General features: G+C 41.5%; 2 protein-coding genes across 7 annotated transcripts; one reads left to right on the top strand and one right to left on the bottom strand.

Moving 5' to 3' along the window:
- Positions 1 to 1,291: 1,291 nt before the first annotated feature.
- On the bottom strand, positions 1,292 to 19,797 carry LOC119746525. 3 transcript variants are annotated; one of them, XM_038223501.1, is made up of 13 exons: positions 19,712 to 19,797; positions 19,373 to 19,616; positions 17,650 to 17,832; positions 16,471 to 16,638; positions 14,453 to 14,587; positions 13,029 to 13,232; positions 10,993 to 12,034; positions 10,282 to 10,390; positions 9,602 to 9,752; positions 8,241 to 8,409; positions 6,287 to 6,503; positions 5,651 to 5,750; positions 1,292 to 4,970 (listed from the first exon to the last, which is right to left on the bottom strand). In XM_038223501.1, the coding sequence occupies exons 2-13, from the start codon at positions 19,400 to 19,402 to the stop codon at positions 3,663 to 3,665; spliced, it is 3,816 nt and encodes a 1,271-aa protein (XP_038079429.1). In that variant the 5' UTR covers positions 19,403 to 19,616; positions 19,712 to 19,797; the 3' UTR covers positions 1,292 to 3,662. The 3 variants fall into 3 exon arrangements, with proteins under 3 accessions (XP_038079429.1, XP_038079431.1, XP_038079430.1); XM_038223503.1 differs by having other exon boundaries at positions 17,650 to 17,826; XM_038223502.1 differs by having other exon boundaries at positions 19,373 to 19,613; positions 19,712 to 19,793.
- Positions 19,798 to 19,879: 82 nt separating this feature from the next.
- On the top strand, positions 19,880 to 48,587 carry LOC119746526 (ultraviolet-B receptor UVR8-like). Of its 4 annotated transcripts, none has more exons than XM_038223506.1 (8): positions 19,880 to 20,014; positions 22,704 to 23,562; positions 38,276 to 38,318; positions 39,517 to 39,724; positions 40,627 to 40,680; positions 44,741 to 44,850; positions 46,198 to 46,322; positions 48,025 to 48,587. In XM_038223506.1, exons 2-8 carry the CDS (start codon positions 23,202 to 23,204, stop codon positions 48,216 to 48,218), a joined length of 1,095 nt encoding a protein of 364 aa, XP_038079434.1. In that variant the 5' UTR covers positions 19,880 to 20,014; positions 22,704 to 23,201; the 3' UTR covers positions 48,219 to 48,587. The 4 variants fall into 4 exon arrangements, with proteins under 4 accessions (XP_038079434.1, XP_038079432.1, XP_038079436.1 ...); XM_038223504.1 differs by lacking the exon at positions 19,880 to 20,014 and adding an exon at positions 20,031 to 20,174; XM_038223507.1 differs by lacking the exon at positions 19,880 to 20,014 and adding an exon at positions 20,175 to 20,252.
- Positions 48,588 to 60,948: the final 12,361 nt, after the last annotated feature.

Genomic DNA, 60,948 nt, shown 5'->3' with positions numbered 1-60,948 from the left:
TGTTGTGTAAATTTCTTTCCAGCAATACATGTTTAGACATACGTACAGTCATGTCATTGTATGATTAGATGTAATAAATAATCTAAACTGTACTTTTTAATCTGTTGTACAAAATATAAAATCTTTTTTTTTTTTTTTTAATAAGTTTTCCTGACGGGGTTAGTTTTAAGAAGTGGGGACTTGAGATATGGTTTGTTTGTACTTCACACAAATGCGAATTGAATTGGGCGTCACGAAATATTCCGTTTACATAACACAGCACTGAAATTGACTAAGGCAAGGAACTTGGTCACAGTGTCCAGAAATGTTGTTGTGATCAATTGACAATTGTGCTGTGATGCGTGACTGACATTAATTTTAATAAATGAAACTCATATTGGTTTAGGCCAAGGATAAGGAGTATCTGCTCAATCAAAATTGTCAAAATTGACTTCATGGTTTTGTAGTTATTTGAAAAATAGTCTGACGGACACTTTTTGGGGGGACATACTGTATACCATAGACCCTACGTTACTCAAGGGCCCCTCGGTGACCCTCCAACGCTCTGCCGATTATTTCATGGACTTTCAACTCCCCCCCCCCCCTCAATCTCACCCCTGTCGAAGAAACAAACAAAAAAGAACTGCGAAAAAGGTCCCACGACAAAAAACACGGGCCTCTCGGTTACGCAATTTCACCAATTTGTTTTCAGTTAAATTCTCATCATCTATGGTTTCTTTCTGCATTATACACAAAAACTATTTCAGTAAATTTTGACCATGTTCACAAAGGCTTAACTTCTGGGTTTTTTTTAAAGCATTTTAGTATACTGTTACTTATCTGTTATTTGACTTTCATTTTTACAGCGTATCAGGATTGAAGTTTCAATCATTCAAGTTCCTGGTTCAAGCGCAATCTTTGTTTTCTTTGGAAATTTCGAGGGACTTTTATGAATCTAATATTTTTTGTGAGACACGTTCGTGGGAAATAAAGGTGGATTTTTACTCCTTTAAAAAAAAAAAAGAGAAAAAATCAGAAAACAAAATAAAAGAAAAGGACAAAAAAACAAAGTAAAAAAAACCAAGGATGAAACTAATACAAAATCAACAGCCATCATTGAATTTTCTTCGAAATTAAAATTTGTTTGCGCTTTTTATTTCATCTTTTCGGTGAGAGGAACCTTTCAACTTGCAAATGAGTACCATTTAAGAACAACAATATTATGTAATATGTATAATCTAATAATGCCTGAAAAAGTTTTGGCGCTGGGATAGCATTTTTCCCATGAGCCTGTTTTTCCTTCTTTTTTTTCCCCGAATGGTTGGTCAGATTGGTAGGACAGATCTAATCTCTGTAATTTCAGGAAAAGAAGTTGCAACAAAAATGTAATTTAATCGGCTAGTGTTAAAAGTAAAAGTACATGTATTTTTGTTTGGGTAATTGTCGGGACTCCTATTAACATGTGTACCACTTTAAAATAAGAGGAAAACATGCAAATTTTACTTCCAAAGCAATATGACTGTCCAACACAGTGAGTAGAATTGCTGCTGATGTAATTTATTTATTAGAATTAGAAATTTTGTGGATGTGTACCTTGCTAAATTTAACCAGGTCTAAATGCGTTGGCTGTGTAAAATGGTGTCGTGACGTAAGCCGTTAGCTTGTAACCTTACACTTTTTTAGTTGACTTTTTTAGCGTTGAATTCTCTAAACTGAAGGCATAGTTGCTATATGTACATGAATATGGCAAGCTCTTGCTAAGTAACTTAAAGAGATACAAAAACACTGATGCATTGTTCACCTGTCTGTAACCTGTCAATAGAGGGCGTACTCACATTTTAATGGTGTCTTTGGGAAAGGGTTTGGTTTACAAAGTATTGTGTTGACCATAACTATGCATTTGTAGACATTTCCTCAGCCCACAGATGTAAGTTACACATTTCATGTTTCTTGAACTACATGTAGTAATTAGTAGGGAAAGTTGGGCGTAGATTTCATGTATTTAAAGAACCTGGGGTTTTTTTTGGGGGGGGGGGGCGGCCGTCGGCGAGAGATGAATAAGTCTATGGTAAATATGAAAATGACAAATTTGATGTACATGTATCTGTTGTTGGTTGCTTTATAGGGGAAAAAGATGCAGTATTGTTTCAATTTAAAGAAATTCTTTCATGTGTATTATCATAATTATTATTATTATCATCGTCATTAATTTGTGTACATACGGTGTGTAAATAAAGTTCGTACAAATACGAACCATGCTTGCCCTTGTGTTACTCTTTACTTTAAAAAAACAAAATTCTTCTTAAAAAATCTCAAGATGTGTTCCAAATAGTCCATAATCAACGCGTGCAACACTTATGCACTGGCATTTTGTAGGTTTGCGTAGGTCAAGTGCAATAGTGTGGAACTAGAAGCGTAGTTTTCACAAAGATATGAATTTCCAATGATTCCAAACAACAAATCTTTGTATCTTACAGTGCAATGCCAAACTTCACAAAACTTTTAAAGTTAGCTGGTCTTTAATTTTAAACAGGAGCAAGGAATATTGCAGTCGCTCTTCACAGCAAAGTTGCCAGCATTCTGGGTAGTCGGGCTAGGTCTTTGTACAAAACATACCAGCTGTCACTTAAAGGTAATGTACATTGGCAAACATTCCACAATTAAACTGACAAATTATTATGAAATACCTTACTTGACTGTAAGTGAATAATAGTCTCAAGCATCTTAAGAAATCACTGCACCTGGTGTGCTGTCATTTTCGAGAAAAGTGGGAATATTTGTATCAATTTGGTTGGCATCGTTGGGGGGAAAAAAATGGCTTTTCAAATACTGGCCCTAATTGACCAATCCAGTTAATCCACATTTTGTTTACAATCGGTTACATACATGTATCTGTGAACGGGTGCAAGCCAGCTAGTCTGGTTCCCTGGCCCGACAATACCCCGAGTGTATAGATTGTTCCATTTTGTCTGGAGCACCGGGTCAGGGAACAAGACAAGAACAGTGGTGTTTTTTTCTGCAGAACACAAATTTTAAACAGCTCAGTGGAAAGATACTTTCTATACAAATGCTAACCCCTAAATCCATCCATATCTGAAAATAACACCAAAAGCAAATGTACCTTGTAGCTTTCATAAATGTATGTTCAATGAGACATGGTAACATTTTATATTTTTGTATTAAAATCACATGCACCCTGACAAAACCCTGTAAAAACTACTATGCCCTTGTGCAAAACAAATGGGTCATTCTATAAAGTTAGGGTCCATAGTGTGACATTTTTCCTGTCCTTGCTACCTTGATACATGTACTTTTATAGTTGCTTAACAATTTATTTGTTGGGATTAGGTACATGTGTATGTACTTTGCTTTTCATATCCACTCTTGGATGATGACTACATTCAGAATTACACAAATCGTAGATGTTACATGTAACAGGGACAGGAAAAAAAATGGACATCAAACTAATTGAATGACCCAAATACACTTTGTGTTTTGTTACTTTATATAATTCAATTCAAATATGGCGTCTCTCTGGCAACCTCTCTGTGCTGCACTATACAGTGGCACTCATATTGTATTCCTTTCAGGTGTTTAACACCAACTGTTGTGATTACTCTACTCTGAAAGCTTTAAAATCAATCAAAGTTTTTAACTTTTAGCAGTTTGTTATTTCAAAGGCATCATTTGCCTGAAGAGTTCCTGGAGCCAGACCACCTACTGGGCCTGCCAGATCCTCGCCGCCTCCTCGTCCCTCTATCCCCCTTCCGTTGTGGTGGTCTGGCTTGTTCCTGCTGGATGCTCTTGCTGTCATTTGCAGCACTTTCCCCACCTTCCCCTTCCGATTCGCTCTCCTCAAACGCCACTAAATTTGTCGCCAGTTTCTCCTTTCCGCCTTTGTTCCATTTCAGCTGGATCGTCTTTCCTTTATCAGACGAACTTCCAGCAGCCTCTGCAGGCTTGCCAGGGTCAGCTCCTTCCAAGTTCAGCTGGTCTGCAAGTTTTGGCGATCCTCCTTTTTCTTTTTCCATCTTGTTTGCAGCTGCTTCTTGATTTCTGTCGGGTGTTTGTGAGGGCGGTGGGGATGTGCTTCCATCAGGTCTGTTCAGGTTTTCAGGCCTCTTTGCACTTTGCTCCTCGTCAGCGTTGGTTTCAGGAAGGGCTGGGTGCTCAGAAGCTACTGCGGACGTCTGCTCAGTACTGTCCACGGTGGTCGTTAATGGGGAGTTAGCATCTGAAAATGGTTTCGCTGTGGATTCCATGTCATCGACACTGCTGGAATCTGCTTTTGCAGTTTGTCCGGTATTGTTCCCTCCATCCACATTCGATGCCGGTGTGGAGCTGTGTCTTGTTCTTCCTCTTCCCGATTTACTTCCACTGCCTGAATGGACGTCGTTTGAACCGCCCTCCGCTCTTGGGAGTGCATCCGAAGGTTCAGTTGTTCCTTCAGAGGTCTTGTCGTCAGCTTTCTCGCCAAGAAGTAGCCTTTCAAACTCCTCGGGAGTGTCATGCTGCTTTTTCCTCGCATCTTTTGCAGCTGTGCGGCCCCTACTTTCCACAGTCTCCCCCGTATCCTTTGATGAACCCTGGGAGGATGTCTGTCCCGATTTTCCAAGATGCTTTGAGTTTGAAGCATCCATCGATTCGTCCCATATGTCTGTGATCCCCTGCGACGTCCCAGCTCTCCCGTTCCCCTTCCCTCTACCAGCCAATGGAAGTTGAACCACGCCAAAAACACCCGCACCGCTCTGATCCTCCGACTTCCCACACTGCCGTCCATTAGCGTCCAGTTTTTCTGTGTCTCCCTGTACCCACCTCGGACCCTTCTTGCCCAGATTTGCGGCCCCTGGATGCTGGGGGTCAATGAGGTTAAAGCGCCCTCTAGCTTTGTCCCACTTGTCCTTCCTTCGTCTTGCGTACTGTACTTGGTCCATAGTCTGAACCGTTCCAGCTCCAAGCCCTGCACTCCTGCTGTGGACAACTGCTTGAATCTAATTTCAAAAAAGGGAACAAAAGTGGTATAATATTGAAGTATCCACTAAAAGTGATGAGTATCCACCCTAACCCTGCTGAATCCAACAGGATCCAACTATATCATAAACCCGTTGGAGCCTGTTGGATTCAGCAGTAAACCCCTTGTACAAATGTACATGTACATATTCAGAGTTGGATTCTGTTGGGTACTGATAAATAACGCCAAGTTGGACTCTGTTGGATCCAGCAGACAACTAAAAACTAGGCACAGTTGGATTCTGTTGGATTGAGCAGGAAGTAACCATTGGACTCTGTTGGATTTAGCAGGGTAGTCCTGAGGAACCCTTAGGGGGTTAGGGTCCACCAAAAGTGGTATAGCATTTAACTGAACCCTACAGATCAAAATTTCTCTCGACCAATCTAGGGTTTGTTTGTTTTTCTAAATAAATGGAGGGCTACAACGTTTAGTTATTCCGCCCAAATTTTCAAAAAGTTTTTAGGATTTTAAATGGGCGTTCTTTTATTCTTGCGCTGTCTAGACTGCACACCCTGTGTTAAGCTGACGACTTTTTTTTTTTTTTTGAAAATACTTTAGTTCGTTTTCATAAACAAACAAAAACAACTGTAACAAACAAAAAATCAAGACCCCTTGCCAGCCCCCACTTTTAGAATTTTTAGATCCCCTTTGAAGACTTACAGGTTCCTTTATCCCCCGGTCACCCTTGCCTAGTGACTGGCCCTCCGCCCAGCCCATCTTGGACAGCAACTTGTGGCCCAAGTTTGTCGATCCAATCGCCCTGTGGAGAACAAAAATGTCAAACGTTAGTATCCCTGGCGACTCTTTGTTGACGACTCTTTACTGAATATCCAATGGATATTTATTGTTCAGCGAGTAAATACATGAAACAGTCATAAACAAATATGGTAAACTGGGTGTTCACGCTTTGTGTGCTTTTTGAATTTACCCTTTGTGACCTTCTGGTAATCCTGGAAGTAAAGCACCTTTGCTCTCATAAAAAAAAAAGCTTTCTCAAGGTTTGGTCTTAATCTGATTTGGTTCATTTGTTATAAAGTAATGAATTTGGTTCCAATTCCTTACAATGCATGTTATTCAATACCTGATGTCTTCATGAGAGCACAGTAATATGCATAACTCGGGAGTAGAGTCGATGTTTGTTAAAAGTTTCAAGTCGACCCAGTGTATCATTTAGAACAAACTGAGCACTCGATGAACATGCACACACATTTACATAAAGAAAATAAACTTCTTTATAGTACAGCAATGATGGTCGAAAATGCCCGCAGTCCCAACCTAACTCGACCCTCTGCTTACTTATCTACAGATGCCGGCTGGTCGTCAGGCTGGTAAGGGTTGTCGCTACCCATGGTTCGTCTCCGTTCCCCCGCCCTGTCTGCATAGCCAGGATTCGTGAGTGAAGGATCTTGCTGGTTGGTGTAGTCCTCCTTCGCAAGGTTGAATTTCTTCTTGAGGTGGCGTAGTTCCTTGCGACGCTGCTGTTCCTTGTCGTGCTTGCTGCCAGAGGTCGCTCCTTCAGATAAGAAAAAACAGGTTAAAATAACTTCTTCGTTTCAGCAACAAGGGTCTTGTTTGTCTACAAATCTTGATGAACATCCTTATGTTAATTTCCAGATGAATTTAGGGCAACTCGGGTCCACCCAAATAGAACTTGTATTCGGACAGGAAAACCTAATGTACTAATATTCTTATTGACTTTGCTCTTGATTGGTTTCGAATGGCATCATCAATTTTTAGGATGTAGTCGCTCTCAATTCGGGCGATTCACAATGCAGGGCGCCACCAAGAGTTTGCCAATTTTGCAATTTTTCAACTTTACGGGCGACAAAACATGGCCCATTTGAATGAGAGTCAGTAGACAACTTGAGCTAATTTGTTATAGATTGGGGCATAGCATTCTGTCGCGTTACAAAAAAATACCATAATGATCGAAAGAAATGGGCAAACAGATCCTCGCATCATACGTTTACGAAACTACTAACCGGAAAAACTAACAATTTCAAATGTCCCGCGCTGTGAATGTGTCGACCATTACCCACAATGCACTGGGACAAATGAACTCTCTGTGGCAAAATCTTGGTGGCGCACTGCATTGTGAATCACCCGAATTATTTCAAATATCAATATATTTCTTCATAATGTTAAACTTGGGGTTGCTACGCCCCATTTCGTAAAATCGATCTAAGGCGAGCCCTCAAATTAGAATCCCTCCCCAGACCGTTCGGGGTTGAGCCCGCCCAGTATGTTGAAGGGATTGGGACCTTGCATGGAACCGATCGGCCTGGATTAACTCCACCAGGCTTCTGCACCATGGCTCTGGCTCATCACAAAGGAACCAATTTGTGACGCGCTAATCCTCCAGTAGGCAACAATGACTGTGATGAGCTTAAAAGAAGTTACCGCTGGTAATCCCAGCTGGCCGAATAATCCTCCAACAATGGCTAGACTTGCCTATTGTGAAACACTGAATCACCAGTTTGGACCGATTGGGGCGTCACGCTTCAGTGACCGGGTGGCTTCTGGCTTCATACCGATTGGGGTGGAAGAAATTAGCATACCGGACCCGGTACCCGAACGGTCTGTTATCTGATGGCTCGCCTAAGTTCATTGCAAAGCGATACAACAAGTTTACTGCTGCTGCAGTGTTTAATGGTATAGTCCATCATTTGTAATTTGTGCGTTTTGTTCGTTTGAAGCAACAGAAGTGCTCAAAATCTAAAGAAGGGTGCTGAACAACTAACCTGATGAAGTTTCAGCTCAGCTTCAGCTGTATGTTTTGAGAAAAACAACATTGTAGGATCTCGATTTCAAATCAAAAGTTGCTGAATCATGTTTTGATTTGGGCCTGAATTCAGCGTCTGAGACACGTTCTCACTGAGCCGATTGCAGCTATGCGATGTCGCGCACCGATCCGACGAATTATAGCAACTGCGCGCGCGTGTGCGTCGTGTCAACACTTGTGCGCACTTCACTGAATAAAAAAACGAACTACAAACGGAAATTTCCAATGGTGCTTCTTAAGACGCACTGTTGGAAAGGCCTTGTTTCTTTGATTTCTTCAAAATGACAGCTTGCCAGAAAGAATAATTTCACAGGGAGTTTAGTCCCCTTACTATCTTTCAACCAAGTATGTTTTTGAACAATAATTGCGCCAGTCACTTTTGGGATAGCTGCAAATGATGGACTGTGGCTTTAAAGGGTTTAACATATTTCTCTGAATATAGGAGGGTTAATCGTGAGCTTCCGGTACCTGCCGAGAGCTGGTTGAGCTGCTGCATCGCTATCAGGGCCTGCACCTGGCCCGGTTCACATTCCTCGCAGGTCTCATCCCCAGGGTGGATGTGCAGACGCAGTGTAGTGCCGCCAATGGTGATGTAGTCGCGGTGGGATAGAGGGTGGGGCTCACTTACAACGCGTTGCTGACAGGGTTTGGAGGTAAGCAGATGAACCAATAGTAATATTTTTATGTCCTTTGATTTATAAGCAACCTAAAGACTAATTCGGCGACAGCCATTTTCTGCGGTGGCACCAGGCTTGCGCGAGTCGTGCTCATGTAGCACGCATGAACTCCGGGCTCCTTCGACCCATAGGGCTACCAAAATACTCACACGCCTTTGTCTTTAAGAAAGCGTGCGACATACGCACAGGTGTTGTGCCACCTCAAAAATAGTTTCTAATTTTGTTCGGCGAATTCTGGTATAGACCACGCACAGCATTCGATCAATGTACATTCAAGAGTGAACTACTGATGGCTGAAGCTTTGCACAAGTAAGGCCTGTTCTAAACGCCGTGCGAAAAGCTGTGCCACTGCCGTGCCAAACTCAACTGAATTGAGCTCGGCAATAGCTCATTTATAGCACGGCAGTTGCTCTAAACGCCAAGCTTGATCTTCAAACTAAATACCTGGTTTAAGAATAACATTCAAGCAGTTCAACGCACTTTTAGCCCAATCAAATATCTGCGGCAATTTCACTCCCCATGGTTGCAAGAATGTGCATTCAATAGGGTATAAAATGCCACTACGAACTCAGTTTTTTACAACGTACAGCACCAAGAATGTCAAGTGATGCCCCCTCAACTTTTCAAATTTAGCAAAGGTCAGACAATCTCACGATTTTCTTTTTCCAGTACCCCCTCCCCCAATGAATATAGGGAGAGTGTGGCCTAGTGGTTAGGGTGACTTGTGATCCGAGGGTCAGGGGTTCGAATCCAGCTGCAGGCCATATGTGTGTCCTTGGGCAAGCCACTTAACCCCCACTTGACTCTCTCCACCCAGGAGTATAAATGGGTACCGGCATTAGCTGGGAAGTAACCTGCGATGGACTGGCATCCCATGCAAGGGGACAGAAATATCCTTGGTCGTTTCATGCCAAGGAAACTGGAGATAGACGCCGGCCTTATTGTCTTGTGACAGACTTTACTATTACATGTACTACTTACACCCTCCCCCAATGAATTCTCTCCTGTTAGACACGCTACTGCACTAGACATGCTAGACAATTGTGCTTAACACACTGAAATTGTTGTGAGCCGTTTGCAGTCTGTTAGCCAGTTCATTTTTGCGGGTGCAAGGTACTTAATTACTATTGTCATCCTTTCTTAAGCGCTCACCTCTGATATTGCCTTCCCGTTAAGCAACGTCCCGTTCTGACTGCCAAGGTCGACGATCGTGTACCGTCTTTCCTCTGCGTTGTAGACGATGTGCGCATGGCGCTTGCTGACCTTCACGCTCTGGATCAAAATGACGTGACTGCTGCCCTCTCTAGACCAGAAAGAGAACGGAGTAACAACGTAAACACAGACTTTTACCAGTGATTTTCTTTTTACATTTCCAATGGGGAATTATCAACAAACATGAGCAAATTTTTGCAGAATTTGCATAAAAAAGTGGAACAGGCCCATGGTGTACATCTCCCACAATTACTACAACTCATAAATATTCATCAGCTTTCAGTTGTATTAGGCTGTTTCGGCAATTAAAGGTGCATTCTTGAAGCCCTATATCTGCATAACTACGGGTCAGATCTGGTTGAAACTTGGTACATGTATGTACATGGACGAGGATGTGTTATAGATGAAAATTGAGATGACACCGCGATCAGATGATGTCAAGGCAATATCATTTGATTTTTTTTCTCCGATTTATCAACTTTTATTCTGTGTTGATTTGCACAGGAATTTCCACATGACAACATTACTACATGTAAATACATATACTCATGACTAGCGAAACAGCCAAAGGCTCTGACACTCTTCTCCAGTTTCTGGGTTTTTTCTTTTAGGATACCTACCTGCCAATGGTACCACCCTCGCATGTGATAATGAATAGTGATCCTGGCTTGAGAGTGTCTGATTTGGTCACAATCATTCTGATGCACGGGGGGTAATCAACCTTCAGCACTGCGAGGGGGAAACAGAACAAAAATTCAATCTCAACATACTGGGGACAAAAAAAAATTGACTGGCACTGTAAATGTTTGATTAAAATTATCATTTCAAGAGCGAGAATGGGGGCAAACGAAAAATCCACGAAATAACTGGCAGAGGATTTTAGGTTCACCGAAGTACACATGTAGGGTCTATGGTGTATGTTTGTATTTACCTAAAGGCAGCCCTTAAAATACCAATCTCTTTTGTTCTATACAAACTTTTATTGGTAACAACACTTCGAGGGTAAAACCTCAGGAATTCCAAATTTCAAAAGATATTCTTTAAAAATCGTAACAAAAAACCCTGACAAATACCACCACTGATATTTAGAGCACACATTGCTTAAATGGTAGATGTGCTTTTCACTTTCTGTTGTTTGGTTGAGAACCTCTTTCATTTCCACAAAAAAAAAAACCTTTGCAAAAATTTGAGTAAAGCATTCAACATGCTCCATAAAACATCATTAAAATGCAGTGGCGAATACTGCAAATCTTATAGCATCTCGCTATCAAAACAATTTGATCAATTTCGGCAGCCACCAATTTTTCTTTCTTCTGTGAATGCCATTTTACCTTCCAATCCACCGGAGCTATCTGAATCCACTGATATCTCTTCCAAATAATCCTCAGACGAGGCACTTGGAGACTCGAGGGAACTGCCCTCACTGGAGGAAATATCCGACAAGCTATCAGACAGCTCCCCTTCCTCCATCTCGTCCGAGCTCAGGACGATCAGTTCCTGTCCGTCTTCCACGATCATGACGTCTTCCACAATTTCCCCGTCAGAGTAACCCTCTTGCAAATCCCCTGGATTCGGTTGCTCGTCCGTTTGACCTTGCCGCGCCTCAGCATCCGGGTTAGGAACAATAACCCGACGGTGTCTTCCAACCTCATCTGGCGACCTTTGACCGTCGCCTTTGCTCTCGTCGTTCTTCCCTTCCTCTCCGCTCGGCGAATCGTCTTTTGCCGTGGAGCTCTCAGAGCTGCCCCTGATGGTTTCTGGACTAGTTTTATCTTTCGGTTTCTCGGACGTCCCTGCAGCATTTCTTCCTTCATTTCCTTCATCTTGATTGTTCTCATCTGCCTCATTCTCTGCCGACTGATTCCTGTTATCATTCCCCGTCTTGTGATTCTTTTGGCTTTGACTGCCACCCCCTTCAAGACCATCTAACTGCGTCCCTTCGTCAGCTCTAATCTCTCCATCTGACATCCCATCCATCGGTTCGCCATCTTCTTGTCCCTGGACATTCCTGCGGTCGTAGTTCTCGTCTTTTCTATTTCCATCAAGGGACTTCTCTTTCCTCCTCTTAGATCCACTCTCTTGACGTCGTTTTCGTCTCCGTTCACGTGACCGCATCCTCTCCTCAAGTTGCTGGGCGTGTTCATTGGTAACCACCTCAACCTGAGCACCGATGCCCTCGTAACTGTGGATGCGGCGTTCTCTTCTGCGTCGCCTCTCGCGATGAGCTCTCCCTGGAACGACATCGCCATCTCTCTCGGAAGAGCTGCGAAGTCTGTCCCTGCTGATGTCTCGCCTGCGCCGTTTGTGCTCGTGTCTAGTATCCTGCCCTATCTCAATGATCTGACAATCCATGTCTTCAAGGGTGTCCCTCCTCTAACAAGCCGTTTCCCAGTAACCAAATGAGCAAATTATGAACAAGGAAAAGAAGGGGAAAAAAACAACAGAAAAGTATTAGTGAATTCACATACCTGCGGACATTGAGCGTGTTGGGAGGTCTATACGGATTCTGGGCGTAGTGCGAACGTTGGGTTTATCGGGGGCGTAATATGAAGTTGTGGATTCCAAATTGTAATCGCTTCTATAAGGTTCTTGCTTTGGGTCTAGTGTAAGTTGCGATAGGGCTGAAGTCAAGGAACTCTCCTGTAATGCAATGCATACACAGAAACGAGAGAGATTTCAGCCAAGATTTTGATATTCCAAAACAATTTTACCGCACTACAGGAGTCCCAAACCTTCTGTTTCAAGGACACTTAATAGCCCTATGCAACTTTAATAAGGCAAAAAAAAAACTTCTGCTTCCGGTTTCCCTACCCACCCTATTCTGACAGCCCCTACCCTAATTTTTTTATGGGGAAAATGAGAAAACAAACACCCAAAACCATCAAATTCTACCTTTTACCCTTGACTACATGCAGACCCCTCCATATGATCGAACACACACAAAAATTGGGCAAAAAAAAAAATTCCCTACCTACCTACCCTATTTTCAATTGCCATGTAATCGGAAGCAGAACTATTTTTATTTTGGCCTAAAGATACCTTTCTTACCTATTTAGTTCAAAATATCATTTTTCCTTAACCAATTTTTCAGAAGAGAAAGGCACATAACAAGAACCATGTCCTAAACTTGAACATGTATTACTGCCATGGAAAGTCTTCTTTTTTTTCACTGTGAATCATTATTCACAGAAACAAAATTCTTATTTACAGCCTAGTGATTCCAAAAGAAAACGTAACAACTGCAAAGTTTGACTTTTTCCAACGCCGCAATGCAGTATACAGCAGGATTTTCTGTATTATGACATCCAACATTTTGGTCCAGTCATTTCTGGGGGATGAGATAAGACTTGCCAAAAAAAAGCCTTACCCTTTCATCGACATTTTCAGGTGCCTCTCCGTGCCTCCTGTCTTTCCGTTTACCCCAGGCTCTGCCTCTCCCCCTCCCATGATGCACCTGGCCAGGCCGGGCGGAGGGCGGGAGATCCACCTGTGAGTGGAACTGGTAGGAACCGGTTACCTCATCAAAGTAGTAGTACATGCCGTTGTTGGGATCATAATACAGCTTATTCACCTTTGGAAAAATTTGACGGGGAAAAAATTGAAAGATATGCAGTCATGCATGTATTGAATCCAATTCAATGAAGCAGGGAATAGAAAATTTAAATTCCCTGTGAATTATTCCTTCTGGCATGTTGTCATTTTGAAGAAATAATAAAAGAAGGTCATTTCCAAAGATGTGTCAAATGACACACTTTTGGAAATTTCCATTTGTAGCTGGTTTGTAATTGGGCATATCCGTGAATGGGTGCAAGCGTTGACACGACGCGTGCGCGCGGTTGCTATTATGAGCGAGAATCGTCGGTTTAGGGTGTGACACCACATAGCAACAATCGGCTGAATGCGAATCATGTCCCGAATGCTGATTCAGCAACTTTTGAATTGAAATTGAGATCCAGAATATTGTGTTTTCTTGAAATATACAGCATTCGCAGAGCTAACGCTTCATCAGGTTAGTTGTTAAACACCCGTCTTTAGATTTTGGAGCACTTTTGTTGCTTCAAAGGAAAAAAATGCACCAATGACAAATGGGCTCCTCTGTCTTCGAACAATATTATCAGGAGTTGGAGCCAACGTCAGGCACAAATAAAACACAAGTTAGGGAAAGGAATGTCTTGTTATATGTCATTGGCACGGAATAATAATGCAAAGCATTTGTAAGGCGCACAGTATCTGAAAATAATAGTCATTCAAAGGCGCCAGTCAGTGGAAAGTCAATGTGTGTGAAAGTAATGGTCATTTTGTGTGAGAGAAAGCCGGTTGAAGAGGTAGGTTTTGAGGTGATGTGTGAAGAGAGATAAGTCCTGCATTGTCCTTAACTCATGTGGTAGAGTTTAAGAGACGTGGTGCAAAGCTGAAAATGCACGGTCTCCATAGGTCAAATGTAGGTTGCCAAACGAGTCTTTGGGACAAACAGTATGTTGGATGATGACCTCAGACCTGGTCTTTGTTGACGATGTTGTAAGTGGGGCTAAGTCTTGAAGAGCTTTGAATGTAAGTAGGAGAACTATGTAATGTATGTGGTACTGGATTGGTAACCAATGAAGTTTGCGCAAGATGGGTGTTATGTGCAAGTTCTGGTGAGTGTGCGAGCGGCAGCGTTCTGGACAAGCTGGAGGTGTTGGAATAGCTCGTCTCTGGACTTGAGACTGGAGGACTTTGTGATAAACCCGTGACTAAACCTGTGAAGACCGTTCAGGACTCGACTTAAACTGTGGTATTACCCCAACTGACCTGGTCATAGTAGTAGCCGGAGTTGCAGTCGTAGTACATGCCACTGGTCTGGTCTAGGACAAAGCCTGTCCTGGTGGCAGTGGCTTCAGCTACGGCTCGCACACTGTCCGCGATAGACTGTGAGGTGCTCGGATTCTGAGGCAACACAGGAAGACAGATGACAGGTAAAAAAACAAAAACAATGAATGAAATCTTCACGAAAAAAGGTCGCAGCTAACAAAAACGTAGATGGTTTGATTTTTCCGCTAGCTGGGTGGAGTCATATACTAATGAATTACTTTGACCTCAATTTGCATGTTGACCCCATGTGGGCGTGGTAAACCTTGGTGAAACAATTTTGCCACATATTTGATCATCAACGTTGTTTTGCGTAATAGTGATACGTTTTGGAGTGTTTTCATAGAGATAATGTAATATTTAACTACATGTATTCAAAGTCTCAAAGAAACAAATTTGCCAACAAAGCAAAACAAAACTAATAAATATTTTTTTTTCCACGTGCCAACCATTGCTTCAGAGGACAGTGAAATCATAGGATCTGCATACACTCAGAGATGAAACTGGCATATGGCAAAAAAATCGGAAAATATGCCGAAGAAAAATACGTGTCCGAAATCTGGGCCGCGCTGCATTACACACATGTACATGCATGTACAATACACTTCTTGCCCAATTTCCGGACACCTACTCCTGCTTTATTTTCGATTCAAACAAAATTTTATGATGAAAAAAATGGTCAGTGTTTTCATTGCATAAAATGCCCGAATTACGGTTAGAGTAACGGAGTCATCAATAAAGAAGTTCACTTCTTACTTGAGAAAGTCTAGGGAAAAGTCCGAAAGACAAGGCACCGTTCATGGTGCTTCAACCATGCTTCAATCATGTCCATTCAACCACACAACTCCACTACTCCACTTGCATTCGTACGTGGGAAAAAATCAGGTATTTATCGTCTTTCTCTTCTAACAAATGCCAGTGAAATGTTTCGCTAATGCTCTCTTCGCTATCCTCGAGATAATCATCACGATTTTTAAGGCATTGTATTTTGTATAACTAAATTTGAAACCTCCGAAAATCGCACAACATAATGATTTTATCCACTGGATCGTTCACAAGGCTACCCGTTCGGGGCCGTTCTCGACCGGCCATGTGCTAGCAGACGGTACGGTGCAGTACGTACGCTGGTACTCATTGCGTGCAGTACATGCACGCACGTGCGACACAGTGATTTGTCCATGTCGCCTGTCAATGTTTAACCTTTTGTCCAGCCGGAGAAGGCTCCGATCAGTGTTATGCTCTGTGTTTCTACCGTTGAAACACTCCAATAACGACTGGTGAAAGAGATTAAAACTGCGTTCGCGATGATTTTAACGTGCCATTTCCATCGACTTTTCATCGACTTTTCTTCGAAATTATGATTGAAATAAAATGACATTTTGTGAGAAAAATCCTTACTAAATCAAATTTTGTGGGACACACTGTAAAAAAATCGGAAATTTCGTTGGAAAATTCAAAAAGTCGGTTTTCCGATTAAAATCGGAAAAGTTTCATCTCTGATACACTGGATACCTCTCAATTCACCCTTGCATTTGTGCTTCCGCACTCTCCTTAGGCCTTCTACAAAAATTAGACACACAAACATCAGACAGACAGACAGATATCAGACAGACAGACAGATATCAGACAGACAGATCAGGACCTTTTTATATAGGATAGTCAGTGACGTTAGGTTTCCATAAATTTGAAGAATTAGTGCTTTTAAGTTTTACTTTGGTGCGTTTTAAAACTTTCTGATACATCTATTTGTTTATAAAAACATTTCAAGTGCTTTTCTGGGGTTTTTTTAATAGTATTTTTAGACAACTTTTGTAAGATGGCAGTTATTCATCCCTTTCTGGCTGCCATATGTCATTTCAATTGAATCAAACCGTGAATAGTAATAAGTATATAATATATTATAATGCTTGAGTGCTCCAACTAATGACTTGTGCCTTATATTTCGACATAATTAAACTCACTGATGTCCCGACTTCCGTGACCCAATCAGATGGGCCAGCGCTTCCTGCTGTAGCGCCCCCTTTTGATGACGCAACTTTAGCCACCATGTCTACCTGGCAGGCAACTTCGGCGACAGATTTATTCCTGGTTTTGCGCAAGTCGTCCAGTTCTCCGCTTAACGTTTCAACCTACAAATATGCACACGAAATTGGATTGAAAAATCCATGAAAATAGAGCATGTCAGTGCCAAAATATCCAACACTTTTTTCAGATTATATTTTAATGGGGATCAAACTTTTTGATTCTCTGGACTTGCCATTCAAATACTAAATGGCCCATCTTGTGAAAAACTTGGGACTTGTAGGCCAACCAGTCTACAAAATGTAGTCTTAAGCCCCTATCACACAGTGCTGTTGTCTATCAAGTTTTTACGAAATACCTTACTTGGATGTTGGTAAATGACAGTCAAAAGCATCCTGTAAAATTATGGCTCCTGGTGTGAAGTCATTTTCAAGAAATTGGCATTTTTGTATACATTTCCAACAGTGGTTGGCCGATCACCGTTGGAAAAACCGAACTATTTTTCAACTTCTGCTTCAAATTTACCATTTTTTCAGTCCAAATTTTGTTTGCTATTGGTAACATGTTCATGAACGGGTGCAGGCCAGCTACACTGATTCCCTTACCTTACAATTTTCCGGCATCTATAAATTGATCCATTTTATCCTTAGTGGAGTCGGGGAACCAGACTACTTGAACATTTTCGTTTTTCTTGGTTTTTCCAGCATTTTCGAACACAAAACTTCAAACATGTCAGTGTAACAATATTTGACCTATTAAACTAACCCCTCAAGTAGTTCATTTCTTAAAATTACAGCAAAAGCCAATGATGTACATTCCCTTTAACAGTTTTCTGTATAATTCAAAGGTTTCATTGTTTAATTAACCAACAACACCCACAAAACTTGCAGGAAGACTTTTTAATTATCAAAATATACATCATTGTACATATTTGGCCAAAATGTGGCGATAAAAAGTTTGAGGATGGCACTTTGTCCTAAAACAATCTTTGTTGGCTGGGTTACCGTAAGCTCAATGGTTTTTTTACGCCTTTCGGATATTTTGGAGATTTTTGTTGTCTAAACTTAAGAGTGAGGGAATTTGCCCTGATTTTGTTTAGCATGTTTCCTCGGCCCGACCTTCTTGCGTAGCTCCACGGTGCATCTTTCAGCTTCTGTTCGCAACGTCTCGCTCTTCTCCAATTCCGTCTGGGCAGCAGTAAGTTTGTCATTCGTCGCTGCCAGCTCCTGGTTCAGACCTTTGACTTTTGACCTCAATGCATCCAAATCGTTGGTTGTCGACGGCACCTCCTCTGTCTGATCCTTTGACAAGAAAAAAAAACATTGTCTTCTTTTTGTAACAACATGACAGTCACTGAAACCAACAATCGAAGCTAACGAAAGTTTCCACCGTCTTCGATTGTTCAAACAATTGCACAAAATGCAGATTCGGTAACCAAGTCCCCCATAGCCTTGTGTGCATTTATCTGCCACGTATATCCCGAAAGAAAAATTGTCCAATACTGTTGTGTACATGCGCAGTTGGAATACGGAACTGGCTTATATAATCGAAACTAAAGACATGAAAGAGGGGCCCGTATAATCGGTAATCCTTACTTTTAGGACACCTCTATTTTTTACGAGTTCTGTTCAAAACTGACTTTTGCAGATGTCTGTCCAGTACCAAAGTGACTTTTGCAGGCTAAAGCAGTCTTTTTTCTTCATATAAACTCATGTTAGTTGTAATTTTGAAAGCACTTTCAAAGAAAATGTGACTTTCCTACCTTTTTTCACAGTCAGACGTGCATGTTGTAGTTCTCACAACAGAGTGAAAGCCCTACATAATGAAAGCCTGATGCTGATTGGCTGCTAAAAAAAATAAATAAGACGTTTATTTTTTATCAGCCAATCAGCATCGAGCTTTCATCGCATCGAGCTTTCACGTTTGCCATCTTGGTTTTTGAGTCTGTTTTCTGGTTGTCATCGTCGTCTTTTACCCCTGAATTTTCCTCATAAATCAAATTCAAAGCCCTGCCCTCTCCCCACAAAATTAAACCTGCTGATATTCAAGATGGTGTCATTGCCAATTGTTCAGATGTGCCAAGAAATATCAGAATGTCAATTTTGAATGTCATTTAGTCAACTGTTTTGGTGAGTCTTTCCCTTCCTAATACTAAAGTAAGGGTTAGGCCTACCTACCGTATAAACTACATCATGATCGCCATTTAATTTTTGGAAAAAATTCCGTACTCGGACGTCACTTTTTTCAATTAATTTTCTAGCGCCAAAAGTTACATCTTTTATGGTTATTCCTCCACTTTCCCTCCTCTACTCTCACCCTCTCCTTTCCTCAATTTCTATATCAGTCAGTTACTTCATCGGGATTCGAACCTCTGACGCTTGCTTGATACACGAGACTCTTAACCGCTAGGCCGCGCACGATCGCTGTTGCAATAATCAATCTTTGGACGTATTTGAAGTACCCATTGAAATAAACTAAATATTCATGAGAAAATAAATATTCATAATGACGTATTGCACTATCATTGGCAGGCTCATGCGACGTCATGGTTGTTGATGTCACGTGTATAACGTACCGCTGTCTTTCAGCCACTGACTACAATCAGTTTTGACCGGCTGCTTCAAGTTAGTTCTCCACGACGTATGCATCCAAAATGTGCTCTAAAAACACATTTTGAGTAATTTTTTTTCACTTTTACACAGCTTCCTGGATTTCTCTTGGTTCAAATGACAAGGTGAGGTGACAATTAATATGTTTGGCAGCAGATAAATTGGCATCCGAGTATGGAACTTTTCCCTAATTTTTTATGATAATTTTGATTTTGCATACATGTTAGCCTACCTCAACGTCTTCTGTGGTCTTGGTATCCATCCTTTACTATAATGTTCAGGGCGAAGGTAGATTCCAAGTAGGCCTAGGCCTATATTTCGAAAGAAAAGTAAAGTGACTTCGACTTGAGTGAAATCTGCAGACGACTGTTGACTGTTGTCTGGTTCACTGTTCACAGCCACCGGTTTACTTCCACGTTCCAGATCAGAATAGTTGGGCTGTATGCGTTGTTTTCCCGGGGGTCATCCGTATTCTGCTGAAAATAAAAATGAAATCAAAAGGTTATGGTCCATTTCTATTGGCGAAACTGGGCGATCACAGATGTATTCAAGCGTAAATTGAGGAAGAAACCTTGAGAAGTTGTCATTTTCTTCTGCAAAGAAAGCCGCCATATTGATCAACTGGACAATTCCGTGCCATTGGTGGCGCTTTGTCATTTGTGGTTGTATGGTAGGCAGCGAAAGATTACAGGAGAAACCTTGGCAAATTGATAGAATATTTTGTGTTGACTGGTCCGTTTTCGTCATTATTCACAATAATGGGGATTAAAAAGATGGCTGTTAAAAAGGAGACACTTTGTTACCTCTGTTAATTGTTTTAATTCTATTTTTGAAGAAAATTGTCGAGATATTCACTGCCGCGCAGTTTGTCAAGGTAAGGCTTTCCATATTTTCGCGCAACTTGGCGATCGCGATATTTTAGTTGCGGGGCGCCGCGGTCGCGGTCTAACGTCAGTACTAGTAGTCAGGTAGAGTACAGTGCGCAGATCGATTGTGGGCTTTTTGATTTCGCTAGCGGCGGCGATTTGTAACGGGTGAGTTCCCAACTTGTCTTTACGATTACAATACACTCTCTTTTTAAATCTAAAGGCAATTGATTGTCATCTAGCATGGTTAGTGCATTGCATTTGTCAAACTTATTTGCCCTCACTTTCAAATTTTGAAATTGTCACATGTCAGAGAAATCATTGTTCATGTTTTTTATCAGTGTTTTATGCCTTGTTTTTAAGTTTGAATTTGATTTTGAAATGTCTATGATGAGTATGATCTATATGTTTAGTGCATTGCATTTGTCAAACTTTATTTGCCCTCAGGCCACACTTTCAAATTTTGAAATTGATTGAGAAATCATAGTTTTCATGTTTCTTATGGCTATGCCCTGTTTTTGAAAGTTTGAATTTGATTTTTTGAAATGTCTGACTATGAATTTAGTATAAATAACTATAATCCTGACTTATGTCGTCAGTCACTTGTGTCACATGTCATCGTCACTGTCACTGAGTGGCAGCCAACAGTGGTGTAGTGGAGGGGGGGGGGGGGATGTGGGACATACCTAATTGATGCCCCCAGGACCTCCTCCTCCCCCCCCCCCCCCCCCCCCCCCCCAAGTGAAATTTGCTAGTCCTTTTTCACTTCATGACTGGCCTTTATTATGATTGCCCATTTCTAATGTCGCGCAAATGTCTTTAATTGTGCTGCCCGGAAGAGTGCCACCTATTGTTCGACAGTGTCCGCTTCGAAAGAAAGATAGTGTCCATCTATAGTGTCTAGTCTACCATGGTCTACCTGGCAACCCGGCCCCCACCATGAAAAATTGTGTCATGAATAAAATAAACCAAATCAGTGTGACCATGTAAAAGAATACACAAGTTACAGTAAACAAGTTTTTTTAAAGCAGAATACTTTCTGGAGTTTACAAAATTTAACTTTTTCAACTGACATGGAAAATTGGTCTTAATAATATGGTTGTCTGCCCAAGCCATGTGAGCATGGTGAGTGTAATGTAAAGGACAAGAAAAGGCATCTGTTTACATTGGATCATCGAGTTACTGATTTCTGTCCATACACTGCTCGCATTGCAGTGGCGACACAATGCAGAAGGTTGTTGAAAGGGAAATTTGAGATTTCGGCCCGCTATCTTTAAAATGGAAGCAGAGTTGAAATGGAAATTTTACACCTTATTCAGTTATTGTACAGCACTGGTACATTGGACTGTATATAAAGCAAATGGTTTAACAGTATGGGAAAATGAAAGTTGTCATGGCCTTACGCCTCGAAAATTTGGCATAATTTGAGATCCGTTTCGTAAAATGTGAAACTATAAAAAGTTCCAACTTACGTTGTAGTACATACCGGTACATGTATGAAGGTGTAAACATGCAATTCCACGGTTGCTCGCATTACACTTTTTGTGTCCATTTACATTCTGAGTGCTGTGGTATTCACACTACAGTGTGTCCCCCAAAAAAGTTTCCATCTGAATATTTTTGAAATGACAACAAAATCATGAAGTCAATTTAGAAAATTTTTGATTGTGCAGATACTCCATATCCTTGGCCTAAACCCCTATGAGTTTCATTTAATTTCAGTCACGCATCACTACACAGTTGTCAATTGATCACAACAACATTTTTGGACACTGTGACCAAGTTGGAACCATTTGCCTGGCTATCACAGTATCAGCCATCACGGCAAGACTTCAGTTTAATGCTCAAGGGCAAATGATTCCAATCCCAAACAACATCAGCCTTTTTTTTCACAACATGCACAACTTTACACAGCTTACATTTATAACACAGCACTGAAATTGATCTGCACAATCAAACATTTTCAAAATTGACTTCGTGGTTTTGTAGTAATTTGAAAAATAGTCAGACGGACATTTTTTTGGGACATACTGTAGTTGGATTATCTTTTCCCTTTTTTGCATTATAACATGCCCAATGTTCAAGGTTTTGCCCTGATGACAACAAAAAAGCTATGGATTCCCTCACTTGAGTATACTCTTTGGAAATGTTGTTACTTGCATTACACCAAAAGGATGTACACTGTGTGCCAAAAATGGTCGTTCTTTTAAACCAGTAGTTTTGTCAGAGTGAAACTGAAATGACCAAATGAGCATTATTACACAACATGTACTTGTACCATTGTAATTAAGATCCAATGCACATGAGGTCCTGAAAAAATCTTGGTTAAATCGCCAGTTGTTTTTCAAGACCACAGGAATGTTTCCCTAATATGTGTATACCAGTGAGAACATGATGTAGCACCTCCTGTCTTGCTGTTGGTTTTTCATAATCAACAGAATACATTTAACCCTTGAAATATAGTGAATACACTTGTCACAATATCCAATGTGTATTCCTGTGTATGAGGCAAGTTTTTAACATTTTTAAGTGGAAATATCATAGAAAGACACTATGTATAAGTTGACCATATTGTGGAAAGAAATCTGCAGCCTTTTATGTGGTGCTAATAAAATAATTAAAAAAAAAAAAAAAATCTGATCATGTGTAGCCACTATGGGCATTCAATCCTTGTTTTATTTTATCCATTTGCTTTAGGAAAAGTTGATGCCAGCCTCAACCGGTCTAGTGCTCCACAAAGAATCATCTGCCAACAACCTCCACCAAATAATAGAAACAAATTGAAAAGTACACTCAGTCGTGCATTTCAATACTCTCGAGGACAATGCTTTGTGTTTCCCTTTGTCCCTGTAATATAACACTCTCCCATAGACTAAGCACATAACCGTTTGATCAAGCCGTTTTCAGCAAAAGACCCAATGCTTGAGGACTGAACTAGGATCGTTTGTTCTCCCTTTGTGTGTCTGTCCTCGATCGTAAAGTCATACAAATGCATGTATTTTAACACACGTATTGCATGTGGTCGTCACCAAATTTTCGTGATTTTAAATTTTTTATTGATTCAACCGTTGCCCTGTAAATCGTGACTTTTATCAATTTACAATTGGAAGTCTACCTTTGAGTGTTTTGCCAAGTGCCACAAGAAAATCAACATGAGGCCGAGATTTTGATGCAAGTGAACCTATTAGCGACATCATGGATGCCAAAGGAACAATAGAAGACAATGGCCAATTGTCTTCCGAAGCAACAGACAATGCAACATCACTTTCTCGCTCTAGTGGACACACCCAAGACTGTTTGAAAGCAAGTGGACGGGGGAGTCAGAAAGACTCCTCTAAAATTGCAGATGGTCACATTCTCACATGGGGTTGTGGGGAGTTTGGACAACACGGCCACGGCCACACGAACAACGTTGAACCCGAAGAATCGCTGATGCGACACTTCTATGAACGGGTCGCCGAAATAGTGGGGACTGGGAAAGGTTTGTCTGCAGGATCCGTTGTTGAGAGGCTGAAGACGTTTGCGTGCGGAGCTAGCCACACTGTGGTTGTGACAGGTGAGCTTGGGCCTAATCTGAATAACTTGGCTGCGGCTGGTATTAAAGCTAGTCCATCATTTGTAATTTGTGCATTTTGTTCGTTTGAAGCAACAAAAGGATTCAAAATCTAATGAAGGATACTGAACAACTAACCTGATGAAGTTTCAGCTAAGCTTCAGCTGTACATTCCGAGAAAAACAGCATTCTAAGATCTCAATTTCAAATCAAAAGTTACTGAATCATGTTTTGAATTGTTTTGAATTGCAGCTATACGCGACGTCGCGCACTGATCCGACGAATTACAACAACCGCGCGCGCGTCGTTCCAATACTTGTGCGCGCTGCGCTGAATAACAAAACGAACTACTAATATAAATTTTCACCGTTGGAAATGCCTTCTTTCGTTGATTACTTCAAAATGACAGCTTCCCAGAAAGAATAATTTCACAGGGAGTTTAGTTCCCTTACTATGTTTCAACCAAGTTTGTTTTTCAACAATAATTACGCCAGTTACTTTTCGGATGGCTGCAAATGATGGACTATAGCTTTAACACACACGTCTTTGTGAAGCGGCTTCATCTGCTTCCATAGGCGCATGAGTTATTGGAAGCCGTAGCCAGTACCCAATTTCACGAAAACTCATCATAACGTACGCTGCATCTCAGCGCTACAACGCGTTGCAGCTGACAAGCGTCCTGCGATTCATTTCACAAAACACGTTGTAAGTGCGACGTGTCGTAGGTGTATTTATATCACAATACAGTGACTGCTGTATTTATTCAGCGTACAGTAAAAAGCAAAAGTTAAAATGTTAACTTGGTATTTTCCGAGATTTATTCAAGTGCGCCACCTTAGGGAACACTCGGCCGATTTTGTGCCCAATTTCCGGACGCCACCGCTTTTGAATTTTGGACTGAATTTCATGACACTGAAATTGTTCACAAAGGTTCAACAGCAAGCATTATTAAGGTAAAAGTATCAGTATTTAACTGAATGAATTTGAAGTTTGTCAACAAAGAAGTTTGGCCACACTGCATGAGGAAAGTCGGGGGAAACGTTGAAGTGCACCACCTTTAAATAGAGAACACCACAATACTCATGATGCTGACTGACATTTTCACCAAACTGAGTTAATTAATTTCGTGAAATATGTCACAGTGTTCTTTCACCAGCATTCATACAAATCATTTACTTATTGCGACCGCTGCACAGTACCTGCAGGGGCATGTCCACTGTTGCATTAGCACCTTGATGACAAATAATCAAAATGTGGGCCATATACACCAAATATCCAAAGTGTGTGTGGTGGGAGGGGGCTGTAAATGTAATGCCAGTCCCTGTTTGTAACAATAATTTTGAATGAAAAAAAAAAAATTAGGCCACTTTTTCATGAGGCCCCTCAAAAAACCTGGATACGCCACTCCCTAATCACTGTTTTGACAACTGTGATTTTATTCCCTGCATTTTCCGTTTTTTTCCCTTTGGTTGCCAAGCATTCCCTGGTCCAGGTGTGAGGAAAACGCAAATTCCCACGCCACAACAGTCAATGATTGTTGAGCATACACAGTCAAGAGCTGGTGCTCGTGCAGGCAAGTGCTACGTGTACATTACACAAACACTTCGCGGGGCACGCATACAGTGTTACACTTCACGTAAAAGCTCAATGAAGTGCTGCTTCTAATGTGTACACATTACCAAACTTCACCTACATGTACATGTACACGTACAACCTACATTAACGTGTGTAATGTATGGATGTATGAACTCAAGCTCTATATTGAACCAAACATTTCCACAAACACTTCCACAAACACTCAAGCAACTGTTCATGGCTCGTCCCACTTGTTTATAAAATTAAACGTTGTCATCACATGTCACCGACTTTCACAAGGAAAAGGCCGGAGTTGTATGACTTGTGATCATGGTGATTCGGACTCGGATTCGAGTCACACTGACAAATGACTCGGACTCGGATTTGATCCTACCCCCGTACGGACTTGGACTCGGACTCGGACTCAACCTGCGTGACTGGGGACTCGACCAAAATTGCCACAAATCACTCATTTCTCTCAACAATTACAAGTTATTTTGAAGACGATCCTTTCCTGAGCAAGTGACACAGTCAGTGCGGTGCAGAAGAAATGAATCTAAGTCTAAGTACTGTACATTGTATACTGATAGTTTTCTCACTGGATACCGACCGTACCGGTAGTGAGCTGAAATCTTCAGGGGATTCAATTCTAGGCACCTTGTGTGAACATTCAGGCGAATTTGGTGAAGTTTAATTTTGGATAAAAAAAGGGATGTTTTTTTTGTGTGATAATGCTGGATATGGAAAATGTTTTAGATTTGGGGGCTTTCGGTTCAAACCATCAATCTTGGTTTTCTCACTGGACACTGACCGTAGTGAGCTAAAATCTTTAGGGGATTCAATTCTGGCCTCTAGGCACCTTGTGTGAACATTCAAGCAAATTTTGTGAAGTTTGATTTTCGGGCCAAAAATTGACTTTTTCTGAAGATGCCGGATATGGAAAATGTTTTAGATTTGGGGGCTTTCGGTTCAAACCATCAATTTTGGTTTTCTCACTGGATACTAACCGTACTGAGTTGAAATCTCCAGGGGATTCATTTCTGGCCTCTGTAGGCATCTTGTATGAACATTAAGGCGAATTTGGTGAAGTTTGATTTATGGGCCAAAAATTGACTTTTTAACTTAGGAGCTGAAATCTCCAGGGGATTCATTTCTGGCCTCTGTAGGCATCTTGTATTTAAACATTAAGGCGAATTTGGTGAAGTTTGATTTATGGGCCAAAAATTGACTTTTTGACTGAGCTGAAATCTCCAGGGGATTCATTTCTGGCCTCTGTAGGCATCTTGTATAAACATTAAGGCGAATTTGGTGAAGTTTGATTTATGGGCCAAAAATTGACTTTTTAATGATGCCGGATATGGAAAACATTTTAAGTTTGGGGGCTTCCCCACCCCCTTCCCGTTTAAATATGCGGGCCTGTCCTTAACCTCTTTCATTGCGGCCATGTGTGCTCAGTCATCCTTGGCAATGCAAAATAAAATTAATCCATTGGATAGAGGGCATCCTGGCCTTTTTCGTTGCGTCTTCCTTAAATATTCCGTACATTTCTGATAACTTACATTTAAAGGGAATATACATCATTTGCTTTTGCTGTAATTTTCAGAAATGGATGGAATTGGGGGGTTGGAAATATATAGTGTGGCGTGATGGGGTGGGCCGACACCAGTCTAATTCCCCTTATTTGGTAGTGTTTACTTGTAATTTCTTGGCAAGGAAGTCAGGTCGTGTCAGCGGACAATGTCTCGTGGTTTTGGCGGGAGTGGCCGCCAATCGGAGCGCGCTCGCTGTTGCTGGGCGGGGCGAGGCAGGCCGTGACCGCACTTGCGATCTGTGTTTCCCGTACCCGCGTACGCGTGATTGGTGTTACCGGGCAGAGGTGAAGGGTTGGCGGCCAATCACGGCGTGATTGGGCGTGGCCCCGCTACCCTTGCCGTGGTACTTGAGCGCATGGTCGGCCGGGCGTGAATCAGTTCAGTTCAGTTGTTCAGTTGCGTAGTTCAGTTGCGTGAGTTGCGTAAGTTGTTCCTCAGTTCTGTGTATGGAGCGGGCTCAGTAGTAGTGTACGAGTGTAATTGCCATTGTCCGTGACGAAGCTAGCGTTTGCTTTGGCGAGGCCGTGTGTGGTGCAGTGTACCGGTGTTGACGCTGTTTCGGCCTGACTTCTCGTACCGTGGTTGAGCGATTGTACGGAGCGCAGAGCCCCGTGGTGTGACCCAGTTAGCCTGGTAGGACCGAATTGCTTTATCGTGTAATTTAGTGCATGTTTGCGCAATTGTTGCAGTTGAGTGTTTGACTTACAGAGTAGGGTGACTAAGTACAGGCATAAGGATTGTTGTCGTGGGTTCACAGAGACGTGCGATAACATAGAGGGTCGACCCAGAGGTTGACATAGAGGCCTGGGAGGAATAGTCACAGGTAGTCAATAACTGTACTCGGTCAAGTTTATTGTCACACGGGTTTTGTCGTATACTGATCAGCTAAGGCGCTCAAACTTATACAATCATAACAATCCAACGATAATAACCTTATAAATCAAAGAGTTCCCAATTAAGTCAGAATTGTCCGTGATTAAATAAACCAATCATTTCCTTTCCACAAAGAGAATTGTGTATCCCAGTGTCCAATATTTCTGCAGTTTCTTCGTCTGTTTGTTCTGTTCTGTACTAGAGTAACAGGGCCTGGTAATCAGTATCCAACTGGGCGGTAGATTTCCACCAAAACGAGCTTGCATCCCTGGGCCTAGAGGCTGCTCGAAAACTTCCCTAGGTTCGAGGCAGAAAACATAGTTTGGGGTTAGGGGAACTTTCGCCTCAGTCGGTGATTGCCTTCCCTGACCTCTGGTTTCAATTGACCTCGGGAGATTCCGCCACAAATGGTGTCAGAAGTGGGATAGTTGGTGCTGATTAAAGAGTTGGCCGGTAGAAACAAATTGCGTCTTGTTCTAGAAATCAAGCAGGATTTTTAGTACAGTGATTTCTGTGGTTGAAGAGTAATCATAGAAAGAGACAAACATGAGTCAAGAGAATACTTCGAGTATTGAGAGTGAACTGCAGAAGCTGAGATTAGATGCTCAATTTTTGCAATGGGAGAAAGAGTTGATGGCTAAGAAATTAGAAGCCATGAGAGCTAATTATGAGGAACCTTCCCCGGTGGGAAGTATAGACAAAAAGAGCCAAGAACAGGGGCCAGTGCGGATCGATTCGGAAATCGAGTTCCAGATGCCAAGAGAGAGTTCTGGTTATTTTTCCCAGGGAGGGGCGAGTCCCTCGGTGACCGCACGGTCGCCTGAAGTTGAACTTGGACCGAGGATGGGAAAAAGAGTGAAGTTTGGGGAAAGTACACCCCTTAGGAGTAGTGGTGTAGGAAGTACCCGACCAGAGATCTTAACGAGGAGCAGTGCAATAGAGGAGCTCCAGTCCTTTCTGTTGAGCACGGATAGCACTGTAGAGAACCCGAGTAGGGGAGAAACAGTTTCTCCTGAGAAAGTAGATAGAGATTTGCTGAGTTTCGCCCCGAGTTCAGTGGGCACAGGTGCCAACAGTTTGGCAGGTAGTTTAAAGACCTCAGCAGGGCCCTTAACGCCGACAAGTGAGCCCAAAGTAGTGGCAGAGAAAGAGAGGAGTGTCGAGCGGCCAATTAGTAGACGGCCAAATATCACTCCTGATAGATACAATGGCAAGGTGCTATGGAAAGAGTATTTCAGGCACTTCGAGTCTTGCCGGTTGGTGAATCAGTGGAGCGAAGAGCAAGCGGCTAAATATTTGGTAGCTAGTTTGCAAGGCAATGCCCTAAGATTGTTGGGTGACGTTCCCACTGAAAAGACACAGTCCTACAGTGGGCTGTTGAAGTTGTTAGAACAGAGATTTGGCTCGGGCCGCCAGAGTGAAAATTACCTTGTCGAGTTGCGGCATCGCCGACAAGGCCCAAAAGAGTCATTGCAAGAGTTAGGCCAAGCCATACAAGAGTTGACGGTTAAAGCGTACCCTGACATACAGGAAGAGTCACGTGACCGGTTGGCTAAGAACCATTTTCTAGATGCGGTCGAAAGTAGGTCAACTCGGGAGGGCATAAACAGGGCTCGTCCTGAAAATTTAGATGAGGCCATTCGAGCTGCAATAGAAACAGAGAATTTCGAAAAAGTCGAGCAACAGAGAATGCTCGATGGAAAGCCTCCGAGGTTGGCTAGAGTGTTAGATACCGGGGTGGAACAGAGGATCCACGAATTGGAGAATGGAATGAAAAGTTTGGCTGGACTGTTAACAGAGTTAACGAAACAAATCCAGGAAAAGAGTGACCTAGTGGGGAGACCTGCTGACCAGAAGTCACAAAAGAGTGAGCAAAGTGTTAGGAAATGCTTCAATTGTGGGGAGCGAGGTCACTTTGCGCGAGAGTGCAAGAAACCAAAGAAAAGTAGTCCAAAGCGTGATGGCTGGAAGTGTTTCAATTGCGGAGAGCACGGCCACATTGCCAGAGACTGTAACAGACCCTCAGGGGGAGAGCCTGGGGCAGGAAAAGTCGAGCCAGCTGCTCGAGGGGCCCGTAGGCACCTCGGAAGTGCTAGAGGGGCAAAGAGACGATGGAGAGATTGCAAGGGGGCCATAGGAGAGAAGCGGCGAAAGTATGAGGAGGGAAAGGTAATTACGTTACCGAACCCAAATAGTGATGCCCGCTTTGGTTTGTTTGTAGAGGGTGTAGTGAGAAAAACCAAGTGCCAATTTTTGGTTGACACTGGTGCCACAGATACATTGATTAGTAGCACAGTGTATTATGAGATACCCAAGGAACAGAGACCAGTCTTAGAGTCAGACAATGTGAAAGTGAGACAGGTGGATGGAAGTTCCCTGTCGGTGTTAGGAGTCGCCTGGGTCGAAGTTCAAGTTGGACGAACAACGCACCCAGTCAGAGCGATTTTTACAGGGATGAAGTATCCCGGAATTCTGGGGATGGATTTCTTGTTGCCCACAGGGGGTAACTTGGATTTCCACACCAAAGAGTGGAGAATAAATGGCGAGAGAATTAAATGCACTAGTAGTGCTGGAGAGCCATTTGTTGGGAGAGTGGTAATTGCTGAAGCAACCGTGATTCCATCTGGTTCTGAGGCAGTAGTGCCTGGCACTATTGCTCACAGAGGAAAAGAGTGGGCTGGCCCAGCCATAGTGGAACCGCTAGAGGGGGGCGGAGATTTAGCCCAGAAAGGCTTGGTGTTAGCCAGGTCACTAGTGGAGTCAGGGAACCAAATTGTTCCGTTGCGGCTGTTCAACCCAGGAAAAGAGAAAAGAGTGGCGCGAAAAGGGACCACTGTGGGATTAATTTCCACCGTGGACCCTGAGACAATAAGAGGTGAGGCACATGAGTCTGAAGAGGCAAAGGAGGGCTTGCCCCCATATTTGCAAGACTTGTATGCAAGGAGTAGAAACCATGTAGAGATCAACTATCATGGTCAAGTTAAGGAGTGCTTGATAGAGTTTCAGGATGTTTTCTCCAGCAGTGAGCAGGATATTGGTGCAACTGATGCCGTGAGGCATCACATTGATACTGGAGAAGCGAGACCAATAAAAGAGAGACCGAGACGACACCCCGACTGTGTCCAGAGAGAGATACAGAGACAGGTCATTGACCTGGAGGAAAGAGGTGTGATAGAACCCTCGGATAGTCCGTGGGCAGCAAATGTAGTGTTGGTAAACAAGAAAGATGGTACCAAGCGTTTCTGTATCGACTACAGAAAGTTAAACGCGGTAACCATCAAAGACGCGTATCCGGTACCTCGCATTGACGAGACTCTCGATGCGTTAGGAGGTGCCAAGTGGTTTTCAACACTTGATTTGGCCTCTGGATATTGGCAGGTCGCCTTGGATGACGACGCCAGCCAGAAGTCATCATTTGTTGTTAGAAATGGTTTGTACAGATGGAAATGTATGCCATTTGGGCTCTGTAATGCCCCGGCTACATTTGAAAGACTAATGGAGAAGGTGATGGCAGGACTCCAATGGGAAATCCTGTTGATCTACCTGGATGACATTATTGTCTATGGTAGAACAGTCACAGAGATGATAGATAGGCTCAGGCTTGTGTTCAATAGATTGAGGAATGCAGGACTGAAGTTAAAGCCAAGCAAATGCCATTTGTTTGAAGAGTCAGTGGCCTATTTAGGGCACATAGTGTCATCCGAAGGCGTGGCCACGGATCCAAAGAAAGTTGAGGCGGTAGCCAAGTGGCCTGTTCCCAAGAGCGTGAAGGATGTAAGAAGCTTTCTTGGCCTTGCATCCTATTACAGAAAGTTCATTCAAGGTTTTGCAGAGATAGCCAGTCCTTTGCATGCCTTGACAGAGAAGTCAAGGGAGTTTGAGTGGAGCGAATCATGCCAAAGTGCGTTTGATGACCTCAAGAGTAGACTTCAAAGAGCCCCCATTTTGTCCTACCCCATTCCAGAGGGAGACTTCATCCTCGATACTGACGCAAGTGGCGACGGTATCGGAGCGGTGTTGTCCCAAATACAAGAGGGAGAAGAGAAAGTGTTGGCGTATGCCAGCCGTAAGTTAACCAGGCCAGAGCGAAACTACTGCGTCACACGCAGGGAGTTATTGGCAGTAGTGGTGTACTTAAAGAACTTCAAACAGTTCTTGTACGGTAGGAAAGTCACGGTCAGAACCGACCATAGTGCGTTGAGATGGATCCTTAATTTTAAGAATCCGGAAGGACAGATGGCGAGATGGCTTGAGGTGATTTCAGAGTATGACATAGAAGTACAGCATAGAGCTGGAAAGAAACACGGCAACGCGGACGGGTTGTCTAGGCAACCCTGTAGACAATGTGGTCGAGAGGAAGTGACGTCACCAGAGGACAAGACATTGGTTAGAGGTATAGAGGCCAAACCAAGTGTCCCACTAGAGGCTGTAAGGAAAGCCCAGTTAGAAGATGAGACGATACGTTGGGCCTTAGAGGCCAAGGAAGAGAGCAAAGATCGTCCGGAGTGGGTAGAGATTTCCCACTTGACGGCGGCCCATAAGACGTATTGGTCCTACTGGGACCAGTTGAGTGTGAGAGAGAAGGTGTTGCATAAAAGGTGGGAGTCTGATGACGGTAGAGTCGTGATATGGTTACTAGTGTTGCCACAGAGTTTGAGGAAAGAAACCCTGAGGGAGGTGCACGGTGGACTGCTTAGTGGTCATTTGGGCATAAAGAAAACCCTTGCCAAAGTAAAGAGAAGATATTTTTGGCCAGGTATGTCCGCAGATGTTCGCTCCTTCATAAGGGGTTGTGACCTCTGTGCAAGAAGAAAGTCCCCTGCGAAGAAAGGGATTGCACCCTTGCAACAATATAGAGTGGGAGTGCCTGTAGAGAGAGGGGCCATAGATTTGCTCGGGCCACTACCCAAAACAGAGAGTGGGAACCAGTGGATTCTCGTAGTGGGTGATTACTGTACAAAATGGATGGAGGCCTATCCATTGCCTGACTCAACGGCGGGTACAGTAGCACTCAAACTGGTGCAAGAGTTCGTGTGTAGATTTGGAGTACCACAAGAACTCCATTCTGATCAGGGCACCAATTTTGAGTCAGAAGTCTTCACAGAAATGTGCAAGGTCTTAGGAATCACAAAGACAAGAACGACAGCATACAATCCTAAATCGGATGGTATGGTCGAACGGTTTAACAAGACACTAGTAAACATGGTGGCTGTGCTGATTGACCCACAGAAGAGGCATAGAGACTGGGATAGATTCCTCCCTTATGCAACCTTTGCGTATAGATGCACCCCACAAGACTCCACAGGGGAGTCCCCCAATATAATGATGTTGGGGCGAGAAGTCAGTATACCAGTTGACCTGGTCACCGGTAGTCCAGAGACAGGGTTTGACACTCGGACAGACTTTGCAGAAGAGTTGCGAAGAAATTTGCAGAGTGCACATCAGAGGGCTAGAGACTGTCTAGGGAAAAACTCCCAAAGACAGAAGAGAAACTATGACAGAAAAGCCACCCATAAAGGGTTGAAAGAAGGAGAGTTTGCCTGGCTACACAACCCGGCTAAGAAGAAACAGTTGTCCCCCAAATTGCAGTTGAGATGGGAGGGACCGTGGCTGATAGTTAGGAGATTGTCAGATGTGACCTTCCGAATACAGATACGGAAAGGGGGAAAAATGAAAGTGGTGCATTCTGACAGACTGAAGCCATACCAGGGTGAGAAACTGGTACCCTGGAGTCACTCTCCAAAAGCATGTGAAGAAGCTCCTCAGATTGATAGAGCAGGAGAAAACCCTCGAGTCGAAGTGACAGAAGAGACTCCTCATGTTGAGGAAACAGAGAAAACAGAGGAAACAGAGGAAACAGAGCAAATAGAGCAAGAAGAACCGGAAATAGAAGCTCCGGTAGAAAATGGGGATGTTCAGATAGAGGTTGACCCCATCAGAGTGCCAGGGAGGACCAGTATGTCTCGGAGGAACCCGAGGAGAGAGCACCGCCTGCCTGTAAGATACCGGTAGAGTGGCAGACTTTGACTCATCTATACTACCCCTAGAAGAGATGACCCCCTCCCCCTCCCGAAGTGGTCGTGACTCACCTCCGTTGAAGATGAGGAGACTCGTCACAATCCGAGTAAGGACGACCACCGAAGTGATCTACCGCAACAGGGTCGTTAAGAGAAACGACGAGGTCATCGAGCATCTGCGAGAGACAGAGCTGGACGCTGCACTGGATGATCCTCAGGAAGACGGGACCCAACTAGCAAGTCCTTAGGGCCAGTTAAAGTTTATCTAGTGTTAGTAGTTGTTTTTAGTTTTAACAGTTAAAAGAAGTTTTGTCGGTGCTATTTAGTGTGTAAAAGAGAAGTTATTTTATCTTTAAAGTTTTAAAATCAGTGATAATTGCCTTCATCTTGTTTGAAAAGAAATCCGTCCATTTGTTAAAATGATTCCCAGTTAATTTTGGATACTATTCGAGTTTAAGTGTGATTTTCCATCTGTCTTATCCCTAAAATTATCTGCATAAATTGTAATCTGTTGATACAAAACATTTCCTTGTATAAAAAGAAAAACAATCAGGGTGCTTTTATCTTTGCCGAGGATTCATGATTTCTAAATAAATTGTGTGGTTCAAATTCATTGTAAGGAAATCTTTACCATGTATAAGCTAAGTTTTGTATAAAGAAAAACAAAGACTTAGTTTTGTGTAAAGAAAAACATAACATTAGTTTTGTGTAAAGGAAAACATAAGATTAATGCTGTATAAAGGAAAACCTAAGCTTCATTCTGTGCCAAAGAAACACATAGTTTGGTTTTTGTGTAACTGAAAAACATCAATGTACTTTTGTATAAAGGAACACATAAGTTTAGTTTTGTATAAAGAGAAATCATAAGTTTAGTTTTCTATAACGAAAACATAAGAGTGAATTTTACGTGAAGTTTAAAAAGCTTGTGCATATTTAATTAGCTAGACTGGTGCCGGTCACCCATCTCGTGACTGGGTTCGAGCTGGTTTGGACTGGGACAGTCCAAGCTCTGCTCGGGCCTGTGTGGCGTGATGGGGTGGGCCGACACCAGTCTAATTCCCCTTATTTGGTAGTGTTTACTTGTAATTTCTTGGCAAGGAAGTCAGGTCGTGTCAGCGGACAATGTCTCGTGGTTTTGGCGGGAGTGGCCGCCAATCGGAGCGCGCTCGCTGTTGCTGGGCGGGGCGAGGCAGGCCGTGACCGCACTTGCGATCTGTGTTTCCCGTACCCGCGTACGCGTGATTGGTGTTACCGGGCAGAGGTGAAGGGTTGGCGGCCAATCACGGCGTGATTGGGCGTGGCCCCGCTACCCTTGCCGTGGTACTTGAGCGCATGGTCGGCCGGGCGTGAATCAGTTCAGTTCAGTTGTTCAGTTGCGTAGTTCAGTTGCGTGAGTTGCGTAAGTTGTTCCTCAGTTCTGTGTATGGAGCGGGCTCAGTAGTAGTGTACGAGTGTAATTGCCATTGTCCGTGACGAAGCTAGCGTTTGCTTTGGCGAGGCCGTGTGTGGTGCAGTGTACCGGTGTTGACGCTGTTTCGGCCTGACTTCTCGTACCGTGGTTGAGCGATTGTACGGAGCGCAGAGCCCCGTGGTGTGACCCAGTTAGCCTGGTAGGACCGAATTGCTTTATCGTGTAATTTAGTGCATGTTTGCGCAATTGTTGCAGTTGAGTGTTTGACTTACAGAGTAGGGTGACTAAGTACAGGCATAAGGATTGTTGTCGTGGGTTCACAGAGACGTGCGATAACATAGAGGGTCGACCCAGAGGTTGACATAGAGGCCTGGGAGGAATAGTCACAGGTAGTCAATAACTGTACTCGGTCAAGTTTATTGTCACACGGGTTTTGTCGTATACTGATCAGCTAAGGCGCTCAAACTTATACAATCATAACAATCCAACGATAATAACCTTATAAATCAAAGAGTTCCCAATTAAGTCAGAATTGTCCGTGATTAAATAAACCAATCATTTCCTTTCCACAAAGAGAATTGTGTATCCCAGTGTCCAATATTTCTGCAGTTTCTTCGTCTGTTTGTTCTGTTCTGTACTAGAGTAACAGGGCCTGGTAATCAGTATCCAACTGGGCGGTAGATTTCCACCAAAACGAGCTTGCATCCCTGGGCCTAGAGGCTGCTCGAAAACTTCCCTAGGTTCGAGGCAGAAAACATAGTTTGGGGTTAGGGGAACTTTCGCCTCAGTCGGTGATTGCCTTCCCTGACCTCTGGTTTCAATTGACCTCGGGAGATTCCGCCACAATAGCAAATATAGTTACACTGACTTTTTTGAGGTTTTGGGTTCGAAAATGCTATAAAAACCAAGAAAAACAATCATTTTCCTGTAGTCTGGTTCCCTGACTCCAGTTAAGAAGAAACAGAGCAGTTTACATATATTGGGGAATTGTAAGGTCAGGGAACCAGTCTAGCTGGCTTGTACCCGTTCATAGACGTGTGTAATCGATTGCAAACAAGTGTGATGGTCAACTGGGGCCAGTATTTGAAAAAAAGCCAGTGTTTTCCAACGCTGATCGGCCGATCAGCGTTGGAAATTGATACAAAAATACCACTTTTCTTGAAAATGACAGTATACCAGGTGCCATGATTTTACAGGATGCTTTACACTGTCATTCACTAACAACAGTCCAGCAAGGTATTTCAAAATGATTTGCTAGTTTTATTTTTTGATGTTTGCAAATGTTGTATTTCCCCTTTAATGATGGGTTCACATACTGAGACGCTATATCACAGTTTGACTGGGGTGGCAATGCCTTGTCAATGCATTGCAATGGACAGTTATTAAATAAACCACTCTTTGGTAGTTATGTCTACATTTTGATTATTTGTCATCAAGGTGCTAATGCAACAGTGGACATCCCTCTGCACGTACTGTGCAGCAGTCGCAATAAGTAAATGATTTGCATGAATGCTGGTGAAAGAACACCCTGATATACCCGGTAGTTCAGGAAATGAATTAACTCAGTGTGGTGAAAGTGTCAATTAGCATCTTGAGCATTTCAAATAGAATAGGGATAGACATTATGTGAGCAGTCATATGCTTGTATAAATTGTATATTTTGTGCATAGTACCCAGAGATTATAGGATCGGGTACCCGTAACCAACTACTTTACAATAAAGTACCTTTTCAGACAATGAAAAAGAAAGGTTTTGAATGGTATTTGTGTGGGAATTTTCAAAGTGAAAACCCGGCTACATGGAAAAAACAAAACATACATGTAGTTTATGATGCTCGCGAAAGTTACAGTTTTCACCATAAAGCTATAAAGCTCACAGTACACACATGAATTGCTGCATTAAAACCTTAACTCCCCAGCCTAGTTTACTGGGAACCATACCCATTGTGGCAAATTCCAACACCCACATGGGAAATTATACACACAAACTGTTGGACTTAGTTTCTGGAGGTATGCCAAACCCAGTGTAAAAGACCATCAGTTTAGGGGTACTGTACCTATCCCAACAGATTTAAACAAAACCTGCTGGTTAATGCTCCGAAGTGGTAGTATTTATGAACAATCTGAACAGAAACACCTGAGATTTGAATTTTGGGGTTGGTACCCGTGCTTTTTTTTCAAACGGGTACATGGTTCCCATACTATCCGTACATGCACACCCCTACCGGTATTTGTGCACAAGATACTCGTACGCTTTTATCTTTTTGCATATTAAAACTATACCACTTGTAAAATAACAAATCTGTCTCATAATTTAATATGCTATTATGTTAAAAAAAAAAACTATACAAATCGAGTATGGCAATCTGATTTTTTAACCCTAACCGAACCCAACCCATCAAAGCTCAACAGCAGGTTTTGTTTAAAGAGGTTGTGGAATGCTTGAAGACATTTCGTCTTTTTTCGGGTATATGTAGCCTAAGGTGTGATGAAATAAAAACGACTATTGTTTCTGTCATAAAATGAGTACAAAAGGTACTTTTGAGAGCTGTTTTTCAAGTCCTGTCATGCCTGTTTCGACCCGAACGTGCAATTTGTGTAAAAGTCGTCATTGCGGGCAGCAAACAAAACACAGTAAATCGTGACGTAATAAACAGGACTCCCAATGCAGAGTAGCATAAACGAGTCCTGTTTATTACGTCACGATTTACTGTGTTTTGTTTGCTGCCCGCAACGACGACTTTTACACAAAATGCACGTTCGGGTCAAAACAGGACCTGAAAAATAGCTCTCAAAAGTAACCTTTGTACTCATTTTATGACAGAAACAATAGTCGTTTTTATTTCATCACACCTTAGGCTACATATACCCGAAAAATGATGAAAATGTCTTCGAGCATTCCGCAACCTCTTTAAATCTGTTGGGATAGGTACAGTACCCCTAAATATATGGTCTTTTACATTGGGTTTGGCATACCTCCAGAAACTAAGTCCAACAGTGTGTGTGCACAATTTCCCATGTGGATGTTGGAATTTGCCTGAATGGGTATGGTTCCTAGTAAATTACATGTACGCTGGGGAGTTAGGGTTAATGAAACATGACATAAAATTGATATACAGTGTCTTGCATAACTGCAGATCTTCCCACGTTTGTGTTATCAAATTGTTTTTATACTTGTTATACAAATCAAACGTACATCTATGTCATCTTAATGTATTTATTCTGATGTTTTTTAACTTTACCTTTCAGACTCAGATCAAGTTTACTCATGGGGGAATGGTAACAGTGGACAGTAAGTACAAACATCCCATACAGTCCTTGTATCCTCTATTCCTCCATAACCCATGCGTGATGTAAAAAACTAGTCTTGTCACGAGCCAATGTGGCCCATTAGGCCGACGTTTATCTAGCTTCTGGACGGGATGCTTGTCCATCGCAGGTTACTCCCCAGCTACTGCCGGTACCCATTTAGACCTCCTGGGTGGAGAGAGGCAAGTGGGGGTGAAGTGGCTTGCCCAAGGACACAACATATGACCAGCAGCTGGATTCGAACCCCTGACCCTCCTTCCATGAGTCACGAATCGTAACCACTAGGCCACACTGCCCACAATAACCAATACGTGATGATGTGTTTTTATTTAAGTATGGCAGTGTTCCAGTTTGCATTTCAGTTTAGTATACTTCCTCTTTGTGGGTACTTGTACACGCATGCTTCATACGTGTTTATGGTGCTCAGTGGTCTTGTGTCAAACTGGAAGGCTGAAAGGGAGTGGTGTCCCTTGCTTCAGTGTGATAACTGGCCAGTGTATCGGAAATACTTCTAAGATGTCAAAAACAGCATAGGAATTGTTCATCGAAAGCCCTGATTTTGTCCTGGAAATGTTGTGGAGAAGACGTTGAATTTCATTTTAAGATTTCAATGGGAACCCTGCAGCCTCGACTCCATGCATGGGCTGCGTGTGCATTCCTTCACTAACCCAGGCCGTGTAGAATACGTAAACGATGCTGATTGGCTATTCAGAGCCAACTGCGCGCGTATTTCAAAGACTGCACGCCCCATACATGTATATTCGCTCTCGTTATCTCCTGCGCGTCACGTCACGTACAATTTTTGTCAAGACTGTACAATACGGATTCTTGAAGTTCGCCAAAAAAAACCTGTATCTTGTGTTGTAAAGGGATGCCAGAGGTACGTACATTTTAATCCTTGCTCTATAACGCGACGTCGAAATCTCATGTTGAAGGGATTCATTCTACACACAAAAAAACGTTCAAAATTTGAAGCACTGCATCATGCGTTAAACACATCAACTGCAGTCCTAATTTAAAGGTGCCAAATAGTGGCTCAATTTACATTACACAATTCCCAGGGTTAAGATCGCGCAAGGCATGATGGGAAACGACATGGCGCAGCAAGATCGTGGGGACGAGGCTGGGAACCGTGATACATAATTTACTCATTGCTTTATTGTGAATCTCTTCTGTTGCAGGCTTGGCTGTGGTGACAAGGACACCCATCTGACTCCCCAGCGGGTGAGATTACCCACAGAGGGTAAGGCCTCACCCATCAAGGGACTAGCTTGCGGGAGCAGACACTCCGTCCTCTGGCTAGAGAACGGCCTATGCCTCAGCTGGGGTAACAACTTCTACGCCCAGCTAGCTTACGACTTCCGGATTGAGAACTACAAAGACAACCAGGTCTGTCCGACCAACTAGGGCTCAAATTTTACAGAGCTGCTGAGCCAAAAATATTGCTTAAGCAAAAGTTATGTGCTCAGCATAGACCACCTGGGAACCGGTTACAAGTAATGTACTTGCATTACTCTTTGGCTGGTACCCTATACTTGCTGAGCCAATGGTTTCTGTACTATGCAAGTTTCTGTTCTGGGATATGTACATTGTACAAGTTTGTTGCCTGAAGCTGGTTCTTAATCAAAGTTAGCTTAGCATGTAGCTTAGCAAGTAACTTTGCCTAACAACAATATTTGCTTGGAAGCTGAAGGTCATTCAAGGTAAAAGTGAGCATTTGTCAGTAAGTTGTGAATTTTTTTTTCGTTTGAAGCAACAAAAGTGCTCAAAATCTAAAGACAGATGCTTAACAACTAACTCGTTTCATTTTTTTTTCAATGATGTAAATTTGTGACTGCGTTAACAAGCGAGTGAAATTAGGTCACATTCATTTTAAGCTTTCATTGAAACCCAAATTCCTATGGCCTCCATAGAATTATTCATTATTACCATTTTCTCTGCAAGTAGAGTAAAATGGAATAAATGTGGTTAGTTAGTGTGGTACATTGGTTTCAACTCACCTTCGCTCATTTCATCTCTTTTTCATTCATAAACTACACGTTCATAAGTGAAATAAAACGTGCATAGGTTTGCATTATAAATTGCAGTTTAGTGGCATTGACATTTGTCTGAACTTCTCCCAACCTTTCTGGTGTATTTCTGGAAACAAAACACAAGTAATCAGACAAAGGCTTGCTACTATATGCACATATGCTGATCTGTACCACTGTGCCACCATTTTTTCTTTTAAGTTTTAAATGTTTTCCCCCAATAACGATGATGCTCAGTGCCATCTCTCCTCATATTTGCAGACAAACCGTCAATTCCTGCTGCAACGCTTGGCTAGAAAAAACATCTGTGACGAGGTACAATTTGCCTGCAGCATGTAGATTGCGCTGAGATTTTGCAGCACGTAGATGGCAGCTTGCACTCATTGCTTAACACTCTAATGATGTAATCTTCATAATATGATTTTCGTTAATTATTGAGAAACTAATTACTGACGTTGATAATCAAAGCTGTTGAATCTTTCCAGCTTGCCTGAACTCCCCAGTCCCCTCAAGTTTAATTATTAAAACAATTTTTTTCCTCTAACTTCTTGATATCAGAAAGCAGTTCTTGTACCATTGAAAATGTCCATGTCGTGGTTCCTTTAACTTTTGTGGCAGTGGACTTTCTATCTTTTTTGTTTAAGATTTTTTCAAGGAGCCATTTTGCCTAGTAATGCAGTGGTGCAGAAAACCTCGTTACTTGATGGTCTGCGATGAAAAAACAAAATCATGAAATGTGGGTTTCTATCATAGTCAGCTCGCAAACTTTCCAAGAACAACAAATTTGTTTGAGCTTAAACTGTTAAAGGCATAATAGGATCATTTTGCTTTCCATGCATTTTGTTTGTTTCAAAGAAATAACACCACTCAAAATCCAAAGAAGTAGGTTCAAAACCTAACCTGTTGAATTTTCAGCTCAGTGGATATTATACTCTTCGCGAAAATAGTGCAAAACTGTGCACAACCTTTTGATCACGAAACACACATTCGTCAATGGCACTCTTTATTCCCCAAATCAGTCAATTTACTGATTGGAAATCGTTGGAAATTGCTTTCCGGTACCTTTCTTGATTTCTTCTCAATGTCAGGGAGCCAGAACAGAATAATTTCGCAGTACGATCTTTAATGGGTAAATGGATCCTTCCGGTACATGTGTGTGTGCCTTTAAACTAGCAAGTTGTTGCATTGGCCATGACAGACTGCAGCAATTGGCTTAAACTTTAACACTTTGATTTTTCTTGTGTTTGCTTTTGACAGATATTAAGAACGTCTGTAGTGTGAATGCAAAAAAAATGGGTTATGGTTTAATTTAAACTGGACGCTGACCTTGTTTCATAGTATGTATTCAAAGACAGGCTAATTTAAGTCCTTAGTGCTTCTGAAATCTTATTGGTTGCTATGCACTGAGACGATGTTGCAGTCCTTTTAGTTTGACTAACCCACTTCTACAGCAAACTATGTCATGCAGAACAAGTGCCCTGTTCATTTGTTTGTCAATATTTGAATTAAGTCGACCCCTATGTCATACAGGTAGGTAACAAATAACATGCCTTGAACAAGATTCTTGCCCGCCTACAAATTGATTTTTGAGAGATTTTGAGGCTCTCTTCAGGCTCGGTTTCATGTAAATGTTGACAAATGTTTCATTAACCATTAGTTGTTCACTTTTATTGAAGTTGTTTGCCATTGTACATGCATGGTTATTTTTTTTTTTAAGTTTCTGTGGCTAGTACTGTGGTCAGCTTTCGAAAGTCATTCACGTTAGCAGTAGCATGTGTGTACTTGCCATTAGGCTTTGCCTAGTCCATTGACATGATCTGTGCTTGTTTTTTCATTCCATTGCAGTTGTTAGCAGGTGTGACTGAAGTCGTTACTGATAGCACCCTATTCCATTTTTTTAAAACAAAATCTGCAATATGCTGCACTGCTTTTAAGATGAATATCTCATCAAAAACAGTGGCTGAACAATAATTGTTGATGGCTTTCAGGCTTTTAACCAAGTTTGCCAGTATTGTTGCACCAGCCATATGGCACTATGAGCAGTTACTCTGCTAAATGCAACAAAATTCAAAAGTGGATTCTGTTACACCAGCCGTAGCACTATGAGCGGTTACTCTGCTAAATGCAACAAAATGCAACAGTCGATTCTGTTGCACCAGCCATAACACTAGTTACTCTGTCAAATGCAGCAACATGCAAAAGTGGATTCTGTTACACCAGCCGTGGCACTATGAGCAGTTACTCTGCTAAATGCAACAAAATGCAACAGTCGATTCTGTTGCACCAGCCATGGCACTAGTTACTCTGTCAAATGCAACAAAATGCAAAAGTGGATTCTGTTACACCAGCCGTGGCACTATGAGCAGTTACTCTGCTAAATGCAACAAATACAAAAGTAGATTCTGTTGCACAACATGCAAACGTGGATTCTGTTACACCAGCCTTGGCACTATGAGCGGTTACTCTGCTTAAAATGCAACAGTGGATTCTGTTGCACCATCCATGGCACTATGCAGTTACTCTTTTAAATGCAACAAAATGCAAAATTGGATTCTGTTACGACAGCCATGGCACTGTGAGCATTAAACGCAACAAAATGCAACTGTGGATTCTGTTGCACCAGCCATGGCGCTGTGAGCAGTTACTCTGCTAAATGCAATAAACTGCAACATTGGATTCTGTTAATCTAACAAGATGCAGTGACGCATGGGCAACTGAAGCAACTTGAGTTGACTGCTAAATGCAACAGTATGCAACAACAACAACATGTTTACCACTGTTGTTTCTGTTGCATTTAGCAGGGTCATATGGTGAACCTATTTCTGGTCATTTTTTTTCTCCCTTGAATGGCTCTGGACTAACCCGGCTTGACCAAGTTGAGCTAATCAAATAGCAGTAAACTTTCTTCCCTTTTTGTTCGGAGCCTAATGCTTGCTAACTCTAGGAATTTGTTTCTGTTTCTGTTTATTAATATCATTTGAAATGGATTAAAGTAAGTTCCCCAGGCATTTCAACAAAGTCAATTTTGTTCTATTAATAATTTTCAACTTGTTTGTTTTTATTCCAACAAGAAAACCTCTTTTTTCCATGTCCGCAGTCCTCTGAAAAAAAACAGGTTTTTTTTAAGGGACAAACAGATCCACCTTGCGAGCAGACTGGCTTCTGGTCCGTACATTATCGATACTGATTGTGGGGCGGACTCAGCCTACCCCGCAAGAATGGAATTATTGTCTGGCTGCCAGTAAAGTAATAACTCAATAACTGACCATAAGTTAGGTTTTTGGGGGGTTCAATGTATCATTAAAAGTGAGTATACTCTTGTGCTGGAAAAATAGCAAAAAGGAATCTGTTTTTGGAGATTAAAATCGAAAAGAGCACAGGGAACGCATCTTTCTTTCTAACGACAGTTTAACAACAGTTTTAATAGATAAACAGAAATAATTCAAGTATTTTGCTAACAGGTGTTCTGAGCTTATTTCCTCCCCAATTTAACAGTGTTTTTCAATTGTTTAAGTCATTTTCCCAGTAATCAACTTATTTTTATCCGGTTGTGATGTCAGACAATGTTGTCCTTAATCTATTGAAGTAATTGATTGACATAGTAGTCATTAGGCCCCCAAAAAAAGTCTCCGGTTTCTGGTATGCGCGCGCGTCGCCGTAGCCATGCGATCGGCAAAATGAAAAAGTTTTTTTTTCAATGAAAGATGATGTCTCAAAACCGCCAAACTCACTGGTTTGACTGGAATCCTGCTGCTGCACAATTTTAACGTGTTTTTAGATTGGGGTTATGGTCGAGAATAAGCTTTATGTGGCCTGTCTGGACTCCCATATATTTGCACTAAGTTTAGTCGGGCACCATTTGCAGTCATCAGCCGACATTTGAAGCAAAAAAATCAGGTAAAAAAAAAAAAAGCCGCTTCGCCGCACCACGTTTTGGACAAACTCCATACCAGAAACCGGAGACTTTTTTGGGGGGCCTTAGCAAATAATTGGGTTTTTATTTTATTTATTTTATTTCATTTGGTTTATGTATATTTTTACTTAGACAGCGTTGATCAAATTTGGAGGCTGAGAATTTTGACCAGTTTGTATTTTGTATCTGGTTTGTGTTTTTTTTTTTTTGACGAACGGCTGATGTACATCTTTGCATGTATTAACAACAACTTTTTTTAGCAGTTCACAAGTTCCCCCCCCCCTTGCTTTTTTCTCCTAATATATTTTTTTATAATATTGCCTGCAATTGTTCAGTTTTATTCTTTTGATGCGTTGCCAGATTGACATCATCTCAGCATTTACTTGTCAAAATAAAAGTTTTTGTTTTAATTTTTTTTGGGGGTTTTTGTTTCTCTGTTCTTGTGTATTTTTCAATGTGCAGGTATTGCCACATATATTGCGTCCCATTGCGCACCTGAAAGTGACGCAGGTGGCGTGTGGGGAGAAACACAGCCTGTTCCTGTACGATACTGGAATAGTTGCTACATGTGGGTGAGTAGTAGTAAAGAACGTGCAGGAAAAAGGGGGGCTAAAAGCACAGCAGATTTGTATTCGAGTCACCAAACATCGAGTCTGAGTCTTAGTCTGAGTCACCTCTCTGAGTCCGAGTCACCTCTCTGAGACCGAGTCCTAGTCCCGAGTCATTCAGGTCAAGTCCGAGGCACGAGTCCCATAAAGGTCGAGTTTGAGTCTGATCCACGAATCATGAGTTTTAAGCCCTTGTCACACGTGGCAATTTATGGGCAATCAGGTTGCCGGCAATTTTTTTCTGGCAATGCCGAGGCAACTTTTGTTGACGCAACTTTCATGTCACACGCGGCAATTTGAAGCAACGTGCGCACGATCAAAATTGCACGCACATGGGCAATCAATCAGGACAGGAGGGAGTAATTTAGTTTAAAAAGAAACGTGGCGATCGCACCCACTTTAATACCAACCGGTTTCTTGTCCTCGAGTGTGTCTCCACTGCCTTTAATGAACACTGCACATGTGTACGTCAGATTTAAACACCAGCTGATTGCGGAGCATAACATGTCAACACACGCAGTCTTCGTATTTGACATACGTGAATCGGAGATGAAAATGAAGGTACAGCTGCGACTGAGTTGCTTCATACAGCACTACACATGATTGGAAGGTACTGCCTGGCAAGGCACCAACGTCTAGAAAGGATAATCTTGTACGGAACACTATCAAGCTTGCATTTACGCAGCATCAAGTATGAACACTGGGGTACATGTATCGATACATTGATTTCCCAAATCAATATATTGGAAACAAGCCAGTTGCAGGCGCTCTGTGTACAGTACTTAGATGCGTTTCTTCTGCGCCACACTGACTGTATCGCATGCTCAGGAAAGGATCGTCTTTAAAGTAATTTGTAAATATATTGTTGAAAAAATAAGTAATTTGTGGTAATTTTGGTTTGAGTTTCGAGTCACCGAGATCGAGTCCGAGTCCAAGTCTGAGTCATTTGTCATCGTCCGTCGAGTCTGAGTCTGAGTAATGAAAAATGGGACTTGAGTCCGAGTCCACCGCACTAGTTATCAAACTACCCTTCAAATCCTTCAAAATATGTTTAAGATTTGTACACTTCTTACATCAACTGAATTTTCATATTTCCATTGATCCTTTTGTAAGTTCCAATTTCCTCCATGGCTACGTGGAATAGCCCCCTCTGTTGGTTGAAAGTCCCAAATTGTTAACTATATGATACATTTTGTAAAAGGTGCTAGCTTTTAAGGTTATTTATTTACAAATAAAATGGAATGTAAACTTGGTAGTTTTTTAGTGGAGTTTTCTATGGATTTATAAATACAAAGTTTGTTCCCTCTGCAGATGTAGCAGCTTTGGTCAGCTGGGATCCGGAAACCGAGCTGAGCTGGTTTCTCCAAAGGCTCTTGAATCGCCGGAGGGGGTTGTGTCCATTGCGTGCGGTGCCAACCATAGTTTAGCAGTCACAGGTAAAAATTACTTCGTTCTTAATTTCTTTTATAAATTTTTATTGGAAGGTTCTGAATCTACCACACTGTAGTCTAAAGAAAGTTGAAATTTGAAGGGTAAAAAAAGAAACAAACATTTGTTTTTAGTGGATTTCATAGTCATTTTAAAACTTTGAAAGGAATTTTTATTTGCTGAAACTTTCTTTCTGTAAAATAAGGATGTAAAAAAGTATGTAGAAATGCATAGTCTGAAGTTAGTGAAGACGTCTACTAACAACTTCCACGTTTGAGAGTGCCAATGAAATGAAACAGTTAGGCATTTTGTGGCATCCATAAAGCAAGTCACTCTGCTACAGTTAGGCAGATTTTGATCCACTATGTCTTGTGAGCATCTTAGTTATAAAGTTAGGCAAAAAATCAACAAAGTTTATTTTTCAAATGTTTATGTGGCTGTGTCATTAGTTGTTTGTTTGGTTGATAACGTGTCTGCCTTCTGACTGTATTGTAAATGTGTGTCACGGTTTTTGTCATGATAAGTTAGTTCAAATTATTGGGTTTTTTATTAAAGTATGATTCTTTTCAATGGAAGACATTTGTGTGTGTTAGATACAGGTTGTTGGCTGTTGGTTGTTGGTTGAACGGTGCACATACAATGTATGGAGACGTTTTTGTCACAATTTTTGTTAATTTTTTTTTTTTTAGTTTATAAATGGCAGGTTTGCCTAAATATGTTGCTTATTTTTATGATACTATATATCAGGGGTGGGAAATCTCAGCTTTAAAGCTGATTTCAGCTTTTTGGTGTGTTGGATTTCACCCTTTTTCAGCTTTTTCCCTCACTTGCTGTGTACAAAAGTATAGGAGATTTCCAAATTTCAGCTTTTTTACACCTTTTTCAGCTGTTTTCAGCTATTTTTATCAGTGGTCACTCACACCCCTGATATATGTAGGTTCTATTTTTTTGATTTTACAAGGCTGAGAAAAACATAAACCAGTTTGGTGCCTCACCTGCTTCCTTTTTTCCGGCCGCCTCCCTTTATTGATTTTTTTTTTAAATTCATACATTTACAATATATTTTGCACGTGTATTGTCAATAAACTTGTCTGTTTATGTTTCCAACAAAATTGTAGCTATGTAGAAAGGGTTTTGGCTCCTTTGGACACATTTTGTATCAGTAATAAAGTCATGAAAATCGCAGAATCTATCCGCCATCTGGAAGGAAATAAATAAATTTTAAAAAAAGGGCCTACCTCCATCATTTTTTCAAAAAGGCCAGACAAGAAACTTCTTGGTTTTTTTTACCCGACCTATTTTTTTTTTCACGAATGTCCCTTTGTAAATTTGGCTAGTGTGATGTTTTCTTTCATAACTTTACCCAATCTGCTATTATTCTGTTTATTTCTAAAAATGTACTGCGTAATGCACATATAAATTAATTTTATCTTCATGTCAGTCATAGCAAGCCATAGTATTATCCCAACATGATTGCAAGGTACGAAGTTGAACGGCCTCGTAGTTTCTTTCATCTGGCCAAGAAAAGAACGGGAAAAAATGAGCCCGGGGCAATTTTATGTCGAGTTCCTTGATACAAAAACATCTATCTGCTCCCCAAGATACCTCAAGAATTGTCCGAATTTACAGTTATTTTTTTGACAAACGAAACCTTTTTTCAATTTCCCTGTCCGTGCAGATTTGGTTTTTATTATTTGTTTTATTCCCTAGCCGCTGGAGAGCTGTATGCCTGGGGTTTGGGCCGGGCGTGCGGACAGCGCAGGGAGGACGTCTTGCGACCGTTGCGCATAATGACGCGCAAGTCCAATGTGGTCGCGGCGGCCGGAGGGAGTGCCCACTCCGCGGCGCTGACAGGTGAGTCTGAGTTCATTCTTTTCTGTTTGCGTTGGCCGGCATCTGAATGAATTGGCTACGGCTGAGAGTGACACACATGTCTATGGGAAGCGGATTCGTAGCCGTAGTCATTGCAAGCCTTGTTTACGTGGCAGGCTCAAGAAGGCACTGTTCAGCATGGCTCAATATGGCACAGTGTTAAGCCGTGTCAGAATAATATAGCTACGGCTTGCAATAGCACAGGAGACAATGGAAAGTGGCTGCAGCCGCAAGCTAGTGACTTCTATAGGTGCGCGTGTTAATATACAGCCGTAACCATGTGATACAGACACGGTCTTATATTATCCAATGCCAATTGGTGTGCTTTGTTGGGAATGGCTCTCCGTTCATAAAATGACAATGGGAAACTTTCGAGATGCTCGGTGGCAGCAAGCACACCGGTCCTTTTCATTTTTGTTCCCGTCATTTTGAACATGGGCACACACACATACTGGAATTTGTATCCTTGTTATGTGCAGTCATTTCTTTGTTCTCATGAACTAAAATTTTGAGTTTGAAAATTTAGTTTCAAAATGCTCCTATTTTAACCAGAATTAATTCCCTGGGCTGAAATTTGGATTTAATATCCCTTACATAAACTACTTCAATTTGCGACGGATCAGCGCACCTTGGAAATTCCTAGTTTTTTAGTAAACTCCATATATTTCGCGATAACCTTGTGGAGATGTACTCACCTATAGAAATTGCCCGTGGAGAAGTATACATTGTGTTGTTCCCTATTATACACAGGGTACCATGTATCAGATCACCATCTTTCACATGATTGAAAAGGACCGATATGTTTGCTGTCACCAAGCGTCTCAAAAGTCTCCCATTAATTGTTTGACGGATTTGGTCGTCATGTTTTCATTGTTTTAGTCAGGAGAAGTGACGCTGATGAGGATAGACCCTTTGTATAAAGCGCCCTCACTGAGGATAAGTTGTTCCTCTCTGATTACAAAAACTGTCCTCAGTGGAGCTCTTTGAGCAAAGAGTCTTAATTCTTGCCAGATTGTGGAGGTTTCGACAGAATTTTTGTTCTTGATTTTTCACAGTTGATTTTGCAAACACCTTACTGTGTGTAGAGTTCATAGTTGGAAAAAGTTATCTCAAATTTGTGTTTACACAAATATGAACTTGCAGTCTATATACTTGTGGGGAAGACTGTTTTCCTACTCTTGTTTTCCGTCTTTTGTTTTCCTTTGTTCCTATTGAAATCTCAAACTCCATAGCGTTCCCTTATGGGGCAGATAGATTTCCTTATGGGGTCTATTGTTCTATTGTGTTTTCTGTCCCATAAGGAACCCTGTACATGTACATATGTTAAATTTGATGCCTTTAATATACGAATTCAGCAACGTGATCACTGTCCACCCACAAGACCTCCTTCGGTGGAGAAGCCAAATGCCATGCTATTGTCCAGTGACATACCAGTATTATTTGTACAGTAGCTAGCACAATGCTTTCGCCATTAAAGGGGGCCTCTGCGATAGAAGTGACAATGTGCCAGGATTGGTCGATATTTGAATCATAAATGTAGTGTTGCATTTGTTATTTTAATGTGCATTGAAGACTATATTCAGCATGTTGCCCTTAGACGTGTGTCTCTAGGCACTGTGTTACATCTCATGTATGTGTGTACATTTTAAGATTTTCTGTTGGGTACACCAAAGCATTTTGAAAATCAAGAAATTTTAAGGACCCTCTTTTTTTATTTATCAGGAATGTATTGAATACTTTTTGAAATTTCTGGAAATTTCGTTTAAATTGTCTCCCGTTGAGGAATGTTTTTGCTCCAAAGGAATCAGGTATAAACATTTTGGAGTAGGTGGTGTTCAGTGCAGCCCCTCCCCTTCCCCTGCCTGCCAATTGTTTCACCCCTGAACTGCCCCAGTTTCTCTTACCTGTATTTTGAAGCCCTGCAGTTGACATACCACATGAAAAATGAAACTTCACTGGAAAAAAATGACTTACATTTAGAACCACCAGCGGAAGTTATCATCAGATAATGGGCTGCATGTTTTGAAATAGGACCTTCCCCTCCGGTGTCTAAATTTATTGATTTGAAATATATCTTTATCCCGCACTGAGTTTCAAGCAGTGTCTAGATGCAATTGGAATGTGTCTGGTCGTTTGTACTTGCCACTTTTTTTTTATGTGATAGTTTTTTGTTTTCAATTTTGCTTGTTTGACATTGAGTTGTGCTTTGATGGAATGTGTCTCCCCCCCAAAAAAAATGCTTCATTTTGTCAAAATCATTAGTAACTTTAGTTTTTCAGTGTTATATTTTGTCATTCTCTGTGATATTTTTAGCTGTTTGGTTCAGTTACATTATTGACTAACCAGAGTTGTTCATTTGAAAATTCCTTGAGGGGTTTGTCGACATTTGTGTGCAAGACTGTCTTCTGTGGCTGTTGAGAACCATAACATAGATAATCAAATTAAATGTAATTAACAGTTTGAAATTGTTGTCTGCTGTGATGTACAATGTAGTCCATGTTGTTTTGTACTCCTGAGGAGCACAAATGGCACCCTTTTGCCCCTGAGGGCATGCAAAACCCACAGACAACGGAACGTGTATATCACAGCAGACGATTGTTTTGTTATACAATGTACCTTGGTTGATTTTTTTATAACTTGTTTGATTCTTTGCAAGTAACATTATGATAATTGAAATGTTGTTTTGGTAAAGACGGGATTGTTGTTCTCTTTTGACACCTCTATGCATGTTAATTGAGTATTGGGAGTCAGGTTGGTCTAGCGGTACTTTCCATGCCTTCCACCGCTGTGACCCGGGTTCGATTCCTGCATGACCCGGGTTCGATTCCTGCATTGGCCAATATGCTGTTTGAGTTTTCAGTGCCTGATTTCGGTGAGTTTTCCCCAGAATATTCTTCTGGGGTTTTCCTCCCACCTCTAAAACTGTCTTCTCTCGACCGGTTTCTTCAGGCTTGTGCTCAGCTAAAGTGCCTACATGTAGGGCGCTTTTGAGGAATCCTTGGTTTCATTACCAGAAATTTATAATAATAATGTTGTTTTCTGCTGTTGGTACCCCTATATGTTTTTAATTGAACAGTCCATTGCTTTGGTCTTTGATGAAATGCACATCTACGTTGACACTTGTGCAGGTTGCGTTGGCACACTGACGCACCAGATAACATCACCTACTTAGTACCCAGTGTCTATTCAAGCTGTGTAGTACAACTTTCAGCAGGGACAAAAATGTCAAAAAAGCCTTTGAGAATGATGAAAAGTGATGTTCCTGAGGGAAATGAGGTGATGTACTCCACGTGAAGCGATGTACATGTACATGTACTGAGTCCATCAGGTCGTCATTCCTGAACTTTTTGCAGTAGCCGACATGAACTCATGACATGTTCTCAACCAATATAATTTAATAATCTAATATCATGGTATCACAAGGAAAATTGGAATTGGCCAACTTTGACAGGAACGGGATGAGAACCTGAGATCTCCAGAATATTGTAGTGATGCTCACTTTTGCTCAGCTGTGCTTGGGTTTTCTTTGTTCAAAAGAAATGTAAATTCTACAAAACTGTCGGTGATCAGTGAGGAAATTATAGTCAGTGTCCATTTTGTTCATGCCCAGAATTGGTGGGACAAAAAAAATACAAATCAAAATTGAGAATAAGATTTGAAGGTTTGCATGGTGAAGATATCAATAAGATAAAGATTTAACGTAGCACCTTGTGACAAATCTCTTTTATGAGTTTATGAGGTTCTGAAAGGAACTGGGTTGGGGGGGGGGGCGAAGACTCAACATTTCGGACAGTATGCTCTGCCCATCATCAGGGATTCCGAAAGGGATTCTTATGATGAAAATTGAGGTTGCTTTGTTACCACAACTCCCCAATTATAGCATTGTCCCAACTTTAGATGATTGGTTCTCTTCCTGCATGCAAGTCTTAAAGAAATATAAAGTTCCAACCGGAGAAGATTTCTATAACTTCGAGAATGACTATGGGTACTTTGCCATGAGTACAAGTACATGTACAAGTATTGGTAATTTTTCTTTCTTGCGAGCATGAGTACATTCTCATGAGTACTAAGGCTGGGCGAGAAGTGGATTTTCTACTCGAGTACTCACAAAGAACTTACTTGCGAGTAGTCGAGTACTGGCGAGTAAAAGCAGAAAAATGACATATACGTTAGTATGACGGGAAATAACTACAAGCTAATAGCGTGCAAGTCACACCACATTCTTCAGCACTGAGTTATCCTTACTGTGCGACGTTTTGGGTCAGTTACTTGAATTTCTCTTTATTGACAAATAGAATCCTAGGGAGAGAGAAGTGGAGGGAGTGATTCCCTGTTTGCAGGGGACGTATTAAGCCGTGAACCCTAAACCCTAAATTGCTACTCACGAGTACCTGCTTCTACACGCGCCAGGACGAGTACTCGAGTAGATGAAAAACCACAAGTAGAACAACGAGTAGAATAAACTACTCGTGAGTACTCAAGTAATCCAGTTACTCGCCCAGCGGTAATCAGCACGAGTGCAAAAAAATGTACTCAAGTACGTATACTTCTTGTAACACAGCCTACAACCCCACCCTACATCTCTGCTTCAATGAAATTCTGCATTCTTTTTTTTAATTCCCAGAGGATTTTTTTTCTTCAAATAGGCCTGCCTGAACCCTGGCAACCCAGACAGCCATTCAATTCTGTTGCTAATGTGTTTGACCTTGGATCGTTACCCCAAATGATTTGCTTGCCAACAAAAACGTTGTCATTTCACCTCCACCCCTCCCCTGTTCTCATTATTAGGATAGAGTTCACCCTGCAACCCCGGGGTCAAATCATTTAATTCAAAGTTGAATGAGGTATGGGTCAAGATCGAACCTCGCTCACAAACTGAAGGCCTGAGGGATTTTCTGTTTATTTATTTAGTCATGTTTTTTTTTACTTCTTGTTTTGCATGGGTGATCGACTTGTCATTCCAATTTATTTTACCAGGCGTTTAGTTCGTTGTTGACAAGTTGGACACCGGTGCATGCAGTATTTCAGTATTTAGCAGGTTCCACTGCTCTATCTACATGTACTAGTGTTTCATTTTCAGTTTTATTGATGATGCTTTGAGCAATTTGTTGATGTTTGTTTTGTTTTGTTTTGTTTTGTTTTTTAAGAGGAGATCTGTTATGCCTTGTTATGCCTGTTATGTTTTTGTGCAAAAAGCAACAAATTATTTTTGATTTTGATGGACTGATTTGGGTGTTTCTTGGTGAATGTGCTTTAGTGCCTTGTGTTTGAAGCATCGGTTAAAAGCTTTGGAATGGTCACAGATCGTACCTAGATGTTTAATGGCAAGAATTGAAGAGGTCTGCACTAATGTTGTGCATCAGGTCGGGTTGACCAGGCCAAAACGACCTGAAACATTATAGATATAAACTGAATCCAAACCGATCTGAACTCCCTTTATCCGATCTGACCCGACCCTACTAAAATTTGAACAAAAACCGACGGGAACCGACTCGAAACCGAACCTACCCGGAAAAAAAACCCCAAATATAGTGGCTTGGGCAAGTGTGTCCACTTTTTGTGCCTGAACTTACCCGCGTCGCGTGAAAATCGTTGTCTGTCAGTAAAGAATCATACCGTATGGTACGGTCATGACTCATTACGTTACCTACTGGTGGACCTACACATAGACTGTGCGTGATAGACAAACCACAAGCACATTCGCACTTTGGGTTGACGTTGGTCGTAACGGGCACAGTAACTCGGCAATATTATTCCACCGCGTAAATTTCTGACCTGTTTTGGGGTTTTTTTCCTCGTAATTTTTGTTGTTGGTTATTTCGGGTTTTTCACAGATAGCTTAACCAAATCGACCCGACCTTTAAGTGATGATCTTTTGCTATTAAAACAAAATTGGTTAAAGTGGTAAGAAATTGCCACAGATCGCACCACAGGGCATCTAGAATCCAAACTTTTTCAAACCCCATGTCGTAAGGGCTTCGCACTCACATTACTTCTGATCAAGGTGTGTCCCTCCCACTTTTGAGAAGCAATTTACGCCCTTGCTTACAATTATGAAAGCACTACATCAGCATTTGCTCTGTAAATTGTATTAGTTTTTATAGTCTTATGAGAACAGTATTCAAATAAATGTTGATGGCCTTTTTGTTTGGCTCGATTACAAAGCGAGTGGGTCATATTGTAAACCAATGTAAGTAGGTCACGCGTGTAATCAATTTAGGTAGACTTGAAAGAAAACTCGGGACTCGCCGGCGCGGTAGAGCGAGGATCATATGGAGCGAAAAATATTCATTGATTCTTTATTGACCTAATTTCACGACTCATAAGTTGAGGGTGATTGTTTACATAATTTGTACTCCGAAGTGGAAATCATTGAGCAATTGTCTGGAAGGCACATCTTCACGACTCATTAATGTCAAAACATGTACTGCATATATACATACACTTTGATAGATTGGTTCAAGTGCTTTCATTTAATTTTACGGTTCATCAGAAATACACACAATACCGTGGGTGCCCTGGCTACATGTAATTTTTTTCTGTCTTGTATGGGGGTGTTTTTTGGTGTGAACTAATATCATTTCAGCAAACAAGATGGGAAAGTTACAGTTATTGTACAAATATGTCACGGCGTGTTCAAGATAGGGCTGTGCATCAGAACCGGGTACCCGAGTACCCGACCGTTGATGTCAGGAACCGGTTCCAGATTATTGGATCGGGTACCTGTAACCAACTTTACAAATTACTCAGTATACTTCTGAGACAATGAAAAAGAAAGGTTTTGAATGTCATTTTCGGGGATATTTTCAAAATGAAAACCAGGCTACATGGGAAAACAGAACATATTTCACGTTTATGACGCTCACGAAAGTTGCAGTTTACACCGTATTACAGTAAAGCTATAAGCTCACTGTACACACTTGTAACGTGCTGTATTTGACGTACCGATGTGGTAGTATTATCGTGCGGACCTTTATGAACAATCTGAATAGCAACTTCCGAGATTTGAATTTTGGGGTTGAGTTTCTTCAACAGGTACCCGTGTTTTTGTTGTTTTTTCAATCGGGTACTCGGTTCCCGTACTACCCGGAAATGCACACCCCTAGTTCAAGACAAGAAATTGCCTTTTTAAAAAGAAACTGCAATCTGTCACGATTTGTCTTCTGAAATATTGTTGCTTATTCTGGTTAAGAGATAAATGTGTCAAAATTACTGTTTGTTGGCTACAGATGCCAAACACATTTAGATTTTGCAGAGCTTGAATAAAGTTCATTTGAAATAATTTTTAGAAAAAGATCCATTGGTTTATTTCGTTATAAACTATGCTGCTTGTGCAAACATTTCTGAAATTCCTGAAAATTTGGAACGAATTGTAGACTTTTGGGAGAATTTTGCCTTTTTTTGGTGGGTAAATTGTTTACATTATGAAGGAAATGTATACTTTCAGGATGGATTTTTGGGGGAGGGGCTGTATTGAGGTGCAGACCCCTACTTTTGAGAAAAACCCTTTGTACAATTTTCTTTGCTTCGTCATTTGACTACGCATGTGACAAAGGCCTAATTTCTTGGCTCTGCTTACCGTAAGCGAAAAATCCCTGCTTACTGAAGCAGAAAATTCCGTGCTTACGATAAGGGTATTTCGTGCTTGATCAAGGAATTTTGGCTTCTGCGCATGCGTACATCCCGTTACTAGGGATTCTGTGCTTACAGGGTTAGCACAGAAGTTTTCTGCTAGCGCGGTAAGCACAGAATACTGATCGTTAGCGCAGAATTCTGTGGTTAGCAGAGCCATGAAATTTGGCCAAGAGCAGTGCTACTTTGTTGGCAATCAGTCCCAGACAACAACCAATTTCCAGCGAAACTCTCAACCTGTGCCATATTTTTTTGGTGGAATGCAGCTTAGCGTGATTAAACTTGACCCAAATGTTGCATCACAGGAGTCACGTGCCAGCTGTTTACAGTGGGGAAACCCTTAATTTGACTCGAGGCCAACAGAAAATGGCCATCATATCTGTGCCAAGGACGTCATCGTCATTAAAGCTCAGACTCTCAGTCGTGTGTATATTCATGTACAGGGCGTCACAAAAAAACCCTTTTTTTTTTGCGAGGCTCTAGCGTCGGGGCGGAAACACGTACTGCCATTATTCTTATACAATTTTAAAGCATGGAATCTTAACTTTATCCCTGGCGAGTTTTGGTTTGATATTTAAAAGAGTTTTAAAGTTACTTGCGTTCAAATAAAGGCATGTCTAAAACAAACTCAACCGATTTCAAGGAATCAGATGCAAACTCGAGTCAACAAGCTGTTGAAATAACAAAGAATCAGTTGAATTATGTTAAAAACACGTTGAACTTGAAACCAAGAACAATGATGTAAATTTATTTAAGGTTTAGTATACATGGATTGAAAAGAAAAGGAAACACAGAAAGTAAAAGTCAACGAGATCGTCACATCATGAACATGATGAAGCATTTCCCCATTACAAAAAATGTGCATGATTGATTTTCCTTGAAATCGGTTGAGTTTGTTTTCGACGTGCCTTTATTTGAACATGAATAATTTCAATAGCCTTTTGATAATCAAACCAATTCATACCAGGGATAAAATTACGATTCCAGGTTTTAAAACGATAGAAAAATAATGGTGGTATGTGTTTCCGCTGCGACACTAGAGCTTTGCAAACAAATGTTGCGGGTATTTTGGGACATGTTGTGTATCTGAAAATATTCTTCAATATTCATTTTTTTTTTCATTTTGTGTGTTGTGTTGTGATTTGAGTCTTGTACAGCCAGGGTACAATTTCCACTCTTGGTATGTGTATTATACCATGTGACCTAGTTCCGACCAATGAAATGTTGTTTGATACACAAGGGTATAGTTAACAGTTGAAGTTGTACTACGTTTCATTCATAAGATAAGTTTTTCCTGTCTTGTTTAAAAAACAATTTCTGCAGATCCCCTTTGTGATGGGAGATTTTGAAACTGTTCTTACACCTTCCATAAATAACACAGACTCGTTGCAAGTTGCAGAGAGAGACCCATATGTGTTTGACTCCGGAGACAAGTGCAGTGCCCTGCGCTGACAGACGACACAACCCACTAACGAGCAAAATGAAAAATCGACGTCGTCGAGCACAAATATGCGTTGTGTTTCTAACCCAATTTATGCGAGATGGTGTGAGGAAAGTGCATCTGTCGAGAGGGAAGTGCGTGTAAATATCTCAATAAACGTGACAACCCACCCTCTAGTATCTTGAGCCCCTACTCTTGAGCCAACTCCAAGAGGGGAAGTTAAGCCATTTGATCCCCTTCCCCACCCCTCCACCTCCCACCCCTCCCCTTTTTTCAAGTCCTCCGAGCACCTTTCCCTGTTTTGATAAAAGTTTGAGAGCAAAGATATGCCCAAGGGGAATATGATTCAATTTAGGAAGTCTTTTGAATCACGAATAAAAATGAAAATAAAGAATCGATGTGGGCAATTCCATGGTAAATCTCATTACATTTTAACGGGGGTTTTCCGTCAACTCTGTGCTGTATTCCATTATGTCAAAGCATTTAGTCTGTATTTTACAAAATAAACTATTCCGAACAACAGAGGGCGCTATGCAACCTAATTATAAGATAACGTGGACTGTAGACTATAATTCAGCCAACATAAGAAGCCATTTTTGAGGTAGAACCATTTTCGCGTGCATGTTGCACGCGTTCTTAAAGCATTTTGGTAACCCTATTTGTCGAAGGAGCCCGGAGTGCATGCGTACTGCCTGAGCGTGAACACATTTCAACTAAAAAAAAACGTTTTAAATCATCATATACTACAGAAGGGACTTAGCCTAATAATGGTCTTGCAGATATCAGAATTTTCCAGATCTCTTTCTCTGGAAATCGCCGCAAGACACACTCATTCATTAACATGGAGAAAGTAGAAATTTCACTGCAGAATCTCTTTTAAGAGAGTCATAATTGAACAAACTGTTTCTCTCAAACTAGTTATAAAGACCTTGGCTGAATTTTTAACTTTCGTACAGTTGCACTTAATAATGAAACAGTATTTATCAGCATTTTAACCCCTCAACTTAACGTACATGTGTTTTTTGGCATTAATCAAGGCAAAGGTCCTTAGGGCCAAAAAAACGAACAACAATGTATTGCACTGATTGTTAAACACCTGATAAAAGGCCACACCTTTATGACCTTTGCCACAAAAGTGTTTTGTAATCACGCCATTGTTGACAAGCCCGCACATTCGTATTCCAACATGACTCTATTATTGATGACCTATAGACTCTACTGATGTGCACTGCACCAGCCTATAGCTTGCTGTTTGTTTACTCGATAACTCATGTGCCCACCATTCTACAATGGCACCTGGCCCTATCACGCACCCCGCAAAAACAGTCCCTTTCCGCCTCAGGAACTACTTTATGCAACGGTGACGCATAGAATTGGACCGCTGGTATTTGATGCATGCATGTTAATAATCATAATTTTATTGATACGCAAGCAACATTTCATAATGGTTTTTATGATTCCGAAGAAACTTTCGTTATCAGATAATGTTTTTATTTGTTGCTTATTGGTCTTTTTTTGTTCAATTCAGCTAGACACAAATGTAGCTAGCCTTCTATTGTTCTTCAGTGAGTGCCTTACTCCATCAGAAGCGCTTATTGTTTAGAAACAAAATGGCAATCCAAATTTCCAAGTTATTGCACATTGTGTTGTTGGTCACTTTGCATGACTACATGTATATACATTAGTTTGGGTATTTTTGTACATGTACGTGTAGACGCTCGGCACAATATGCGAACCTGCAAGCAGGGCTGTAGTGGAGTCCATTACAAGTCCATCACATGTCCAGTCACAAGTAAATCACAAGTCCAGTCACAAGTCCAGTCACAAGTCCAGTCACAAGTCCATCACAAGTCCAGTCACAGGTAACAGTGGATGAACAATAACAAAGGAATACCTTTGTCAACACTCATTTGAATAGCTTGTGAGTTGAATTAGCGCTTGCGGACTTGTGATGGACTTGAAGGGACCTGCAAGGACTTGTGATGGACTCGACTACATCCGTGGCAGCAAGAAAAGTTGGCCCCCCAAAAAACATTGCAAATATGACCTAAAATATGTGACAACATGTCCATGGGTTATCAGCAAAACCACTGAATTTGTCAAAAGCCAGTCAGTTCTACACTCCTGTACCAAGTGCTCCATATGTGCCCATTGAAAAATCACTCACAAAAATCACTCAAAAAAACGAGTAGTAAATTTCCCAGTTAATCTTCATTCCCCTGTTTGCAGTTGTTTTCGAAGTTGCATTTCTTTGATTTGGGAAACAGAAATCACCTCATCCCATCAGTACCTCTTCACATTTTGGACAAGTCTCTATTCTCAATTGGGTCGTTGTCGGTCTGCCAAAACCATTCTTGGGGTGGGCCGGTTAGCCTCTGCTGTCCCATTGAAGTCCAGGAGAGAAAACAGAATCATTTTCTTCAATGTGTCTCATGGGCCACTTCATCATCAGGCAATTTCAGACGGGCATATGTTGAGCATATGCCCGGCTGCAATTGGTGCCAAAATTTGCTGCATTTTTACCTCCGCCAAGGGTTTTTTTTTCCCCTTAGGATTTGGTTAGTTTGTTGGTTGGTTGGTTTGTCTGTTAACAAGATAACTCAAAAAGTTATGGACGGATTTTCATGATTTTTTTGTTATAGGGTTGCTCCTTGGTACAAGTACAAATCAATAAGATTTTAGAAGTGATCTGGATCTGGGTCTGGATCCAGGATTTTTTTTAAGGGTTCTTTACCATTGGGTGTACTGACAATATGGCGGGGAATTGCTAAGACTTGGTGGAGGTTTGCGCTCTCTGAGTGCGTTCTAGTTTTACTTTGAGATCTCCAAGTTTCGAACAGTCATAGGCAAGTGCAGATGCAGTTTTATGTAGGTACCGATATTTTCAATATAAAACTGGGATTTTCATACCAACTTGCTTATTTTACTACCTCTCTTAAGAAAAGAGCTATTTTTTTGTAGTTTTGTAGTTCCATTTCTTAGGAATAGATCACTATTTTGTAGTTATAAAAGACAAGTCTTTATAGTGTGGCTTGGCTTGGATTTGGAAAGCAACCCCATGCTTGATGCATTTCTTTTTTAATAGCTGCACTTTTCTGCCTGATGGTAAAAATTCTATACTCTCTAATAAGTGATTACTTTCTCAACATTAAAATAAAATAAAAATTCTGGTTTGTGATCTTAATGTTGACTTAAAGTATTTTTCAAGTAGAAGCATTTTCAGTATTGATTCATTTGCTACCGAAGTTATTCTGTAGGTACACATACAAAATTCAGATGGGATGTTAACAAATCAATTGTTTTCTTTAATCGTGTCCAATTCATCATGAAATTGCCCGAAGGAGTTCTATGTGGAATCCACAGTATCACTATATGTTCAACAAACTTCCCGCTTGCACCAAATACGCTGCCGTAGATTGTTTTTAGTCCATTTTCTTAACCAGCGTTGGATCAATACTTAAAGTACACTCCCTTCGGGTTTTCACAGTGCCCTCTGGTATTAGCCGCGCAATGCCTCCCACAAAAGGCCCGGATTAAAAAGTAAAACTAATGAAAACAGGCCCCCTATTGTAACCAAGGCGACCTCTGGGTAGCTAAGCAAGCAAGTCTCGTCGACGGGAGCCGCCAGCGATTATCCGCCGATACACAAACAATGACACCAGACCCGCTGCCGAGTTTTTTTCCCCTTC

The sequence above is a fragment of the Patiria miniata genome, unplaced genomic scaffold (genome assembly GCF_015706575.1).
Source record: "Patiria miniata isolate m_02_andy unplaced genomic scaffold, ASM1570657v1 HiC_scaffold_7, whole genome shotgun sequence".
NCBI lineage: Eukaryota > Metazoa > Echinodermata > Asteroidea > Valvatida > Asterinidae > Patiria > Patiria miniata.
This window is presented reverse-complemented; position numbering and strand designations above follow the sequence as displayed.

Bases quoted from the DNA above. Each gene is read 5' to 3' on its own strand.
- LOC119746526 (XM_038223506.1), top strand. From the start codon at position 23,202: ATGGATGCCAAAGGAACAATAGAAGACAATGGCCAATTGTCTTCCGAA. The intron at 40,681-44,740 runs GTACAATTTGCC...TTCAATGTGCAG, and splicing joins GAAAAAACATCTGTGACGAG to GTATTGCCACATATATTGCG. The intron at 46,323-48,024 runs GTAAAAATTACT...TTTATTCCCTAG, and splicing joins CCATAGTTTAGCAGTCACAG to CCGCTGGAGAGCTGTATGCC.
- LOC119746525 (XM_038223501.1), bottom strand. From the start codon at position 19,402: ATGGATACCAAGACCACAGAAGACGTTGAG. The intron at 17,833-19,372 runs GTAGGCTAACAT...TTCTTGTCAAAG, and splicing joins AGACCACAGAAGACGTTGAG to GATCAGACAGAGGAGGTGCC. The intron at 14,588-16,470 runs GTGAGTTTAATT...GTGTTGCCTCAG, and splicing joins TCACGGAAGTCGGGACATCA to AATCCGAGCACCTCACAGTC.